Here is a 64,334-nt window from a genome sequence, read left to right on the forward strand (position 1 = left end):
TGCCAAGTAGGACTCAGGCATCTGGTTGTCCAGACCCCACCATAGCTTTGACCTTGGAGATGAAAGGAGGAAGAGTGAGACCCTTATCTTCCTAAGGACACAAGGAGAAGACCTCAGGCAGTGTCTGTATACTGGACCTTTAAATGCTGATCCGTTTCTTTTGCCTTTTTATTGCTATCTGTATGGTGAACCAAGAGACAGACCAACTACTCATGACAGCAGCACTGGGGCAAGAGGGATAGGCACAACATGCATAGGGCCATCATTTTAAGACCTGTATTAGCTGGAAGTGGTAACCCACCTCCATTACGTGTTTTGGGGACAGTGGTATTTTGAGACTTGAAACAAAGCAAATAAAAGCTTTTTTCCAAGGCGATAAGGGAGTTCGATTTTCATGATGACTTCAGATTCCAGCCCTTCTGCCAAAGTTGTTCATAAAGCAGGCTGCTGTTCCAGTTTGGTGGGGGAAACTTTTGCTGTCAATGACTTTGCTTCAGCAGTGATTCAAACTCAGATGGAGTTGCACCTTATTCCTCCTGCAACAGCACCTTTAACTCTTGTTCTAAACAGAAACTATTGCTGAGCATATGATACAAAAATTAAAATGTATTTTAATGGCCACTAGGGAAAAAAAGTACATATTCAGATTGCCCAGAATGAAACAGATGGCCTAAGTTTTTCTGATTCTGCGTAGAAAGACAGCTGCGTAATTTACAGTTGGGAACAAAGGATTTTCACTTTCTTAACCAACAATGGATAGTTTGCAGCCAGTCTGGCTGCCAGTGTTATTCTCGTTTTGTGATGGCAGCCCAAAGAAAACAGCTTAGTATAGCCTGGAACAGCCTCAGGGGAAAGTCACGTGCTGGATGGACTGAGGTACCAGCTCCCTGAAGAGAGCTGGTGATAGAGCTGCAGACTCTGCAGACTTCGCTCACTTCACACAGCAGCAGTTCTTGGTTACAGCAAATCTCTTGGCATCAGTTAAAACCCAGCTGTTTCATATTACCTCCTACAAACTTCAGGTTAGAAAAATGGCCACATGCAAATGCCATATTCCTTCACTCCAAGCTGGTCTCCTGCATCTTGCTGGGGCTGAATTAGATCCAACCAACAGCTTGCTGAATTCAGTAGGTTATCTTTGAGGCTTGGCTGCCCATTGGCAAGCTGTGAGCTTTGACTCAGGGAAAGCACATAAGCCCATTCCCTGAAATAAGTTTAGCAAGCCAAGCTGCGAGCCCTTTCACAAGGTCCTTTAGGTGGCCTCTGGCTGAGTCAGGATGCACACAAAAAGCCAGGTCTCAGCATCAGCCGGGCAGAATAGATGTCTGACCTGCTTGTAGTCCAGAGGCCAGGCTCTCACACCAGCCCTGCGAGCTCACAAAGCCAGGGCTGACCTCCAACTGGCATATCCCCATTGCTAACAATTGCTTTTGACTGTCCCAGTCTTTGGTGCTGGGACTGCACTGTCATCCTGAGGTAGAGGTAGGTCCCTGTTTCTAAAGGCCCTTTAAAACCTGAGTAGTAAGGACTCCAAACATTAACAGGCAAATTGTAAAAATCCGTGTGTGCCACTGAACACTCACGATTCGGAGGGGCTCAGTTCCTCTGGAGATCGACTGGAAAAGAACCTCAAGAGAATGTCTACATCACCCCATTGCCTTAAGGCAATTAGGTCAGATTAAACTGTTCCTGGGAGATGTTTATCTAACCTGTTCTTAAAAGCCTTCCATGACCAAATACCACTGCCTTCACAGATGAAAAGTTAAGAGACTTTTTACTAAACCTTAAACTAGGTCTCCTTTGCAGTGATTTAAACCAGATACTTCTTGTTTCAGCTACAGTAGATAAGATTAAAAAATCAGTCTTTGCAGCAATTCCTGATCTTTGTGAAAGGCTCTTCTCTAGGACTCTGATCTTTCAGATTCCATCAACATTTCTGCAGCTCAGCAAGTTTTCTGGTTCCTTGCTTGTTCTCCTCACTCTCCTCTGGATTACTTCCAGGTGGTTTACATCCTTATTGGTGTGCAGTGCTGAAAGCAGAACAGTTCTCCACATGTGGCATTCCAAGATAGAGCAGAAGCATGATTTGAGAAGTCCTATAAACGATATGCCTACTTACATGTTCTTTGCTCTAGCAAGACACCGTTGACTCATGTTCAAGTCTTTCCACAGACTGCTTTGACTCATCCCAGTTTTATTTCTGCTCTGTCACCATCAGGTCCTTTTGTATCTGTGCAGCCAACACTCCTTCCTGAGTTGCATCCTATTTGACTAAGAAACAGTCAGATTCCAGGAAATCAGACATCACTATTCTTCTCCCACAGAAAGAACAGATCTGCACCTCTCTGCTTTTTGAAGGATACATGTGGCCAAATTTTAAGACAAAGCAAAGGTAAGACTTGGCATAAAGTACCAGCTTTGGGTGGGGGAAAATCAATAGACATGTTCCCCTTTTGTAGTATTGCTAAGAAGTTCCTCAGCTGCACAGGCTCTGCAGTGCTTTAGCAGCTAAGAAAAACACTACTTGCCAGTTGAGAGTCACAGTCTGTTGGGAGCATCACTCACAGCTGTCTCCCACCAGCGAAGGCAACTCCTTCTGCTGTTTTAGGTTACCTTGCAGAGCCAAGCACATTCTCACATCATTCAAAACACATAGGATTATTAATGCCAGAGCAAGAAGGGAACACTGAAGAACAATAGCACAAAAATCAAGAGCTAGTGTGTTGTTCACCACATCCTGCAAGTTCTTTGCCCAGTATTCCCCACTCAGACAGAAGATACGTGTTTCTTTTGAAACCTTCCAAGAAGAAGTCACAGGCAGTGCAGGCCACAGATTGGAATTCCCTGCTCTCCTGGGTGTCTTGTCTTTTTAGCAGCTTGTGCACTTGACCATGAATAGAAAACCAGAAGGTTAAGGATGAGAGATGAGGGGAGAGGGGAGAAGAGGGAAAACGTTACTCAGTGTTCATCCAGATTCCAGTGAAGGCTGTGGTTTGGATTCTCTTCTTCATAGAATTTTTTCCTGTACTCACAGGTAGTGAGTATCTCGGTGTCATCCAGAAAGACACCCTGGATGTCTGGCTTGCTCTTTGCTCTTTCCTAACAGGAGAAAGCGTGTGCAACAGAGGACTTGGTTTGGTAGTTTTGAATGCACACATTCCTGTTTTTCTTTCTTTAAAGAACACCGGAGAAATGTGCTTCACACCAGTCACAAGCAGTATGAAGTTACTGAAAACCTTAAAATGGTGTTAGTGATCTCCTAAAATCACCAAACATCTTATTCCTGGGCAAAGCCAGTTTGAATTGGATCTGATACTGATGGAAAACCTGTGGCTTGGTTACGTCAAACTAGGCTGTAGGACTCGGCTAGAACTCCCTACCCATTGCGGGCTCCATGCCCAGGTTCATGTTAAAAGGTGTTAATTGCTGAGACCAGATTGTTGCTTTCAGGCCCCTGACTCTCCAGGACCATCAGTGACGGCAGAAAACCTGCCACGTGTGCTGTTACGTGAGATCTTCAGGCAAGCACAGGTTACAAGTGCGCCTCTGAAGCGCAGGTGAAGTAACCAGACACAAACATGCAGCATCCACCTTCACTGAATAGTTTGTTGCGCACACAAACTCAGTTTGTCCTCATAACACAACTCGGTGGAGTTCAGCTTCTGCCCAGAGAGGTCATAATCCAAACACCATTCAGCAGCAGTTAAAGACATCTAAGACAGCAGAGCTAAAGATGTCTAAAATAATGTTAAGTATCCACGGGAAATCCATGGGAGTTTAGCCTGAATGTGGGCTGGATCCAGACAAATGTCAGCATCTCCCCAAGGCACTGAAGGAAATAATGCTGATTAAAGAAGCTGAGGATCTGGCATATGGCTACATTGCTGAAAAGTAGCTCAGAGAGGTAGAACAGTTGTGTAGAGCAGTAGAAGCTGGACTTCTCCCCCAGTTCTGCAGTTCTGTTTTACTTGGCCCATGTCAGAGAGCAGTGCTGAGCCTCACTTCTCACTTCATTGAACGAGCTCCATCTTCTATTGCTGAGTACGGAAGAGAAGAATTCAACAAATAATGTTTCCAGCACACTTCTGAAGGGACTCTATGAGCATGAAGTATTGTTGCTGCTGCTATTAGAAACAAGCACACAGTCTGCTGCTGAATAATTCATCTGATGTGGAAAACTGCCAGCAAGTTGTTGAACAAAAATGCTGTACAATGAGGCATAATTACAGAGTGGTTACAGGGAGCAGGGTACAGCTGGAGCTCTCAGGTTGGCTGGTGGTGACGTCAGGCCATGGGCAAGCAGGGATGTGTGCCAGTTGCATGCTTCATTTTCTGAATTATTGTAGCATTTTGCCCTTAACCTTTGAGATATCAGCTAAGATTTTAGGAAGAAGTTCTTCCCTGTGAGGTTGGTGAGACACTGGCACAGGTTGCCCAGAGAAGCTGTGGCTGCCCCATCCCTGGCAGTGTTCAAGGCCAGGTTGGACACAGGGGCTTGGAGCAACCTGGTCTAGTGTGAGGCGTTCCTGCCCATGGCAGGGGGGTTGGAACTGGATGAGCTTAAAGTCCTTTCCAATCCCTACCTGTTTTGGAGGGACCAGCTCTGGCAGAGAAAGGGGAATTGGTGTCCCCAGCTTTTTTGGTACTTGATCTTTCTGGTAAGACTGTGACTGTCCTGTCACATCAATACTGTCTTTCTTGACAGGAAGAATGGGCAGGGCTCTCGATCCCCACAGATGTACTCATGTTATGGACGCAAAAATTTTCTGCAACAGTTTTTAATAGACTGGAAGGAGATTCCCTACCTCAAGGAGCTGCTTGAAAACAGATACCAGCATCCACAGAGCCCAGCCTACAGTGCAGGAGCTCTACACCCAAGTCTTTGTTCTTCATCAGATCATGCAGGGAAACCTCCCTCTGCTCTGGCTTAGAAAAAAAAATCAATTCCTGACCTTAAAGTTACATCCTTTGCAGGCACAAGGTCAATCATTGGCTTGAAAATGGATACAAGACCTCAAAACCTGCTGCAAAACTGTATTGTCATTGATGTGCACAGAGCTGTGGTGCCCTGATTCTTCTTCAGGGACTGTGAATGCCTTCAGTGTACCAGCAAAAAACAGGCAATAAAGCAAAAACTAAACCAGAAACTGAGACCTACTTCAGCTCACTTGTCATCAGAGTTAAAACCCAGAACTTTCAGATACTACTTACAGGTTCAAGCCTGGCTTAGGAGATGGAAAGACAAAAGCCCCTCCTGCATCCCAGGTCTCCAGCTAATTCTTGCCTGTGAGCCAGATTCAAGGGATGGGGAGCCTGGAAGATACAGGTGGCTTGGAGCCAGGGAAAGAAAGTGGAACATGAGAAGAGGCTTTATCATGCATTTTCTTTATAATAGCCAAAATACCCTTCTGTTCTTTCTCATATATCCTAGAGAGAGAAGAACTGAAGTGTGAAGAACTGTTTAATGGATTTAGTAACAGTATTGATCTTCTGTCATTTAAAAAGGGACTTGAAGCTTAATCAGATCTGTAGAAGTGTCTCATTATTTACTTTGCCAAAGGAAAGGATTAAATATCAGAAAAAGAAAAGGCCCTTCAGCTGGCACAGGTTTGTTCTGCAGGATGAAAATCCATCCATTTATTCTTATGCGTGTATGTATTTAAATAGGAAAGAATCCAAACGACTCTCCATGAGATTCTGCCTGAAGGAATTAATACAGCAGCAACAAACAGAGGTAGACTCAGCAATGCAGCGAGCTGGCTCTTAGCTTTTCAACACACTGATTTAGCTCCATAATCTGGTCACCTAAGCATTAATAGTAGAAATCATATTGCTGGTAGCAGTCACAGACAGACTGAACAAGTTTTCACCTTCTGAGGTGCCTTCCTGCTACTGAGATACAAACCAGTATTTACTTGCAGGCTGAACACATCTGACTGGGAAACAACACTGGGACAGAATAAATCAGAAACCCTCCGATGCCACTTTTACAGTCACCTTTGAGACAACTGAAAATTGGCTCATCACACCATTGCCCACAATGCCCCCTCAGGAAACACTGATAGCTTCATTTCCTTGACACCCAAAGCCATAACTCCCCCATCTGTCCTTCAGGGTGGCTGCAGATGAGACTGTTTTGTATCTGCGTTGTGGTGCTACCGAAGCCGTGCTGAAAAGGTGCAGAATCTGGAGAACTGGCTACTCCCCATGAGTTGGCCCTAGCAGCAGTAAGCAAAATATTTCAGGTTGAACATAAACAGTGACTTTGCAGTGAGAATCCTTTGTTAACATCTCAGAAATTCTCATTATATTCTGGGATAGGCACATACACATGTGTATATACAATGAATAATCTGATTTGGCTTGCAGGAGATACCTTAAACAGCTAATCCAATTCCATGCAAACTCTATGCCAGTTTCTACTGCTGAATCCCACAAGCAATAGAAAGAATTCAAGAACCTCTGTGTTTCCCATCACTGTTAAAATTTCTTGTTAGTTTTCTTTCACATACCTGTTTTTGGAGATTTTACTTGAAACACCTCACTAATATAGGAAGCTTACAGGTGGCTTGCTTGCTTGGATTAGTACTTATCTACCTTGATCAGCACTGCCATTGTACTTGTTCATCCCGATCCACATTTCCACTTAGTTGTGGGTTTGCCATTGCCCTAGCAGGTTTGCAGAGAAGATAATGGAACGTTATTTGAGAGCTGGAGGTTTTGGACATCCCCTGTCTCTCAAACGTATATGTGAGGAAAGGAAGGTGCACAAAACCAAATAACCAAAAGGGGTTAATCCCTTCCTTTTCTAACAATAAGGAACCTTCTTCCAGGGCAGAGGTGGGTTAGCAGGTGAGCAGGGTATGCAGGCAGGTAATCATAACGTGGCTCTCAAGGCATGGGAACATCACTGTGTGAATCAGAGACAACTGCAGCGTGACAGGAAGAGACCTTTTTCCCCAGGCTGGTGACTGGGTCCCAGGATGGACGGGAGTGCTGGCAATGGCTGCTGGGGTGGCGGAGGGTGAGGAAGAAGGGACAGTGGGATTCCTATTAAGATGGTGGCAGCATTGGAAAGGAGCTATGTATTATTTACCTACACTGCAGTATAGTACTACTTGAGTCCAACATTAGGGTCCAGTATCTCAGAGATATTTTAAGAAGCCTGTATCTTTGAAATCCTGATGTAGATCCAAAAAGCTCTCAGGAGCAGGAGTATCCAGCAGCTACAAATACATTTTCTGGTGACAGGAGTCCCAAGTGAAGAGTAGCTTTATCTAAAAAGAGAACTTTCCCTGATGCTCAACCATCTATTTTGTGCTGTAATTGAATGCCAGCTGAAAAAACGTCTTGTCATTTGTTGCAATAAAAAGAATATGTTTGATCCTAGCTTGGCTGTGCTTACTGAAATGCTGCAGCCCACAGCCTTGAGGGCAGAAAGCCTGACTACTTCCTTCTCAGAGCAGCCCTCACCTATACAGAAATATTTTGGTCCCCTTGTATGTTTTGCCTACAGTGTCAGAGCCCTTCTCTTCCTAAGGCAAAAGCCTTCAAGCTCTCCTTCCACTGTTGGGATGTTTCTTACAGGGGTACCTTGAGGTTTCTATAAGCTTTGTAACCTCCTCCCCAGACTTCATGCTCTGTATGAAACCTACAATCAATTACAAAACATTATGGTAGTTTTGACTTCCAGAATTCAGTCTGAGTCCTACTGACTTAGCAAGAGAGGGGGAGATGCGGTGAATTCATCTTAGCTTGTAGCATCTCTGCACTGCACCTTTTCAGCTGTAGGAGGACCTGCCATTTTATGAAAGCAAACTACTGCAGCATGATCCAGAAAGCAGCTAAATGCTTCACTTCTATTTTTTCATTTCTCATCACATTTAATCTAAATCAGGTCTTACAGACTAAAAACAGATATTCCCTTGAAGTGTAGAATAATCAGCGAAAGTAAATTGCCTTTTTTAGAATTGTATTCCATAATAAGCAAGTGTTACTAGGAGTGCTAATATCACTAGGAGTGAGAATTTTGTTTTGGTTTTAATTCATGATTTTACCACAGTTGTTCTGGGGTTGTTCTCGAGTGGCTGCTGTGACACCAGCTGTAACTCCCTCTGGGAAGCTGTAAAGAATGGATGTGCTGTTCTGAGCTGGGTGCAGATGCCTCCCCCAGCACACACACACAGGGTGCATGTGTGGGAATGGATATGAATGCATTGGTGCATACACACTTTAGAAGTATTTTGTATTTCCCTCAACCTTGTCCCACCTGCAAAAGGAGATTGCTGAATCCTGGCCTCTGGCTCAGCGTGTCGCTATCCCAGACCTTCCTTGGCTATTTGCTCCCTCGCTTAAACTGATTTTAATTCTCCATCAAACTTCCCCTCATGAAGATGAAGTTCATCAATTTTTGTTTTGACCTGGGGGACTCAATGACACCCAGAGATCCCTGGTCTCTTGCATGGCCCCTGCTCTCCATCTCAGAGAAGCGCATCTTTCCTTGGACATTTTTCACCAGCTCAACTATTCCCATTCTGCCTTCAGTCTTACCCCTAGGCAATATGACTGGAGCGCCAAACCTTTTACATCTTCTCGTTCTTTGGAACAAAGAGGTTGTTTATTGGAGTGATGCCCAGAATATCATCTGCCTTTGTTGAATGCACATAGGTAAGAGAGGGCAAGAGCACAGTGAGGGAAGAACATGCCCAGGAAAATAGGGCATCTCTTCCTCCCCTTGCCATTCAAGGTGAGATAATTCTTTCCTCACTTTTAATTTAAAGTTGTGCCAGCATCTTGACTTGCCTCTCACTTTTTTATCTATATGGGAGAGTATGTTATCTAGCACACCAACCATCTACCTGTTAGGGGAGGTCTGAATTTTTTTCCTTCTCCTTGTCCTCCACTGGAGCTAGAACAGCAAAAAGACTGGGTATGAGAAGGACGTATTCACCCCGTAATGCCAACCAAAGGAGCTTTAAAAGGGATCAAGACTTAGAAATCAGCATCAAATAGCTGTTAGGAACACATAGTACTTCACAAAGCATAAGCCAATGGCAGGAGAACATCAAAGACCAGCTTCCAGGGTAAGGGCAGTTCTGGGATATACTATGTGCAAAGGCAAAAGCACCTTTAGTTCCCTGGGCTCTTCTCCCCCCACTCATTTCCCCATCAGTGAATGCCACTAATTTATAATGACAGCTCGCAACTTAAGTCCATCTCTCCTGTATCATTGAACTCCTTTAGCTGCTATGCTGGGTCCTGAGTGGCATAGAGCAGAGAGAGACTTTTCTTCTCCAGGTAATAAGGAAAGCCCTGTCCCTTTCTCCACCAAAAGGCATTTTGCCATTTTCCCTTTTATGTTAGCATTTGATGTTAATCCACAGGAAACTCTATTTCTACCCTCCGATCCTTTTGTGAGGTTCTGCTCTCAAACAGCGTTTCCCTGTTCCTTTCATGCCTGTAAAGCTTATTCCTTTCCTTTGAATCAATACTGCTTTATTTAGGATAGCATCTTTCATAGAAAAGGTATCCTCAAATGCCTGTGAATAACTCCAGATCAAGGGCTGTATGAGAGACAAATTACTGCAAGCAGCAAATATTGTATAGAGCGAAAACGTTTGATCACACTGTATTTGTTTCACTAAAGTGCATGTTATTGGCTCGTTACCTTTTTTGAAGCTCATACATTTCATACCTGCATACTTTTCCTCTCCCCTCAAATGCTGGTGTTACCCAGCTTTGTCCTTTTTGCAGGTCTGATTACAGCTGCATGAAATCCTGAGGCAGGAAGATGCTCTCAATTTAAACATGTGCCCAACTTACATGTGCAATGGGAATTTGAGATGCCCAGTTAGATAGCTCTGTACCTCCCAGTATATCCAATCTCATTAGTTCCACCTAGTTTATCAAAAGTATTGCTTATTGAGAAGAGGTTCTGAGCATCCACCCCAGACCATCAGCACTGGTGTGTAACAGGCTACTGTAAAAAGTACCAGTATCATACACTGAAGGACTGGTACCTGCCTCAGAAAGGATACTTTTAAGCCCAGGCTTGTGTAGTCGTCTCAGGTCTGTAACATCAGGCAAAAGACCAAACTATAGTAGGAAGAGATTGAAAGGCAAATAGGAGGCCTTCTGGAGGGTACTCAAAGGAAAAATGATTGCTCTTCCTCGACAAAGTGATAGACCCATCTACATCCTCTCCCTATACATCCTATGGCAACCTTCCAGCCCCTGCCTCCCTGTCTCCCCACACACTGATGCAGAGGTACCAATACCAACTTTTTCAGGGGCATCTCCTGTATGCTGAGGACTGTTCCTCTGAAATGTGATCAAGATAGAGGGCAAATGGAAAGAATAGCTTCTGGCATTAAGATTTGGTTGTTTTTATCTGACCAGAGAGTGTGAGAATGAGGATTAAGAAGTATTAGCACATGCAGTGAAAACTAAAAGAAGCGAAGATCCCACGTACTCTGATCCCCAAATAATTAGTGTCTCCTCAGGATTCACTGGTGTTAGGGATGGGTTGCTTGCCCTGCACACCAGATTGTGTGGCAGATAACCACCATCTGACACAGATGACCACCATCTACCACAGATACCAGCACCCGGCTGAATCCCTGGGTCTGGTGTGCTCAGGAGGCCAAATGCACTTCTCCAAAGGGCTCGGAGACCTTGCCACCCCCAGCACAGCTGGGCACACTAAACACTGCACAGAGATCATCTTTGATAGCCTGCATGAGGGAACCCACAGCTCGGACCACATGGGTTCAGCTCTCCTGTTCAGAGATGCTGTGTCTAACATACAGCACCGCTGAGGGATACTGACACTCAGTGTATATTTTAAGCATTGACCAAAAGAAATGCTTTATCATTCTGCACTCACACACCTGTCAGTAACTTCCCTTTTATTAGCTAAAGCCCACAAAACTCACAACAAAATGTTTGACTGATCCTCTGGGTAGAATGCAGCATTTTCTTAGGAAACAATTACTGAAAACCAAAAATAGCCTCAATTTCTGTATGCCATTTTTCTTCTTAATGGGTCGTTAAAAGGCTCGCTCCTGTTTCACATTACTCAGTACCTAGCTATAGCATTCATCACTTTCCTGGTACTGCTGCTCTTACTGGAGCATCCTGTGCTTCCCTGTAGACCTCTAGAGATATCCAGCCATTTTGTTCTAATATCATTATCCTTGCTAACAACTGAATGTAATTGTCCAAGAGAGCAAGCTAATGTGTACCTCAAGTGAAAAACACTTGTCGAAAATCGAAGAAGAGAGCTGTGGCCAGAGAAAGGAATTAAGAGGCAGGACTCCCAGGCTCTAGTTTCAGTTCTGCTTAGAGCTTGCAGCTTGGGAAAGATTTTTTAACCTCCTTTTGCCTCCATTTCTGAACTGTATAATGACATATGGAAGAGGCTTGTTTGGAAATCTAAACAGTGTTTTCAAGGATCCTGGATTTAAGGTGCTAAACGCACATAGAGAAAAATTGGTCTGTGCTTCCTATAACTTTAATCAGAGCATTTTCACCCCCAGTAGGCAATTTTACCCATTTCCTTCTCCCACCATAGAATCATAGAATAGTTAGAGTTGAAAAGGACCTTAAGATCATCTAGTTCCAACCCCCCTGCCATGGGCAGGGACACCTCACACTAAACTGTGTAACCCCAAGACTCCGTCCAACCTGGCCTTGAACACTGCCAGGGGTCAGCATTCACAACTTCCTTGGGCAACCCATTCCAGTGCCTCACCACCCTCACTGGAAAGAACTTCCTCCTTAGATCTAAGCTAAACTTCCCCTCTAAGTTTGAACCCGTTACCCCTTGTCCTATCACTACAGTCTCTAATGAAGAGTCCCTCCCCAGCATCCTTGTAGGGCCCCTTCAGATACCATCCATCCTCAGATTATTCTTCTGCCGAGTTTTTCCTCCTTTTGAGTTACTATGAGCAGTCACTTAAATTGCAGCCAGAGACATGTGTAGAGGATGTTAGGAAAGCAATCCTAGCAGGAAGGATTGTTAGGAGGTGACCCTCTTCCCCATAACATATGTAAAGGTAAGGAAATGAGCACACAGAAATGCCTGTCCCACAGCTACTCTGTGTGGTTGCCAAGTGTTCCCATCCATGTCCCTAATGCTCAGGCCACACGCTGGAAAGGTCATGGCAGTGCATTGCTGTGGTTTCACATCCTTGCTGCAGCCACTCCGCTGCGGGCTCTGAGCCTTCCTGCCCCAAGCATACTCCAGTTATCTCTTGTCCTTCAGCTCACAGCTCTGTTTCAACTCCCCCAGCTCCTGCACCCCAGGCCAGGAATGAGAACACGCTGCATGGCCTTGCTGAGTGAGAGGCTCCATCCTCATGCAGATGTGTGCATGCTGTTCTCTTCCTTGGAGGAATGCAACTCACTTCAGCTATCTGCGCTTACCTGGCTCTCTCATTGAGTCTAGAGACAGCAGAGCTGTTGGGTTTGAGACGTGCTATGGCTTTAACCACCTCAAAGACGTGTGAGGGAGCCAAAACACAATTGAGAGCTCACCGAGGTAATTCAGCCAAGTGAACACTTACAGAAACCAGAAGGGCCAGGAAGACATTCTGGGGAGATGAAAGTGCAGAATTTGTACATAACTTTGCATTTGAACGATGATGCTCACTGCCAGACAAAATTAGCACAAGCCTTAGGCTATGCCTGGGACGAAAGGCTGAGCCTTTGTAGAGAGAAACAGAAGGAAAAAAGCCCTGAAAAGCCATTGCAGAATAAAATGTAAGTAGCTGCAAGAGGGAAGCCCAGTTCCATGTCGGTCAGATGATCACCTTGGTTATTATTTTGTACCTAGTTACCAGGCTGCGATTGGCGCCTATAAATACAGAAAGTCAGCTCAGCTGGAAATAGATGTGATCGGCACCAATTAGTATCTCATTCCCTCAAAAATACAGAAAAAGGCGCTGCCACATGAGCTGCAAAACTGAGCGCTACCAGATGAGGCTCTGGAAACACATCCAAGGAGGTCGTGTGGGAACTGGGAGACTGAATCAGTACACACGGAAGCAAGATGAAGAGAAGGGTTTACAGGGAGCATGTGGGGAGCTCATTGCTCACAGTCTCAATGGGACATGGGGCTTTGTGGTGCTCAGTCACCAGGCTGGAACGTGCAGGCATACTTCTGTCTGACCACTCGCTCTTGACCTACGTGTAAGGCTGCTTTGCAGGAAGCACAGAAAGCCCAGCAGCACCGAAGCCATCATTTTGCAGCTTTTAAAGGCACTAGGTGCATGCTGGCGAGTCGCTCAATGCCCGCTGTAAAACTCGAGCCCTTGGTGAAATATGAAATGCAATTTCCACACAAGCAGCAAGGTGCAGGGACTGAGCACACCCCCCTCTCTGCCCAGGCAATACAGGCCAGAGCCAGGATGATCTGTCCCACAGATCCTTTATAGTGCTATCTCTTCCCTGTGAGCCCTGCTCCGGTGAGGTTCAGGCTGCAGAACCCAGATGGGAGCTCTGGATGTTTTCCTTTCTATCCACAGAAGCCTTTTTATCTCTCAGCTGCCAAAGAGGCATGCAGAACCTGACAGGAAAGCAATCAGCAAGTCTCTCTATCAGCCAGAGACATGAGGAACATTGGCATGTTTAAGCCTCACTCCTGTTTCCAGCCCTTTATCTGCCCGTATGCAGCTGTGTGACCCTTTGAAGAGCCAGAGATGCTCCTGTGTGATGTCCAGGGTGAGGATCAGCAAATGGCCTGGATCTGCTGTGAGGCTGCTGCCTGGCCTGACACCCTGGAAACAGCCTTGCCCTTTCCCTGGCTCTGCCGGTTTTGCCTGGGAAAGAACTAATTTTCTTCACAGTAGCTGGTCTGGGCAATGTTCTGGGTTTGTGACAAAACTGTGTTTTCGTTATTGCTGAACAGTGCCCACCCAGAGCCAAGGGCTTTTCTCCCTCCCACCACCCCACAGCGGGCAGGCTGGGGTGCACAAGGAGCTGGAAGGGGGCACAGCCAGGACAGCTGACCCCAACTAACCCGAGGGATATTCCATACCATACAGTGTCATGCTCGGGTCTCACACTCTCCGATGAAAGCTGGGTGAAGAAGAAGGGAGGGAGGAACATTTGGAACATTTTTAGTGATGGTGTTTGTCTTCCAAAGTAACCATTACATGAGATGGAGCCCTGCTCTCCTGGGGATGACCAAACACCTCTCTGTGATGGGAAGTGGTGAATGGATTCCTTGTTTCACTTTGTTTGCGTGCAAAGCTTCCACTTCACCTATTAAACTGTCTTTATCTCAACCCATGAGTTTTCTCACTTTTACTCTTCAGATTCTCCCCCCATCCCAAAGTGAGGAGTGAGAGTGAGTGCCTGCATGGTGCTCAGCTGCTGGCTGGGATTAAACCATGACACCAGCCATCTCTGACGAGTGGCAAGGGGCCTTGGACAGAAAGGGAGTTGTGACTTCCCACTGGGCTCCTTGTTGACTTGTCACCTGCTAGCGTAGTTCATCCCACTTCCCCTTCACCTGCACTGAACTGGCACCATGTGAACCACGTGAGAGACTGCTTCTTGGCTATCAATCACGCAAGAACCCCTGAATCTGTTTCAAAATAAAGGCTGAGTACTCCGAAAGATGAGGTACTGGAGTAAGGAATATATCTGAAAACATAAAATGGGAAAGAAAACACAGATGTGTTCTCAGGGTCTTCTAATACAAGCTCCAGGAAGGTTATGCAAGATAGGCACTATAGTATTCACATCCACTTTCTGCTGTTATTCAAAGCTGCTGAGCAGTGCTAGAGATAAGAACCTTCAGCCCTGGGATAGATGCCTTCAGCCTGTCTGGGCAGTGTCCTTCAGTTCTGCTCAAGAGCGAGGCAACTACGAGTAAAAAAAGCATGTAATCAGCTGTAATTAAAACCCAGCACCACCATCACACTTACCGGCAAAGGAAAAGGCTCCAGACAAGATGTCTCCTGCTCCCACAGAGAAGTCTCTATCCTCATCGACCCCCTGGGAGGCAGCAGGAGCCCTTTTCTTGCAAGGAGGAAAACTGAGGGCGATGTCTGTTAATAAAGGGGTTTAACAAAGGGTTACCAAGCAATTATGTGTCTGGGCCAGGAGCAGGTCTGAGCAATGCCCTGTTTGTAATGGCCAGGCAAAACATCCTTGGGGTATACAAGAACTGAGTAGGGTAATGGCTTCTGTGTTGTGGCTGGCGAGGGGAACCAAAATCTATATATACAGCACAGAGCCACCCAGTGCTTGATGCCTGTCAGTGGCTGCTGGTCACCACATGAGCTGAAGCAAATTAAACCCAATGACCTGTTTGAGCAAGGTTTCTTCGCCACATTGGCTGCTGCCCGTGCAGTAAAAGAAACTGGCTTATTTTGGTCCCGTCACTGACACAGCACAGCACTGAGGCGCAGATGTGGTGGATTTTCAGCATTAAAGTGCTGAAATGAAACAGTCACTGCAGCAAATTTTGTCCTTCAAGTTCTTAAGCAGGACACAGACCATCACAGCCTGAGTCACCCAGCTTTGCAGCAGCACGAACTTGCTGGCTATACCCTGGGTTGCCCTTTCACGGTAAACCCACGTCCCCACCAGCCTGTCATGGCACAAAATGTTTAGCAATTAATAGTATTTCTGCACCGGTAGGAACAACCCCTACAGTCTGAGGATGAAAACAGTTTCTTCCTGGCAATCCACAGTGCAGCTGCCAGAGGCTACCAATGTGAACCAGAGCCTTGGTGTTATTTCAAGCACGGTTCCCAGCTGCAGCAGCACTGTGTTCGCCAAAAACCTTCCTTCTAGAAAGGAAGGAAACTCGCCAGGCCATATGGTGACTTTCAGGAAGATCAAGTGTTGACTTCTTCCCAGCATGTCGTGAGGATAAAATTAATCCATGCTTTAGCACCACCGGTGAAGAATCCTATACACCTTGCATGCTCGGATCCATGAGTTATGCCTGTCCCTTTAAGTCTAAATCGAATACACAACCCTCATGCTCCAGCCTGATGCTAGGACCTAAATGAATACCTTATTTGTTCCTGTCACAGAACATACATGTGGCACAGTCACTGAGCTGTATTAAAAGCCAAAGGTAGGGACCCACATGTAAACGAGGTTGAGTGAGGTCTTCAAGGGACAGGAGGTTGGTGTCAGACTGACGCAGAGCAGAATGCCAAGAAGAATTGGGGCATTTCTGCTTCACCCATGGCTGGGTAGCCTGCACACCTACATGGACCTGGGCACTCAGAGTGACCTCCAAGTTTATTGTTTTCCTGGTTAGAACTGAAGTCAGGGCAGAGAGCTCCAGGCACCCAGAAGGTGTGTTGATGCTATGGCTACCAGGGACACCCCAGTAGCAGCACCAATGCAGTGAGAGGGCTTTACACACACATATGCTATCCCAGACATGGGAAACAGCAGGCAAAGGAAATGCATTGGTGTGCTGCACTTCCTGAGGGCACTGTGCTGCCTGTGAGCTTGGTGATGTGCACATATAAACACCCCCATTCTAAAGGCCATTAAAAGAGGGGTGTAACAAGGCATGTGGGAAACAGACCAGGGAGATGATTCTAAGTGCTTAGCCAGCATTAAGGTCCCAAGCTTTCCTGTGGTTTATCTCAGCAGTCAACACAAGCACCCGGGAGCAAATCCACCGGCAGGGAAATGGTTGCATGAGTTCTAGGACTAGGTCTATGGCACTTGATGTGATAGTTGGCATGCTGCTTCGGTCACAAATGGGATGCTGTTGGGGACGTTGCTGACCAGCACATCTTGCTTTCATCTGGTTTTGTTTAGGATATGTACCTCAATACACACCAAAATATCTGGAGAAGAGTAAGTTTACAATATTAAGACTTCCAGTCTGAGATGGAGCCTAAAGAACTGCATCAAAACGACTCTGTTCAGACAGCCCTGAGGAGACTTTTGTTGGATAAGACAGACCAGAGGTTGCACAGGGCTGGTCAGGCCCTCAGATTTCTTTAGCCCCATAGTCCCAAAGCTCTGCTCTTACTCTATTAAGCTTGTGTTCAAGCTCCCTGTCACCAACCACTGCATGGTTTAGATGAGGAAAGGAAAACCTTCTCCAACACCCTTAGCAGTTGCTCATGCAATACTTAACATTATTGATGCTCAAAGGCTCTCATGGCAGCTTCTGCCTTGGCCCTCCCTAGTCCTGAAATCCCTATTGTTCTGGAAACATATTAGGTAGCACTTACTTAAATCCTAAAGGCTGTGTAGGTACAAATCCAGACAGGACTTGTGTAAGCAGCAGGTTATTGCAGCAAATTCCTCGGCTCTCCAGACACTCAGTTTTGCACTGTGCAAGTCTATTTTTTGGATGGTAAGAATTTGTGATCAAGACTTAGGCAACAGTTTTTGTGATGGCTGTTTTAGGTTGAGGAACCCTTAAGACTAAGTTGCTGTGATGCCATTTCAGAATTAAGAATGGATAATTTTGACTCCTCATCCATGTCTCTAGGCAGGAGGGGAGTAATGGACATTGCTTGAAACAGCACTGCTCTAAGGTATGTGTCTAATCTCTAGGGACAAAAAACTGGCTGTCCTACACCTTGCATGTAATTTGTGAAGGGAAAAATACACCAGGCTAACCCAGAAGAGCTGACATGTGGCTGCAAGAACAGCGTGGTCCTAATGTCAGAACTGCGTACAGGTGAGAAATCGGTCGGCAAACACAGTGATGACAGACTGCCCCAGAGAAAGCTATCCGATTGCAGAGAAGGAGCCTGGGTTATAAAGATGGAAAATTGCATGGAGGAGAAGGAAGCCAGCAGAATGGTTTTTAATCTCAGCTGTTTGTGCTGGAGACATTATGCACTGAGGCTGCAGGAGCTGCTTCTTCCACCAGACTCAGCAAACCCCAGCAGTGGTGGAAGCTCTTGGGCCCTGGCCCTCCTCTCTTCCCCTAACTGCACTGGATTACAACAATGATCTACAGAACCAGACAAACACAGACCAAGATAATGATGAACCATAATGGATTTGTCATTGAATAGGTGTCTCCCCGCTGAGTACCAACCCTTCTACAGCTCTGGCTGTTTGGGCTCAAGGCTAGCTCAGAGGGATGCAGCTCTGTGGCCTTGACACTGCTGCTGCTGGGACAAGAGCTGTGAGAAACCTCACCACATCCTTCTCCCCACCACTAGGTAGCCACGTTTTCTTGCCCATGGTCCTTGCCTCAGCTAAATTATGACCATGCCGGTACCTTACTGACCCAGACCCACTCTTGCCTTCCTGGCTCAGCCTTGGACCTGCCTTATCCCTACGGACATGCCCGGCAACACTGCACTGTGACTGGCCCCAGTTACTGTCATTAGACCTGCTCTGCTCACCTTGCCCAGGTACTCTGGGGCTGCCTCGGTGAGGCCACTGCCCTGCTGTCACCCTTTGCTCCAGCTCATCTTCCCTTACAGAGCAGCACCTGACCTTGCTGCTCCCTGACACAAAAATTAAGGAAACCAAAACATTACAGGTATAACCTTGATACCACCAAAGGTAATTGCCACCAGCAGCAGTGGCATACACAGGCTCTTCAGAAACCCTGCGATTGCTGTGGGAGTATATGGATGGCTTTACTAGATGCCCATGGCAGGGGGGTTGGAACTAGATGATCTTAAGGTCTTTTCCAACCCGAACCATTCGGTGATGCTGTGAGCAGAATATTTTTATTTTTTTTTAAATTAAAAAAGCTACATGTGTGTACCTGGCAGTTTTGCTCATGGGTTAGCAACATTACTGGTGCGATACTTCCTAAGGTGGGAATTTATTTGGTTTTGCCTTGGGCAGGTCTAAATTTAAAATCCTTTCAGTGCTGACGTGAGATAGTCCTGAAACCACCCCAGAAATAATAAATGCAGAAGTAGTAGAAATTAAAACTGTGCTACAGAGCCTGCTTGAAAGGCTCTTCCTGCCCAGAGACACCACTGACATTTGCTTCTTTGGAAGATTCAGGAAGATAATCAGGCCTACAGAGACAAGGCTCTCAGTTTGGCTGGGGCTGAGACCTGAAGCTGGTGAGGGGGCATCTATCGTTGCTGCCGTACTTGCTTCTTGTCACTCTAGTCATTCACCCTGCTCTTTCTACTCTCAAAACCAGCGATGCAAATTCTTCCTCTCTCTCTCGCACCAGATAGGGTGTGAAAACTCTAGGTTTGGCCTTGTTTGGAAGCCTCCTTTCTCTGGCTTCAAAATCCCCCTGAGTAGCTCACTGTTTCAGGGTTGGCTTGCTTTTGTACTCCTGCAGAGCCAGTCACCCATGAGGAGAGGATGGCACAGCAACAGGGGCAAGTACAGAGACTAAGGCAAGGGACCTAGAGCGCTCGTTTAGGAGGGCTCTATGAACAGAAGCTTTGGACAGGATGGAAGATAGGAAATTTGAACTGAGTGAGTGAGGGTAGTCCTGGAGAAGGGCAGAGAAGCAGCCCCTGTGGAGAGTGAGGGCTCTGACACAGGCTAAGAAGAAAAAGGAGATTGTGCTGAATGTGGAGACCTTTGGAACAAGAGCAATTGAATGCAATTCTGTTTTGCTGATAGAAACCCACTACATGATCAGGTATCAGCCAGGGTATTTCCTATGCTGTAGCAGCTCTGCTGGTTTCTTGTTTCCTGCAGCATCCCTGCAAAGTTCTGACCCACGTTCTCCTCAGTGCTGGTTCCTGATCCACCCATCCCTTCCCTTCTGCAGGCAGACAAGAATAAAGAAACTTCCCAGCTTTTGCTTCCTTCTTTCCCTCCACCCTAATCTGAGACCTCTTCTTTTGCCCCAGCTTCTCCAGTCACAAACCATCATCATGCCATTTCAAGAGCTATGCTCCTTTAGAATGCACAGCAGCTTAAAAGATCCTCTTACACCTCTGACTGGGTCCTGCCACATCTGGGGTATCTGTGGAAAAAATTAAAGAGCCAGATAAAACCACAGGAAGATCACCAAACCCAAAAATACCAGACTGACGCATAAACAGTAAGCTCTTTGTACGATGACCAGTTCTACAAATACTGTCCCAGGGTCCCACTGGGGAACACAATGACTTAAGACATTCGCATCAATAACAGATGGTTCTTTTAATATTGGCTGCAATTTGTCACAGGTAATCCCATTCATGCTTTTTCTTTTGGATATTCAAAGCAATGCTTAGTTATTAAAGTTAGGACGCTAGAGCACGATTTTGGGAGAAAGAAAGAAATTTCAGAGCAAATTTCATAGGAATGAAGTGTACGAGCTTTGGTTATATTTAGTAAAGCGATTATGGTTTTGTTCTGCTTTGTGTTGGAGTGCTATCAGTTGGTCCTGCCTCTTTTCATTCCACTTGTTCTTTGTTAAAATAATGAGGACATAACAGAAAGGAAATCACATGCCATTTAATCAGATTTCAGATTAAGTAGTAGACCCACAAAGCATGTTGAAGTCTACTTGAAAGCCCTAGGGCTTTGCTCACCCTTCGTCGCAATTGTTTCCTATTTCCCTGCCAGAGCAACCTGTAGTGTCAATTGTGTCCAAGCATGAAGATAAAGCTTGCTAACCCTTGTTAAGAGACTCTTAACATGTTGCCATGTTCACTCCAGCACTTTTCCTAAAGCTGATTGCCTGAGCCTGATCCCAATATGGCTGCAAACTCTTTATTACTATTAATTAGGTTCTTGTTAGGCCTAGCTTTAGCAGGACAGCCTCTCCCTTTGCTTCCATGTAAGAAAGGCCAAATATGTCAAAATTTCACTTTCATCCAAGTTCAAGGCCAGGTTGGATGGAACTTCGAGCAACCTGGTCTAGTGGGAAGTGTCCCTGCCCATCACAGGAACTTGGTGGACTTTAAGGTCCTTTCTAATCCAAACCACTCTATGATTCATTTCTCATGTGAGCTGCAGCTCTGTGGGAAAGCCTGCCCCCTTTCCCCTTAATTTGCTTAGCCTTGGGAAGCTACTAGAAGTTTCCACAAGGTACACAACAGGCCCTCAGAGCACCACTTCCATGTATTATTCCAGCATGTGCCATCCAAGGAACATAAAGTAATACACAATTTCTTCACTTGAGTGTATTTACAGCTAAAGGCCTACACAAGATTTGTGCTGTAGAACTTGTATGTCCAACACTTGCGTACTCATCAACAAACGAAAAACTAAAGTTACTCAGCCTGAAGCATCTGCTGGTGTGTTCATTCTGCGCCCATGCTGACCCTGGCAACTTTCATTTATGGTCAGCCCCCTCTGCTGGAAGTCGTTAGGTTCCCCTGCTTAGAAATCTGCTAGTTGTGTTTTTATGTTCTGCCCCAGTGCTTTGTGTTCCTACTGTTTTCTGCAGAGGCTGCATTTGCTGGCAGAAATTTATCTGCCATGATGCATCTAGATATTTTGCTCCTGATGAGGACAGTTTGAACATTATCGTAACCCTGTGGTTGTAACAGGCAATTAAATTCAGCTAGAAAACCTGATTCTTTTAGGATCAAATCCTACTCCACAAAATGTTATAGAAGGTAGGAATGTTTGTTTTGGTTTCAGGCAGTCAGGATCTGGGAGAAGGAGGGGAAGACGGTTAGAAAGATAAAAACATTGCAAGATACCTTTTGTTAAAACAAGTGTTTTAAAAGGCAATTCACTGTGCATGCTATTATTTCTAACTAAACTTAACTGCCTGCCTGTCCACCCTCCTCCCAGTTAATCACTAAAAACATCACTACAATAGTTTGAATGGAATATATGACAAAAGGTATTCTACCTATGCATTGTTCACCGTCTGTATCTGCTGGAAGGGTGGAGGATTACTTGCACGTACCCACAATAGAGGAAAACCTCCTTTAAAAGGAAATGAGGCAACAAGTTCTCTTTAGTACATCATCCTTCATCAGTGCAGCTACATTTCTTAAAGCACAGAAATGTGAAATGATGGCTTGGTAGCAGAGAAGAGCAAAGGCTCAACCTAGGAATCAAAAGCACGTTGTTCTGGCTTTCACACCAACAGTAAATGAAACACAGCTTGCAAAGATCCTTGTTCAAGCAACTGTGCCTCACCGAATGATGTGGCAGGGACAAAGGCACAGCACCAGCAGTGAATCTAAACCATCTGTTAAATGTCATCATGTGCAAAATGTGTTACTGCATTAGCTCCAGACCCAGGCATTCAGATTCGCATTCTGGATGAGATACTAAATAAAGAGTAGAAAAAAATTAAGCTAACAAATATTATCCTTAATAAAAATGGTATGCAATTAATTACCCTGTTCAGAGAAAAGCCAGGATAGAGTTAGCAGACAGGTACTGTGTGCCAAGACTGATACTAAGCTGCCTGTCATTTCAAAAACCCTATGAGGGACCCAGAGCTGAAATAGCTGATCAGGACCAAGGTACCTAGCAAAGAAAAATAAACTTCTTGTGGCACTGGGAGAAACTCTGAATTCCTCAGAGCAAGGTAATGCCACTGCTATTCCAAATATCTGCTCAAAATTATTTGAAGCACAAAACCAAGAACTCGAGGCCTAAAGACGATCACTTTTATAACAGTTTTATTCAAGTCTGTGTGCTCTAGTGTTGAGACAAGGCCTAGATCAGCATTACACTGTAATACAATAATTTCAGCCATTGAACCAAGCCTGCTTGGCATCCTTGGTTTACAATTTACAGTACATCCAAAAAAAGAGCAAAGAGAAAAGAAATCCCAAAACGCCAACAACTTTCATTAGCTCTTTGCTTCGCTTAAATATTGTTCTATAACATAAAATAATTTAATACAAAAAAAGAACTGTAATCCAAATACACATAATACATTGACACAGAACAGAGGAAAGATACAGTAGATTATGCACAAGAGTATTCAGTTGATGTGTTACCTACAGTGAAACAAACTGGACATTAATATAATTTAACTATTTAAGCCCAAGAGGGTCAGAGGCAACAAGTCCGGGTCACAAATAAAGCTTTTAAAAAATAATGCAATCTTCTTTTCCTCTAAGCTTACTGCTGTAGAGAAGTTAAAGGAAGGTTCCAACAAATCACTTAATTTGACAACATTTCATCACAAAAACAAGAAAAACTTGGTGGCCTCTGTTATTTACTCAACTCTGGGGTACATACATTACCATTTGCTAATGCAACAGCTTCATTTGCAGGTTCTTCGGCAAAACGTATCTTCAGGTGCTACTTTCATAGCAACAGACTTTTGAACACCATGAACAGAAGAGAAGACATACAGAGGTCTCCAAAACCCGACTGAAATATGCAAGTTGTAAGATGAATCCCAGTCCTGCGGAGTTTGGAGTTCCTTATGAAATACCCAACACCCTCCACACAGTGATTTCAACACAAGCAGGAACTGTCCCATGACTCAAAAGAACAGACATGGGGGCATGATCTTACACTAATCTACTCACCTGGTTCTTCAGATTTACAACATTGTACCTAGGAAAGTCAGGTCACTGATTTTTGCATCTGGCTTTAAATAAAAGCAGGAGCAGATCCACAATTAATAAGGCAAAAGAAAGAAGTAGCTTATAAAAAAGAGGGAGGAAATACATTCTCTGGCTGAGAAATTCTAGGGATTTTCAAAGCCACAGAAGAGACATTGTTAAAAGCACAGGTATTTTCCCTGATTTTTCCATCACTGTTGCCCTGTCCACTCCATATAAGCCTCTCAAGTCAGGCAAAAAAAAAATCATCTCAGATATTTCCAGCTTGTCCTGAATTTATGACAAAGAAATCATATATAACAGCACTGCCAGCAGCTGACAAACAAGAGCCCTAGTAACAGTGGTGGATGTCGATCACTGTTGAACTTGTCAGGTCTGTCCACCAGCCTGGAGAGATGCATTTTTAAAATGAGAAAAAACACCTGAGGAAAGGCCTCAGGTTAAACTGAGATTTGCACGTACAACCTCCATGCACCACTTACTGCCCCTTTACAGCTGGCAATGCGCTAATGCAGAAGTTGTTGTTCTCTCTTCCTGTGTCAGAAAACATTCTCAAAGCTCACCCTGCTTGTGGTAAGAATTAGCAGTCAAAGCAGCATGGCATGTGCAGTCAGGGAAAGGCCACAGGAGTCTGCAATCAAACCCATAGGCTTGTGAAGGAACTCCATCCTCGGGTAAATTGACTCTTTCCTCTGACAATCCACGTACAGAGCCTGGTCCTTCACCATTAATCTCTACAGGACAATCCCCCAATTTAGGTTAAAAGAGTTTTGCTGAATTGGGGTAAGTTTTGAACCACAGATACATTCCACTGACTTCAGTGATGTTTAAGTATGTGATGAACAGCTTTCTTGAATTGAGGCCTCTCCCCTTTTAACTTCAAAGTTAATTACCCTAAATAAAAATTTTTACTACTAGATGTACTTGGCTTTACATGGTTTGTTATTATAACTGCCAATTATGAGGAGCACTGGTGCCTACTGACTTTCAGTGGATCTAGATATATTCTCCACTTCGAATTTAGCCATCCCCAAAGAGACTCACACGACACAAAGAACAGATTTTATTCTTTGCCCAAACCCAACCTTTTTTCCTTGCTTTTTTTCTTTTTTCCTGTGGCTTTATTCTTTACAGCCTAGGATTTCTAGATGTTATGGTTGTCAAGATAACCTTGAAAACAGAGCTATGGCAGAACTAAAGCAGTAACATCTGCTTGAGATGCACTGTGAAGAGTCAGCTCAGAGGTATTAGCTGCCCTATTCAGATACAAATGCTAACCCTGTTGACTTTGTAAGAGCTGCTCAGTAAAGCATGCAAGACAGAAGAACAAGCCTGCTATGAATATCCGGGCAATCAGTTGAGGATGACAACTCATTTAGTGACACCAACTGGGCTGGGAGAAAACACATTACCCAAGCTGAGAAGTGGCCGCACTGACGAATTCCAGAGAACCCAAGGAAGATGCTGAGTTCTACTCCAGATATACATGAACTCAAGAAGCTCAGTGTGCAACAGAACTATGCCAAACAGTAATCAGAGGCCAGGTTTGTTCTGAAACTCAGTGAGGAGAAAACAAGTACAAAGGTTCCCAAATAACTTGTTCATCTATATTTAATGAAATCTGCTGTTAGCAGCATTCTTACCAATGAAGCTTGGAAAAAACAGCAGCACGTCTCTCTGCTCCATTATAACCTCTCTCTCTCCCCTCCCTTCCCCCTCCCCCCAATTATTTTTCAAATAGTTATTTTAAACAAATAAAACTTTGGCATTCCTCCTGCAGATCTAAGCCCCCTTCTGCCAGCTATGCATCCATCCGACCCATCGGTTACAGACCTAACAATAGCCCACTTCAAGCTGAGCTTGTAAATCCATTACACTACACACTAAAAATGTGTCATGGTTTCTTAATATTAACTATATTGGGCTGTCTGCACATTATTAGAATTCAGATACAATAAGGACCGTATTAGGATCTGATACATTAGGGAAACAAACCTGCAAATACAGGGGAACAATCAATCAGGATTGTGTGGAGGTCTGCTTTAAAAGCACATGAGATTATTTTTAAAACAATCTGCTTTCAAAAAACAGACCTTCACTTTTAAAAGCAGAAGTGACCAATATGAAATCAGCTTCTGGTCTGTGGGCATTCAGCTCTTCCACAGGTCAGAAACCATCAAGAAAACACCCTGCCTTGTCATTTATTGTTTCTTTTGGAGACATACATAGCAAATGCAAGTGTAATCTTAACTTATAAAACTGAACTGCTGGATTTATTTTTCCATGAGGAATTTGCATGTCAAAGAGCCAAATACAAGTGTTTGCCTCTGTCTTCCCACCACTCCAGCCTCAACTGCCTACCTAGAACAATTCTTACCAAAACTTACACTTTCTTCCTATTCCATCTCTACAAATGAGGTAGCTCAGGGTAAAATAAAATAAAACAACCGGCCCGCTACACATTCCTTAAATTCTTCTTTAGGACACATCTTACCTACAATGCCAATAGATTACCAAGCAGCTAGTATTACTCTGTCCTCTGCTTATTATATTAAGAAGGATAATTTCACCATTTTATTTGCTATTTTCTGCCAACCTCTGCTTTCACTTCTCCCAGTTGTGTCTTACACTTCCAGCTTGGAAACATTTTAGGCCAAAGCACACCTAAAACATGTATTGCTTTCCATCTTAGGCCCGCAAGTACTGTGGTAGCAAGAATTAATAACCAATAAAGATGGGACAGAGGCAGAATTCTCATTGAGAGATAAGGATAACACATTTATATAACGCACATTACTAAATGGGAGGACATGAAATGTTTACTGTGCTGGAGTGTGATGGCCTGATGTGTGAAGAACGCTACAGTACTAAAAGCTACAACCATCGAGTTCCCTCCAAAAAACAACCTCAGGCCCTAGCAAGGAGGCATGAGATGGAAGGCACCTGAAAACACAGGATGCACCTAACACATACATATGTATTTCACAGGCTTAAAGAAAAAAACAGCCAAACAAGAACCCTGCAAAACCAATAAACTACAAACACTGCAAGAAGCCATTCTCAGTGGGAAAATTATGTTCCTGGTCATTTAGAACCAAAGAAAAAGAAACCAAGAAAAATACTTCCCACTCCTGTACAGAAGGAGATGAAATGTATTTCTTGCATACAAACACTGATGAAATGCTGAAGACTTTCCAGTTGCAGTTCCTTGTTAGAGAGGATCAATAATAAGTCTGGTAGATACATCAGACCCACCACCCAGTCACCAGTGGCAATTTACCTTTTAATCAAGCACACACACCTCAGCCTGGGAATGACTTTCTTTTAGCATTCAAAAATAAAGCTGACGTAGGTCATTTCAGAAGCTGTATTCATCTCTGACCAATGGCAAAGCTGCTTGAAAAGGCTGAGCATGAGAAAAAAACCAAAAGCAAATGCACATTTTAACTGCAGCATGTGACTGCATACTAGTGCATTCAATACAGGGAGCAGCAGAATGAGCCATAAATGCATCTCCATACTGCATGCCTCACAAAACTGAAAGTAGGGCTGAGGAAACAATAAGCCTAAGTTCTTCTTAAGACTCTTCTGTTTGTTAACCACACAAAAAAAAACCAAAATCAAACCAAAACAATCTAAAACACAAACTGAACTGGAAATAGCAAAAAAACCCCAAACAAACAAAAAAAACCCCATATATAAAAATTTGGTTAAAGATGCTTTCTGTCCAGCTGGATACAATACCACTGGCTGTGCAAACCAACACAATCTCATCTTACAATAGAAAACTTAGAAAAACAGAAGAATGCACTCTTTCCTAAAGATATCTTATGATCAACCATATTTACGAAGTCTGAAAGTTACCTTCCCTGACGGCATGCTTTGGTTCTCTTTGCACATAAATGCTGTATTTATTGCTTGTTTGCAACTATGTTTTAACACATGCCTATCCCCTCACTCTTAATGTCCACTTTTACTCGAACTATAGCCTGGAGTTATAAATATGGAAATTAAGAAAATGTTCTGCAGCAACAGGGGAAGGAACAAGGATTAGAAATCTTCATCTCCAACTATAGGAGTCCTGCTTCATACTGAAGAAAGTGAGGCCAAAAGGATGACCTGTTATCACTGTGCAAGATATAAGCCTCCTTATTTGCCATGCAGTTGGTAAGAGTTCTTGGGAATATTTCTAGAACACACAGAAAAGGTTAGAAAGCAATAAGCACTTTTTCCAAGAAGAAAGGTTTCCAAAAAAACCCCAAAGAAACAAACCCATTAATATTAGCTTCAAATTACTTACAAAAGTAACAGGCTATCACTGAATTCTAGGACACAGTATTGGGTTTGGTTCCATACATCTAATGGGACTCCAGCTCCCATATTCATCCCACAGAGATGAATTAAGTTTCAAATAAAAGTTAAGCTTATTATAGAAATGTGACTCCAGTAATTTTCTATTTAACTTAACACTCTAGATGACAAAGACCTTTCTTTACTTGACTGTTACTGCCTCACCTTCAATAGAATGATATCTAGTTTCATGCCACATCCAAGTAATATCTCTATGCAGTATTGTCCATCAAGTCTTAAGATAACAGCATGCTATGAAGAGGATGGCAACTACTCCCATTCCTCGAGGTACAGAAAAATACTTCATCATAAAAGCATGCCAAACCAGAACAGGCTTTTCCACATCAATGATGAAAAATTCACTTTGAAAATACCCACTTTGTTAGGAAACCATTACAAAAAGAGTATTTTCACTGAGGGTCCTGGCCCCATGGTGAATATCAACCCATTACAATAATAACTTGAAGGAAAAAAAAACCCAACACACCTATATAGAGTTACATATACACCTCTGAAAGGGATTGGAAGGAAATAAAACCTACTTAATGGCAAAACAGGGCATTGTGCAGTCCATAGGAAGCAACAGTATTAGAAACTACCATCACCTTAGTTTCAACACAAAAGCTTTCTTCTCTCTCTACCTGTCCCACACTCAATTTCTATGAAAATAGTAGAAATCTACCAAAGAATTTGTCATTTTCTGCACTGGTTGCTATGTCAGTGCTTTCCCCCCAATTTTACAGGAAAAACAAACAGGCTACAAGGATAGCATACTCTGAAAGGCTGGCAAACTTTTTTCTATTCCCTAAATGGCCACATCAGTTACACAAATTAATGACATATATACTGCCAGCTGACTATTTAAATGAAAATACATTTCCACACCAGAAAGATTTCTCTCAGCAACAATTTTGCTACTATCAGTTTAAAAATGTGTCACTTCCTCTTTGTGAGCCCTGTAATTATTTAAACACACTTTATACCATTCTTTTGTCATTATGTTTAGACTGCTCAGTGATTTTATGCTCTCACGTTATCTTTTTCTCAGAAAAAAATATTCAGCTATTTAAGAAACAATATATTTATTAAAATATTTTAATAGAAAGTTTTTCACCATCTTCCTCAAGAGCACTGCTGGAAGGGTGTCAATCAACAAGACTCCAGAACTTTTGTCTCCCTGACACATAGGAATATTAACAAGTAGGGAAAAAAAAAAGACCTGTGAGCTGATGGGCTTATATGTTCTCAGTGTCTACAGTGGCGATTTGGAGCACCTGAGCTCCAACACCTACAAAGGAACCCCCCCAAAAGATTAAGAAAGGAGGGAAATTTAGTCAGGATAGCATAGATAGAAATAGGGAGAGGATACCAGCTAGCTTAAACATGCACATAGCCTCTAGGCTTCAGGGCACCAGTTGCAGCAGCTTTTGGGATGCATAAGGTAAAGCATCTGGCAGCTCTTTGCCTTGAGAGCCCATTCTGCCTGCCAGAGAATACCCACCACCTCCTAAAGCCATTAGCTTTGGTTCTACAGCAGACTCCTCTTGCCCGATACCGCAGGGTAGCCACAGGGCTCCCAGCTGGAAGACAGTTACGGGTTGATGCTCAAAGACTACCTCACCTGCCAGATGCTGAAAAGGTATTATCCAGGGAGTGTTAAGAAACAAACAAAAAACCCCAACAAAACAACAATGAAACATATCCAAACCCACAAACCAAACCAAACAAAAAATCCCACAAAACAAAAAAACACCACCACAACACCAAATGTTACACTTCTACCTAGTCTTTCTGTCACCTTTGTAATAGAGAGTATCTAGGTTGGAAACCCTGATCTGAATCCTTGACTCCTTGTCATCTTTCTTACCTAGTTCCCTTGATGTAACAACGTCTATTTGATACTAGGGAAGATGGTCTTCCGAGCAAAATACTTGCAATGGGTCAGCTACACACCACTGTCACCAAGTTGTTATCTAAGAGGGAGAAAGGGTAAAAAGGGGTTTTGATGCTTCATCCTCAACTTTCCTAAGCAAAAGAGGTGACAGGACAACTTGGCTTTACAGCTGCCTTGTCTGCTGGGGATTTGACAGAAACCTTATGGTTGACTTGGTAAAAGTAACTGGCCAACTATCATAAAGTTTAGTGGGCTGAATAAACTAATGTGCTCAGAAAGGTAACCTCCCATTCCATGCAAGTAAACAGATCTTCTTCTGTTTAAACAGATCAATTCCAGGTGATGCCTTAAATCATGATGTTTCCTATGACATTTGTGATGATACTTTTTAGATAGAAAACATTATGTTTCAGAACTGCTGATCCAGTTTTGTTTCAGATGGTAAAATGGTAAGGGAGAGTATGAAAAACAGATAGTTTTGACCTCCTGCTTTTATGACCCTCTGACACAGCCTCTGACTGGTCATACCTTGAGTTTTTCTCTATAGCACAATCCAAATTAACCACCTGTTGGGTGGGGTTTGCCTTAATTTTTTCTTTCTCTACATCACAAACTGAGTTTTCAGAAATGGAAAGCAAAGGATGAATGCATAAGAAATCAATAATGCTAAAGGTCTTCATTTAACGGAAGCATCAGCAATTCATGTTTTCTTTTTAAGTATCTTAGCTCCACATCAGAATACCTTGCCTTCAGTCAACAGCCTATCCAGCTTCAGCAGCTGGATAGCACCATCAAGGCTGGCTCTGGAGCGTTCACTGGGGAAGGCAGCAAAAAGCAATTCTGCCATTAAACACATTTCATGGAATGTGATAAACAAGAAACGTGTGACCTTTCTACAGGAAAATATACTGTAATTGCCTGGAAAAAAAAAGATGTGCTTGACTAATGGCAACATGCTGGTTTTAGCCCTCAAACAGAACTAAAACCCCTTAAGTACAGTACCTCCCCACGTGCGCTGGTTTTTAACATCAGGTTACAAACATTTAAAACACACAGGTTCTCTGTGCTGACAGCTTCGAGAAAGTATGCAGATACACTGCCTTCATAGACTGCCCTAACAGGTTGAGCACTGCAATGGCAGCACTATCAAATCACTTACTTGTACCCAAATGGTCAGTAAATTAGCAAAATGAGCACTGATCTGTACAAAAAGAGTGAACAGATATGCCGTACCCTGCAATAAAGCAGACTACCCTATTACGCTCGTATAAAGGCCACATCCCTTATTTATAATGCCAAAACTGGGGAAGAGTGAAGCTCTCATTAAAGCCAGTAAGACATACCTACAGAGGCACATACACACTTGCAGTCTCTGTACAGAAGGTTGTGAGCATAGGCACGCCCTATTTGTGTGACTTCCTCCTTCAAGACAAGGGTCTGTTCTTGCTCCAGTTAGGAGTTTTTACGTATTTGAACAAGAATAAAGTTTTACATGTCTATAGTGCCTTTCACTCAAAGATCTCAAAGGACTTTCTACCTATAACGTATGTCCCAACCCCTCCCCCTGTGAGGTAGGTATTATTCCTATTATTTACAGATGGGGAAATTCAGGCACAGAGGTTACATTATTTGCCCAGTCACACAGTGAGTCAGTGACAAAATAAAACAGAATCCAGATGTTCTGATTCCTGTTTGCACAATCCAACTACTAATAAGCCTCAGTTTCAAAAGAGCCTTAAACAATTATCAGTGTGCAGAAGAACAGTCTTGGGTTTCAAGGACCACTCCTAAAAAGTGTAGGAAAGGAAGAAAACCAGGAAGGAAAAAAAACCAAACCAAACAAGTGACAGGATACAACCAAGCCAACACAGCTTTAAAGAAAAAGTTTCTGCTAATTCCCCTCCCAAAGCTGAGGCAGCTTGCCTATGAGCCTGGGATACAGAGGGTGGGGAAAGGAGGCTGCTGAAACAAAATTTTTAAACAAAAAAGCAAGCTGGAGTTAACAGCTTTACCGTAAGCCTTCATCTTTTTGAAAGCACAGGATCATAGAAAAATAGGGCCAAGAAAGACCTCAAGAGATCACTGAAGTCCATCCAACCTGCCTTGAAGTCAGGACCAACTACACCTACTCATTCACAACAGTCTAGTTGGTCTGTTCTCAAATACCTCCATCAGTGGGGATGCCATGCCCTTCCCTCTGCAATCTGTTCCACCATGCACTATCACACGAGCGAAAGAGGACAAGTGAGTCTAAGATAGCTACTTCTGCTCCTTTGGTGGGGGTACCATGATTCCAGGCCTATCTAATGATCTGAACACATTTTAGAGAATGTAGTCTCCAGATATTTACTTGTTTCTGTCCTGCATTCCTTGGGAAAACATCAAACACTGGTGTCTGCTGCAGTGTAATATTTGAGTTTTGAAAATACTGATTAATACCAGCATAGATATCAATATACTTACTGCAAGTGCCAAATCCTACAAGGTCAGTAACGAAGACTTTGATATGATAATTTTAGCTCATTGCAGATTCAAACTGCAATAAGAGGGCAGGGAAGACTACAGAAAAACCCCACAGCAAGTCAGCAGCTCAGAGCTGCCAGGTTTCATCCAACTGCAGACAAAAAGCAGGCAGTCAAACAACACGTCTCCAGCAGAGGCAGCACCATATGATCTCTGTAGCATCTCTCCATCTCATCTGTCTTCAAAGTGCATTCTCAGTGCAAAAAGTAGGATTGAATTTAGAGGGGCTCACTGTCCCCAGTGGATTTCATACTAAGACCAGAATTCTTGCTTGAGTTCATATGCTGCAGCTTTGTTTGTGTTAAGTTCACTTCTGCATAGCGGAATGGTGCTGTCCTGGCTCTGCCCCTCAGCATCTATGTCCAACAGTGTCCGCTCCTCTACAGGAAGACCCACCTGGAAAGGAAGCAGTGCAGGCAGTCCAGGTCTCTCTTCTACAGTGCTGCTACTACTAGCAAAACAAGAGTCCAGATTGCTTGGAGTATCAGTACTTGAACTGTTGGCAGAAGATTCACCCTTGGCATTGCTGGGTGATACAAACCACCAGGGATCAAGCCGCTGCCGACCGGCTGCAGGACGTGGCCGAGGCAGGAATTCCAGTGTCTTGGGTCTTTCCAGTGTGGGGTCCTGCTGTGCATTCCACCGTCTCGGGGCTGGAGGGAAAACAAGGTTGGGGTCTGGCAGGCGAGGGACCTCACTGGGATCTCTACTTGGACTAGGTGTTTTTAATACACCTATCCAAAACAGAGGATGTAAGAGAAGAGGGAAACATGTTAGATGTCACTGCTAAATGGTTCCAACAGATCTTAGTTTACTGTATGTATACTGCTAAAACATTTTCAAAGCAGAAAGCCTCCAGTCAGAATCTATGAACTGTGTATCTTCAGGAACACACCAACCTGAAATAACTGTCTTCTTTAACCCTGTGCTGTTTTCAACACATTGCAATACATTGACTTAGCACAAGCAACAAGTTTTGTTCATTCTCTCATTTACTTTCTTCAATTCTCAGAGTGAAGAGCATGGGTTTGACCTCCTGCCAGAGGTGAGGACTCTCCAAATCCTTCCAAGGGCACATTACCCATTAACGACTTGAATGGATCAGGGAGACACTTGCACAGCAGGTTATGCGACACCTATTTGGAGCGAGCAGGACCAACTTCCTGGAGAGTCAATAAACACCACCTACTGTGGACACTTGCTGGTTGCTTTTTGTTTAGGGGTGGGGGATGGTGTTTTCTTTTTTATATAAACACAACATAACTTAAATTTTCATGAATACCATTTTAATGAGTATTCTCAGCTGCATTAACCCACATTTTACTGCAGACTGCCATTCAACAGACAACCTCACATTTTGTTTTACCACTGGGAAAAGTCTAATTAAATCAGATTTTAATTTATTATTCTAGCAATTTTTTTCCCTCTGAATTACTAGGGCAAGAAAACAGGAAAGCATTTTTTTTAAGTTATCAAGTCATAGCTACTCCTAAAGACTGCAACAGTGAAAACACTGCCTACCCAGGAAGATCCCTTTTGCTTGCAAAAGAATAAAAGCAACAGTGGCACAGCCCCAAACTGTTTTAGAGATCCTGTTTTCACTGCCTTAAAGATCAGAATTTACTTTGAAATTGTAACAGCAATACAAACAAGTGTATAAAGGCAATGAATATGGAATACCAAGGAACTGATAAAAACGCACAGCCTTTGTACATTGGTACTATCTAAGAAACAATACTACACTCCGCTTCACAGCACAGGAGAGCAGGGTTCCTTAGCTGAGATGCTGGAACAGAGACCATTACTGCATTATTATTTTCATCACTTGTGTAAAGGCAGCACCCATAAGCTCTTCTTATGGACTGGCCATCACAATGGATGCTGTATAAGCAACATGTTTACTTCCTAACGAGTAGTTATACTCTTTGGGTCTTTATTCTGAAGAGGAAAAGGAAGATGGCTGAAAACCTACCTGCTCCCAGTGCTCCAGTTAAACAGCTACTGGAAGGGCATCCACTGGTTGGGCACCCATTGACAACTAGTCCACTCCCTTTGATGGCCCCATCAGAAGGCGTGCGCCTGTGCCCGCTTTGCTGGGTGTGGGAAGAGAGCGTCACATGGGTGGGAGTCAGGGACTGGTTGGGGTCTTGTTTGAACCTCTCGATCTGGACATTGACTAGTGGGTTGGTAATGGCTGGCAAGGGAGCCTTGACTGTCACCGGGCTGACAGGCATTTCATACACCACAATCTCATCACTGTCTGAGCGCAGCAGGGACCGGGTGGAATTACATTCGGAAATGGAAGACAGGGACAGAAGGGTGAGGGATGTGGATGGCTCGCCTAGCAACAACATGGGATCATCCTTCTTGAAGATCTTTCGGGAAGGTGGACTAGTGCTCCTGCGCGGGCGTCCAGCCCGCTGGAAAAGGCTGTCACGCTTCTTCTTCTCTTCCTTGGGTGCCTCTGGCTCCTCCTCAATCACCAGCTGACACTTCCCTGCTTCTAACAGATCAAAACCCAGGCCTGCAGCAGCCAGCACTGCTCCACAGCCAAGCAATGCAATCTCACATCGCTTGTGGTGGGAGCCACTACGTTTGAGGCTGTTGGTGGGTGTCAGCTGTGGGGTACTAGTAGCAGAGTTCACAGGGGTGGACTCCTCATTGGCATCACTAGAAGGGCCATCCCAGTCTTCATTCTTCTGAAATGGGATGCAGAGGTATGACTGATTGTGCCCGGGTGAAGGGTGCACCTTGCCCTCCCCATTAAGGCATTCACTGTCTTCATCATCTGGAAAGCAAATGAAAACAGACTTTGCATTGATGTAACATTTTCACTGGCAAATTTCACTGTCTTACAAATATACATGAAAATAAGCTTCTCAGAAGATAGAACTGTCCTCATTGCAAGCATCATTCCAAGTGCCAGATACTCATAGGCTACTGCCTTCAAAGCACGCAGGCTGAGACAAATAACTGGAAACACTATCAAAATGTTTGGGATCAACTGCAGAACAGTTTTTCAGAAACAAGTTACACCTCAGTTACTTCTAGAGTAAAATTACATATTTGGGAGTGAGGAAAAAGGCAGGAAAATTACAAGGATCTCTCCTTACAAGTGAAGGTGTAACCATGCTGCATATCTAAATATCATTAACAAGAAAGGATCTGATAGGTAGCATGGTGCTAGAGGGGAACTGAAAGAAGATTGTTTCCTTGACAGATAAGAAGCACAAGCAGAAAGGTAAACAGAAAGAAAATCCAAAAGGAGAAAGTAGTTATTTCACAGAGAATAAAAGAAAACTGGATATCACCTAAATGAAAATATTGCTGTAAGGTACTGGGTGAAGGTCAGGAAAAGAGGTTCATTCAAATGTGAATTGAAGTGGGGATGAGACTATAAAGTCCAGGGAATTCTTTTACCCATCTCTGCTAAGCTGGTGAATCCTGGAAAAGCAGGCGCAGTTCTCTGGATCTTCCCAAGGTTCGGTGCACTGGACGACCACTGCTTGTATCCTTCTACCAGAGCTTTCAGACTGAAACAGTAGAGCGAAATGGGAGAAAATGTACCATGCTCACAACCAGTTTTCATTCCCCCCTTCTATTTTCTACATAGGGTATGCATGAATCCATTTTAACTACACATATTTGAACTCCTCCCATAGCAAGACATTTTGCAGTATCTTTACAGCACCTTAAAATACAAGAAAAGTCAAAAAGTCCCTCCCTCATTTGTTACACCATGGCAGTCAAAAGCCCTCTGCTGATAATGTGAATGCAGAATAATAGAAAACACCACTACAAAAATCAGATGGAATATTTTCCTTCTGAACCAAGGCAAACCTACCATGGCAGGTAAAAAGTAAACTGCTTAGCAGGAGGAGGGGAAAAATATCTCCAAAAACATCTCCATGTGAAATACAAATGAATGATAAAAGTCAAAGATCACTCACTGGGACAATAATATGCTGAAGTCATTGTAACAGTGGAGTCATGCCTCTGTATTATAAATCCCAATATTTGTTCTCTAAAGAAAACACCTCACTGAAGTACAGGCGTTTAAAATAGTATTATGGAAAAACAGGTAATTAAAATCATAAATCATGTCATTGTTTCTTTTACTTACAGACAAAAAAAAAAACAACCCTAAAACCACAAACAAGTGAAAAACTCAAACCCAAATCCTTACTTTGATGCCACCTGCTTTTAAGGGTATGTCACCAGGCACCTGAGCTTATTAGTAGTCCCTATTCATAGGTATTGATTACCATCAACCTGTTTGTTCCCTGCAGTATTTTCACGACATCAGAAACAACTCAAGTAAGCAGCTCAATCTGAACAGAAAGATAAATAGCTACCAAAATAATTTCAAGGCCTGCTATGATTGCCTCAAGGTTATAAAATCTTCATCCTTCCCTTTTATTTTTCATTTCTTCTCTCTCTCCTCCCCAAATTACAAGCAGACCCCAAATACCTGTCCAGAGGATAGCTGGACATCCTCTTAATTAGACAGTAGTGTGCACGTGTAAGCAATTCAAAACATGCTGAGTACATTCCTACTACAGCAATATTACTTTGTTACTGCTCCAAGGAAAAAGCAACTGGAATGATTTGAAAGCATTAGCAGTAAAACTATCTATTTCAGACACCAGCACAATTCAGGAACCTGAAGACTTCCTAACTGTAATTTATTTAGATTAAATAACAGGAAGATTATTAGTCTGTTTGTTGTATTATGGTTGAGTAACTTCTCTGTTGCCTTTTTCTATGGGGAAGTCAAAAGCACCTCTCTTTAGGAGTAATAAGGTGACAAGGCTTATTTACTCAGGAAATTGCAAAAAACTTCCTTACAACTGTAAGACTGCACCTCCAGTGTCATAAAACCATTCTGTAACATTATGTAATATTGAGGCACTAATACAATACTGTCACAAATAAAATGTGTCTATTCTCAGGCTCACCCCTATTCAGCTTGCAAGATTTTAAGAGAGCAATGCTAAAGAACTATGACCACCCTGCATCTAGTGTCACCTTCTGTAAAATGTGTAACACTGCCAGCATGAAAACTTAAACAGGGTAAAGATCACCCATGCCATAGTAACAGCCTGAGACTAGCCAATGCCCAGCTTAAAGACAATTAAGACTTCAGCAGATATCCTTGAGAATATAGCATAAGGTCACAACTGAACTATCACAACACTAGTCCAACACAAAGCTTCATCCAGTCTCTGCAATTTAGCACAGCAACCTTCTGCTGCTGTGCATACTCATGCTCAAAGATAAATGCAGAAGAGTGAATAATCACTGTATAATCTTTTCATGACTGCCTTTACTTATGTTAATTATAGGTCAGTTTACTCATGCTAGAGAATTTCACTGAAATTCCCACAATGTAATTCCTGCATAAGTTTGGAATTACCTTCTGTGAAGACCATGTGGAAAGTGATAAAAAAAGCTGAAGATTCAAGTTTCCTTGATCAGAGTCATGAAAGCAGCTGGAATAACAGCACTGCTGCTACCAGAACAGTCTCATGGAGAAGATTTGAACTGAACTTTTCTATCCTAAGTTTAGCTCTTCATTTTGCCCCATTATCCCCCTACCCTCTAAAATTAGAATTATAAAATAGTAAAAATAGCAAGCACTCAATCTTTTGAGTCACTAGCATTTACTGCAACTCTGCCCCCTTTAATTTAAAGTCTGCAGTGCAGACCTTTAAATTAAGTCTGCATAATCTCAGCAAGAAGTAGTAGTTCATTTTATGCGTTAACCACACTGCCCTCTCAGCAACACTACTGTGTTTCAGATATTCTGCAAAATGCTACAGCTGTATTGGGTCTCCCTGGAAAAGGTGATGACTACTACCCAACATCTCAGTTGTCGGAAGAACACCATAGTTTTAAGAGCAACCATGGTTAGTAAGCAACTTCCCTCCAGCTGTCTGTGCCGAAAAGCAACTCAGTGCTTCAGATTGAACAGAAAACTGAAGAGCTTTATTTCCAGAATTCTAAGAATGTGACTTCAATCAATTTAGAAGTGTTCTTCTTCCAGCTTCAGTGATCTCCTGCCCTTTTATATAATTAATGATTGTAATGCGTGATAATAGGTAAAGCACAGGCAGCATAGTCAAAGCAGCTTCCCCCACATTGCCCTGCTAACACGTCAAGAGTACCTTTGAAGGAGAACATTTTAATGTCATTAGAACACTCAGATCCAGGCTCTCTTGCAGAGGACTGAGATAGTGATGCATTACGTAAATATCTGTTTTCCAAGAATTTCACACCTGAGCATATAATATTAAAAAAAAAAATTATAACCATTTTATTTTCCCTGCTAAAAAATATGGCAGAAGTCAAACTATCAATTAGCAGGGGAAAAACCGTCGAACTCCACTAAAAATAACAAGGCATTCAAACCTCTTAGAAGATCAAAATATTCCTATGTTTAAAGCAGGATTTCAGTAATGATCCATTGTGGTCCTGGTATAAATAATTCAGACACACACACAAAAAAAGAAGCCACAAGACAACAATTTATAGAAATAGTTATCTGCAAAAATCACTTTCAGGATCTATTCACTCAAGCTATGTGTCCTTTTCAAAAGCCCAAAGAGAAGATATGTGCCTGGCTCTACCAGATACTTTTAAAATAATCATAGAATCAGTGAGGTTGGAATAGACCTTTAAGATCATCAAGTCCAACCATTACCCCAGGACTGCCAAGACCACCACTAAACCATGTCACTGAAAGCCTCATCTACATGGTTTTTGAGCACTTCCAGGGACGGCGATTCCACCGCTGCCCTGGACAGCCTATTCCAATGCCTGAGCACCCTTTGGTGAAGAAATTCTTCCTAATATCCAGCCTAAACCTCCCCTGGTGCAGCTTGAGGCCGTTACCTCTTGTCCTATCACTTGTTACCTGGGAGAAGAGACCAACCCCTGTCTTACTACAACTTCCTTTCAGGTAGTTGTAGAGAGTGACAATGTCCTCCCTGAGCCTTCTCTTCTCCAGACTAAAAAACCCCAGTTCCCTCAACTGTTCCTCATCAGATTTGTGCTCCAGATCCTTCACCAGCTTCATTGCCCTTTTCTGGACCTGCTCCAGCACCTCTATGTCCTTCTTGTAGTGAGAGGCCCAAAACTGAACACAGTATTCAAGGTGTGCCCTCAACACTGCTGAGTACAGGGGAATGATCACTTCCCTGGCCCTGCTGGCTGTGCCATTTCTGATACAGGCCAGGATGCTGTTGGCCTTCTTTGCTGCCTGGGCACCAGCTGGCTCCTCCGTCAGCTTGTTGTTCACCAGGACCCCAAGAACACCCCCAGGCCCTTTTCTGCTGAGCAGCTTTCCAGCCACTCTTCTCCAAGCCTAGAATGTCGCATGGGGTTTTTGTGGCCCAAATGCAGGACCCGGCACTTTGCCTTGTTGAACCTCAAATAATAGCATTTAGGACAAGAAAAAGCATACCCATGAATTGTAAAAGAGAAGTAGTTTCAGCTATGATATGTAAGTATAGAAAGTTGAGCCTGGAAATAAAGAAAAGCTACTAGAGAAACAGTTTTCGCAGCTGAGTTCTACTGCTTACAAATACACATACCAAGGTAATAGCAGACAGTGAAAGCATCAGTCAGTGCTGTACCTCTAACAAGGGCCTGACTGCAATGCAGTTTTGTAATCTCTAATATTTCTGGTATAGAAAATAAGTTTGGAAGCAGAAAAGCGTTTGCAAGAGGAAAGGCAAGTCTCCTGTGAGCCAGCTCATAACCGATTTTAGAATGTAGAAACCAGTCTGCTTCCAGGACCTCTCTTACCCATCTTCTCCTGCACCTAGCTCCTTGTGACAAAGCGAGCTCGGTCCCCAGGTGCGTCCCTTTTTCTTCTGGCCTCTCTTCTCTTCTTCCTCTCCTTCCTCCTTTGGAAGGACTGAGCTTCGTCCCCACGTTTTACTGCTTTCAGCTGGAGTCACTTCACAAGTGGGAAGAACAGCGGAAAAAGGGAAAGAAAAAAAAGATATACAAATTAAAGAATTGGTTCCACAGCAACATGAAGAACAAAACATAGGCTGGAACAGGAATAGTAATGAAAACATCCATTCAGGCTTTCTTCCCACAGTTCTGACCATTTATCATCACAGATCTAACAACCACATTCCTTCAAAATTAGTATAGGTAGGCTTTACAGCTTTATGCCATCACTGGTTTTAATTTTAGAATCACCAGTTTGATACCAGACATACAAGTGTCGTGATACCCAATACAAGCTCTACACATTAATTAACATCCCTTTCATACTTCTCAACATGCTTGTCTGCCTAATTCTGGTTTATTATGGGAAATTATTTTCATAACAAGCACCTTTGTTTTCCTTTCCTTCCAACAGTAACTTAATCCACCTCAATAACGTTTCACAAATCTGTTCTGCAAGTTAGAACACCCAAGCAATGTATTCTTGTATACAAACAGCAATATTTCAAGAGCTTGGGTAAGTCAGGTTTGGATTCCAAAGAAGGTGATACTTCGCCCCCCATCACCAGCACACTCCGTTTTTATCTCCAAATGTATACATGCAGGACACAAGGCAAACATTTTACGAACAGTTTCTTTACAGTCCTGTCCTAGATATGGAATCTTGGCATCTTACCACGCTGACAGACTGCACATTTCCCAAATTCAATACTACATTGAGCTCCTTACACTGTATGGCCCTGAGTCTGGGAATAATGGTAGGACTTGCAGGAGGGCTGGAGCAGCTACTGATCAAGCTTTTCCTTTTATCCATCGTTGGAGAAGCCTGCACAGTGAATTTATGCTGAAAATCTGTTTCCCAAAAGAAAAAAAAAAAAAAAAATCAAAACAAAACCAGAAAGACAATTAAAATTCTTTCCTTTAATACAAGAGAAATGAAATAATAATTCATGCTGTCAAAGAGTGCAATTCATAGAATCTATGTAGAAATGAGGTTTTACAGTTAATAGGTATTCCTCTGTTGTACATACAGTTACTTCAGAACAAAGACGTGCGTTCACACTCACAAAAATATATCATATTATGCATGAGATACACACACACATATCTCCATGTGTTGACTGACATTTAAGCCAAAGTATACCCCTGGATAAATTCCTTTCACTTTCTCTCAGTTTAAGCTAAGCAAAACCACCAGCAATATGTGTTTAAAGACCTAAAGAAAAGCCTAGTTAACAAGCACATTTTACCATTGCTCTTCTGAACAGACAATCTCTCTCAGAAAACAAAGAACACAGCGTAAGCCATGATCCTTGAGGTAATGATGGATCAGCCTCAGGTGATTTACGAAACCAATGCTTTTCGTTTTCACAAATTTCTTTCACAAATTTGAATCTCCCTAAAGAATCCACAGCAGAAATTACAAGGATTCAGTATTTCTGAAAATCACCATGTTCACTCTCTTAAGAGCGACTTCCCTGACACCCCACTGATATTCAACATTTTCTTCCAGAAGGGTGGTACTAGAGGTCACTTGTGTGTTAATGTGAGTTTACATATGAAACTAGCAATGTAGGGCTGTAGTCTCACAGCTATTAACTTTTTCGATAATTTTTAGATTCCTGCACCAATAAATCCAGTAGATTATGTCTTCTGCTGCAGCATTATGTAAAATATTACTAATGCAAGAACCTCCATAATTTTTAATGTACATCCTTTATTAAATTGATCATTTTGAGTACCAAATTGTTAAACTGCAACACCAATATTTTTACCATGGACCATATACAGCTATTGACTAACAAAGCCATAGCATCTCAAACTTACTTCTGTCCTTTGTATTTGCAATTTTGGGGAATGCTAGCCACAAGATGGTCATATTTTCTGGAGTTTCTTGATCTCAAGAAGCATGTTTTTCCCAAGGTATCTCAAATACTTTCTAGATTCTATGATTCTAACGCGTAAGTATCAGTGGAAATGAGCTACAAAAGCTACAGGTTCACCTGTTCTTCCCATTTCACCTGACAGCCTAACATACGACCAACCTGAAGGCAGGCTGATATGATTGCCATCTTTTAACTTGAGCCGGTTCCTCTTGAACTTCCCCATGCGTTTCTTCACTCGAGGCTTCTCCTGACACAGCTGATGGATAATGATGTTGAGCTCCCTTTCCAGGATGTCAATCTCACGTTCTGCCAGCTCCTGTTCCCTCCTTCGTAGCAACTCCTCATGGTTCTTCTGTTCAACAGCAGCACGAGTCAGCTCTTCTTCCCATGTGCGCAGCTCCTGCAGGGAGAGAAGAAAGGAGAAACAAAAAACTACCTTGTGACCTGTGGGTTAAGACTAACACTATACATTCTGAAGGTACAGCAGCAATGACTTGTGCTCGCAGCACTGCTAGCATCACTGTTTAAAGACCCAGCTGAAAGCCAAAAGCAATCCTCAAGAACTTCTATGCCTGCCATTCAAGGCCCTTCATATCAGTGCCAAAATTTGGATATCAGCATTGTGTGGCCACATGCAGAATCCTGTGTCCAGTTCTGGGGTCTCCAGAAAAAAAGATATGGGCATGGAAAGAGTCCAACAAAGGGCCTTGAAGATCATTAAGAGACTGAAGCATCCCTCCTCTGAAGGAGCGCTAAGAAACATGGGACTGTTTATCCTAGAAAAGAGAAGGTTTGGGTGGGGGAAAAGGGGATCTTATTAATATATATAAAAGCCTGAAGGAAGGCTGCAAAGAAGATAGGCCAGGCTCTTTCCAGCAGTGCACAGTGACAGGACAAGAGGCAATGGGCACACAGGAGATACCCTCTGAAAGCTCTTTTACCGCGAGCATTACTGAACACTGGCACAGGTTGCCCATAGAGGTTGTGGAGTCTCCCACTTTGCAGACCATCTGGACAAGGTCCTGGGCAACTGGCTCTAGCTGGCCCTGCTTGGGTAGGGGACTTGGACCACGTGACTTTCAGAGGTCCCTCCAGCTTCAACCACACTGTGATTCTGTGAAAAGGCACTGACACCTAAATTCATTGTCATGAGAAAATACTCTGGATATCTAACATGAACATGTTTACAAGAGCCATTGAAGAGTACCATGCATACAGGAACCCATTTTGGAAGATTTATTCATAATACTCAAAAGAATCAATCCTTGCTTTCCTCTTCAGTAAGTACCTATGTTAACTTCAGTAATGACTTAAACTGTTTAAAAATAACCTTGCCATCTCATTCATCATAATAGCAAAAAACACGTCTCTAACAAAAATGAATGAGGAAAACATCAGGGGGCCATTCCCATCATTTTCCACCAAGCATGGCTGCTCCTTAGGCTTAAAGATGCATAAGGTAAACTTTCCAATTTTTCCCTTGTTGACAAAATAAATCAACTGAGACTGTTCTTGAGATCTCAAAATGTCTTCTTACTGCACTCTTCTTATCACAAGGACAAAAGAATTCAGAACTCAGAATAATTATCTCCAGCTGGCTAGTTTTACTGCAGAGCTAAAAACTGAAGACTTCAAGCTAAACTTCAGATAGAATACAGACAGATTTTAGTTTAGATTATTTTTTTTATTTTAGTGATGTCACTATTATCTGTCCCAAGATGATGAAGGTGAAATTTGGTACATTTCACTCCTGAGGTGAACAGGATATAAATAGTTCTTTCTCTCTGCCTCCCAAGTCCAACTTCTAAGCCCAAATCAAGTTGGCTACTTATTACAAAATTATTTTTAGGCAACAGACCATGAACTTTTATAAAAATATTATTAGTGATTCCACTGCAGAATTTCACATCAACAACTGTAAAGATAGTCCCTGTAAGAACTTAAACATAGATGCAGCAAGCTGTGCTTTCTGCAAGTATGCTTGAAGAAAACTTCAGCTTTTTCACTTCAAATCTTGGAGGCTGTTGGCCACAATTCCTTTTATTCCTGCTAGCATTTTTGTTTCCTGTTATTTACCCAGATGGACTTCAATTGTAACAGTTATTAAAGCATTCCCCTGGTAGCACTCATGCTTATTATAGTCTATCCATCCACTTTGGCTGTGCTTAAAACCTGGAAAACACAAACTTGACAGAATCAAAGCTTTAATGCTTGCTACACTATATATGCTGAATCCACCTCCCCTACATTTATACCATTAACAGTTATCATTTGGCTTCTCAATTAAGATCTAACAGTGAAATAGCTATCAGAGCATTAAACAATAAAGACAACTCATCATAGCAATTTGTACAGTGTAAAATGGAAGCTCACTACAATAAGAGTAGCAGCTCAGAATGGAGATATTTGTTTTACTCATGATTCCTCCCTTATGCGCATCATAACCTGTCATTGATTTGGGGACTTATTCTTACCTTTTCTTTGGCTCTGAGCTGATCAAACATCTCTTGGATCTCTTGTTTCCAGTCTTCCTGCAGGGAGTGGAAGGAATCTTTGGGCATTTCAAAGAAACCAGACTCTTCTATGGCGGTGAGATGGTCTAGGATACTGGCAAAGGAAGGTCGTGAGTGTGGGTCAGGGTTCCAACAATCTAGAATAGGTCAAAGACAAGCAGCTGTTAAGCATCTCTTAGTATGAGGTTTGAGAAGATGAGTAGTACTTTACTGATCCCCAGTGGCTAAGAGTAGCATGCACACTATCTGTGTTACCTCATCTTTCCCATTTCCCACTTGCATTGATTATTATACGTTCATAAGTCAAGTATGAATTTCACGCTTTCATGTTTATACAATACCCAGCATCACTTAACATCTTGAACTAACTGGTCTCTAGGTTCTATTGCAGTAATATGCCATGTAAAACAGAAGTTTGCTAATTTTACAGGAAGTCACATTTTCAAGAATATATTAAAAATCATAACTAATTTCTTTAAATATTTTGCTTTAAGTTGTATGTGCTGATAGACTGGAGACACTGTGCAAGATCTGCAAACAATTGTTCTATCACACTTACATTGCAATGTTAACAGCCATACTGCAGGATATGCTATCAGAGTTCTTTCTAATACTAAGCTGAGTCATTATGAATCTCTTCCACAGAACTGAACATCTCTCCTGTAAAGCAGACTGGGAATCAAGCAAAACTTGAGTGAAAACAGGAGATTCAAGCAAATAATGACACCAGATAGTGCATTTTCAGTTTTCTTATTGTTAAGGGTTCTTTATTATTTGAGAGAAAATTGTTTGAACAGGCTTTTTTCTTTTGCTTTTAAGAGAAACCACAGATAAATAAGCTTTTTCATTTACAATCTAATGTAATAACTTACCCAATTACAGAGCTCTAAAACCACAGAATGTAAGGTCCTATCTGACCACATGAGGCAACTCAACTAGCAATAGTACAAAAAGGTACTCCCTCTACAGTGATGGGAATTGAATGTTGAAAACAGAAACCAAAATAGAAAATGGTATGAAGCAACATCTCAAGCTACAAAAATCATTAAGAACATGTTTTTAAAATGCCATTAAGTCAAAATGTTTTACTTAACAATGCTTTTGAATAGCAAATTCTTTCTTATTCAGTTCTCTCCCCTAACTTCAATCATTTCTACTCCTACAGAAAGCATCACTTTCTCACACTGTATTGTCCCATACTGGCACTTACACAGGTTCTTGCTCAACAAGTATCCTTATTCTCTTTAGTACTGGTAGATGCCTGCATGCCAAAAGTGGAGAAGAAGCAAACAGAAAAAACTTAGCAATCAAGTATATTTCTAAGGAATACAGTTTTTGTGCATGAGTGGAAGAAACTAACACATGGTTAGTTTCATGTTGCTCACACTATCAGAATGCTCATACTATCATTGCTTTAAGTGGTCACTGGATTTCAGGTACACATTACTGCAGCACAAGGCAACAGTTATAAAAATGTTCTAAAATTTCTTGGACCTTATAGCTGGAAAAAAGAAAACAGGCTTAAAAAAATGTTGGTGATGTCTTAAAAGACATTCATTCATCAGTTTTGTGGACTGAAATAAAAATTCACGAAATCTGTGCAACTGGTGAGGCTCAGTTTTGCAGGTCTTTCCTTTGATTTTAGCATTACTGAGATTTTGCATTTGGGAGCTTTGGTTTCAAAACTGCTGGTATCAAAATGCTGGTATGTAAGCATCTGGTCAGGTTCCAGGAGGCATAAACTGGAACACATTTGTGTTTATGGATTTCAAATTGCTTCTTTTATCAAAATAGAGTACTGAGGATGTTAAAGAGCACTTTGAAAGTCCCCTGCTGCTGACCAATTAGTAGCAATGTGCGATACAGCTGGACTGTCAGTGCCATAATTTGTACTTCTTTACCCCAGGTTTTAAGCATGGCAAAGCAAATGTGACCCAAAGTAAAACAAAATGCCACAGCCAGCCAAATGCATGAATGAATGAGTGAACAGGATAACTATGCAGGTGGCCTGTGGCTTTTATTTTCCCAGGCCGAGATTTGCCATTATTTGCACTAATGAGGACAGTTGTAACATACAAGTCTTTTCTGTAAGGAGGGAAAGTTCAGCTCTGTTGTCTCAGCAAAGACCACCAGGGCAGTCATTCAAAAGTAAAAGCAGCAATAGGGGAACAAGAGTTCACCCGAGATGGGAAACAACCTGTTTGAAAAACAGTTTTGGTGAAGGGGTAGAAAGTAATTGTTTTCTTGTTCTCTTCTTCCCCCTTGCACATGGAGAAGCAGAGCGTTCCAAAGGCATGTGGGTGCTCCCCTGTGCTGCTGGGTTCAAGCACTGGCCATGCGTATCTACCCAAGTTTCCCAATAGAGGGCATTATTTTTAATCCCAGCAACAGATACCTCACTTATAGTTAAGAAATCAGGTTCCTTTTTCGGGGAACTGCATCAAAATAAATTGCCCTGGCGTAGCACTGAGCTTGTAGTTGCATTAACTCTTTCAGATGCACTTTCTTACTTTACACTGCTTCCAAGCTACCATACCTGCAACTCTGCTCCCGTTTACTCTCCAGTAATTGTTCTCTAGTGCTATATTTCCAGTAGTATATTTCTTTTTTAGCACAACAGCATGTGAAGTTTTCTACTTTGGTTATTTCTGTATGTGACAGGCTTCAGTTAAGTTAGAGAAATGCAGAAGTATTATAAAAGCTGAGAAATCCATCAGAAACATTTTCTTGCATGATTCAAATTCATCTACTGGGGATAAAACACCACCAGGGGCCATAGAGTATCAGCTCTATGTTCAGACTCATTCTCTGCTTACCGAGACTATAAGACATGTTCGATTTCTCTTTACTTCAGTTTTAATTTCTACCAGACAAGTATAAATGTGTTTATTACCTATAAACACCTGGAAATCCTTAGGAACAGGGTCACTGAAAAACACACTAAGGGTACTACTGTGAGAGAGAGAGGAAAGGAAGGAGTGAGGAAGGGAGGAACAATTGAAGCTCAGGAGATACGTAAACAGTTGCAATAGCCAGCAGAGCAGGTCACATAAGTACACCCAAAAGCTACCTCACAGAATCCTTTTTAATAACTACAGAAGCTCTGATAACAAACTCCTATATTACTTTCCTCCATATGTAGCCTACTTTAGGCATGAACTATCTCCACACACAAAGCAGAAAAATCACATCATTCTGACTGATAATATGGGTTGTTTTCAAATGTCAAAGCCACATTTAAATCCTCTCCCTGAAATGCCAGTAGGATAAAGTTTCATTCCAAACCAGACACTGCCTAGCAAGATGCTCAAGCTATGAATTTCAAATAAAGTCAAAGACTTCAAACTAGACCAATATATGTGAAGTTTTGGCGTTGGTGAGTCTTCAGTACTAGAAAACAAGAAGCTAGATGACAACAGCAATAGCCCCCATTTTCCTACAGAGCCAGTTGATTAAAAAATGGCAGGAAAATTTCTTTCACATGCTACTCTTGTAATAGAGTAACTGTCACAGCAACACTAACAATCAAGCCTAGCTCCCATCATAACTTGCACCACTGAATACAGCCAACTGAGAAATCCATGCTCTAGGTATCGGAGCCAACACAAGGAGACTGCTCAACAGCACTCTAGATACAGCACAAAGCATACTCACACCACTGCTGGCTTACCTTCCATGAGTTTGGCAAAAGGCTCTGGACATGTGGAAGGGATTGGAAGGGCAAGTTTATTCATGGCAACACCGTATGCTACTGCAAGACCATCAATTCCTCGGAATGGTACTTCTCCTGTTAGCAGTTCCCAAAGCAGCACACCGTAACTACCAGGAAGAAAACAGAAAAGACAATAGGTATTTGACTTTAACATGTTCTTTGTTAAGCAACAAAAGAAGTACCTGAACCTACCAGGGTGAGTCTGGTATACTGAAGAAATAGCGGTTTTCTGGACAAGCTCATCATGGCTGCCAAGCTGGCAAAGTGCCTTGTTTTACCTGCCGCTCTTTTTCAATAAGACTGAAATAGCCATTTTTGCTTTTTAGGCAAAAATAATTTTCTCTCTGGAAACTGGGAACAGTCTGGGAAACAGTAACAAAAGCTTTCTGACTAATTTAGCAGGTTTCAAGTCAGAAGCCAGTGAAACTCTCAAAAATGTGAAGGAGGGTTGTTTGGTGGGTTGAGATTTTTACAAATAACTGAAAAATACTTCTTCAGAATTCAGTTGTTCTTAAAATGTTCTATGAAATATTAACTATGAAGTTACAGAAATAGTTCCAGGACTGTTCTTTCCCCAGGTATATGACAAACAACATATCTTCAGAACATTCTTTCCGTTTCTAGGAAACCTGAACCACAGACAGCTTCTTCAGGCTTAGTGACCTGACAGTTTTTTCTTCAATTGATTCTCATATTCTCTTCTGAACCCATTTACCATACACTATGTCCTGTGGTAATGAGCCCCACAAATTTAATGATGCATTACCAAAAAATAATTCCACATGTTTATTTTGGGCTTGTCACTAGGTAATTTCGTTTGCTTCCCTGCAGTTCTTTCAATACAAGAAAGAATGAACATACATTCCCTATCAACTTCTTCCATGTCATCTGCGATTTCACAGTCTCCCACTACATCCTGCCTAAATCATTTTCTTTCCAGCTCCCAAAATCCTATTCTAGCTAAATCCTAACCTAGTTACTCTCCTAAAGAGAAGACATTTCATATCTTTCATTGAACTTGACATCTTCTTTTAGAATGACCAAAATCACAAAGTTTTAAAGATACATGGAGAGGCACAGTATTTCCTGTTTTCTTTCTTTCCCATTAAAATTTACTTTGCCACTTGCCTTTCTGACTCCTTACAACATGAGCTAGGGTACGCACAGTAACTCCAATAGCTTTTTACTGAATCATAACAGTAAAATTTAGAGTCCATCATTATACATGTGAAATTCTCCCCCTGCGTACTACTTTGTATTTATTACATCTACTTTATCATTCGTTACAGTAAAACTTTTCCTCAGCTTTCTGCAGATTAATTTTTCTTATCATGAATAACTTGGTATCATCAGCAAACGTCACCTGGCCATTTACTGCTTTTTTCTAATCACTTACGATTATGTTGAACACACAATTCCCCAAGAAAACCAATTTATTCTTCTAGTAACTAAGAACTAAGTGGTGGGAAACAGACCTGTCCTCTTCCCCCCCATCAATTTACTTTCTTTAAAACGTTTTGAAGAAAGACTTTGTTTAAAGTTTTCATAAATCCAAATATGACATAAGCAACCTTACCACATGTCCACATAGTAACTCCTTCAAGGTATTATTTTCATCTAACGAAAGCTGACTCTTCCCCAGATATGCTTATATGTCCACCAGGTCTTTGGTCTTTAGTGCTGTTTCTACCATTTAGTAGAACTCAAAATCAGACTTGCTGATCCTCAGGAAGCTCTTTTAAGACCTGTCATCATGTCTGCTGCCTTCCATTTCCTCTAGCACTAAGGCAGCTTTAAGCAACATACTACACAGCACAGCTCTGTCGTGTTCCTGTAGAAATCTTCAGTGCCACTGTAAGTTCCAGCAAATTGTTACTACCCATTTTCTCAGTCAGTTTTAACACCTCTGTGGACAGCATTTCAGCATGAGATGTCTTCTAGCCCAGCTACCCTAAAGAGAAATTTTCAGCTTAAAAAGCCATATGTTCTCCTGCAGTGTTCTCACCTGTGCTGCATTTGAAAGCAATTTGTTTGGTTTTATGGTTTTCACAAGACTCTCCTCAAAATCATTTTAATCTTGAGTGTTTTACATTCAACTTGCCAGCACGTAAGTCCATGCCTGATTTTCCTCATCTGGATACAGGTTCATCCTTCTGAAGGATGTTATCCAGTAGTCTCTTCTACATTGTCTTCTTCATTCATTTAAAGGCTTTCCTATGCATTTCTCTGAGCTTTAACATAGTGTCCTTAAAAGATAACCACGTGCCATGTTCCCCTTTTGTTGTTTTTAAGCAAAATTCCTCAGTGTTGTCATTAGTCTCTTTGATATTAAATGCTACTGTAACAGACTGATTTTTCTTAATTGCTCTGGCAAAGATATTAAATCTAAGTATACATTTATTTTCATCACAGTCATATTGAACAGTTTTGAAAGCCTCTCCTAAGCACACCTAAAGGCCAAATGAAAAGCTGCTTCTCCTAAATGCTCCCTGCACAGCTGCTCCATGAAACAGCAATTTCTGAAGCTAAAAGATGAATCTCTTCTTGTTTCAAAGCAGAAAGTTTGGGAGTAACCAAAGTTTTCATTATTTCATTGCAACCTGTACCCTTGCAATCTTCCCCCCAACCCATCAAGTTCATTGTAACTGCTGCTGTTGGACAGTCTTAACACTACTTTTCCTATTTAGATACGGAATTTCAGTCACTAGAGATTCCACCTTTGCTGCTAGCACAGCTAGTTTACTTTATTAAGCAAAATACCGTATTTTTTCACCTATACACTCTTTTTCATTTTCCTGTGTAATTCATACTCTTAATATTATAACTGATTATTTCTTTCCATCCAGATTCTCAGTTTCTGACTATCTCAAGAGACTCACTTGAAAAAAATAAATAGGAGTTTAAGAATTTCCTATTTTCTTTTTGTTCTCCTAGGATTCATATGACTCAAACAAAAGGAATCCTGGACTGAATATATATTTGGTCTGTCTAAATCTGATTGATTTTTCATGTTATTCTTCAATTTGGGTGAAGTGTTGATACCAAAAGGTAGGAAAAGCTACCAAACACTTTTGTTATTACTTCACCACTAGTGCCAAGTAAAGCATGTGTTAGATAGTTTTTGTAATGGGATGGTTAGGAAAGCACTATTGATGTGCTCAAAGCATTTCTTCTGCAGGGTAATTTTTAAAAAGACAAAGGAATGGACAGATTGCAGGAAAGGTTACTTTGTTTCTGACAAAGCTGAATCCCACCTCTTCTTCATGTATTTACAGTTCATTGCTGATAAATACTGCTTCGGCAAAACTAGGGAAACACCGCTTGGTGGTATTTGAACAACAATCATCCCAAGTGGTTAAACAGCAAGAGAGGTGCTGAACAGAGTAGTTTCCATTAATTCTCAAGCAGATGATTGGGAATTCCAAAGGAAAAAGCCAGAGACAGAAGAGATTTATACAAAAAAAAAAGGCATAGGAAGAAAGAACCAAGGGCCTCTCCTCATTCTCAACAGGGAGGAAGAAAAATTTACCAAGCTTGTTTATTCTTCCAGCACACAGTAGCAATTTTTGGGCTTTAATTACAAAATCAGCCATGTGATACAGACCACACATCCAAGTCAACTGACACTTGTATGAATAATTAACCATCTCCCAGTAACCCAGTAATCCCTTAAGCCATTTAAGATCAGGTCCAATGCTGCAGACTGGATTTTCAGGGAGAGGGAGGCTGAAGGTCTGCAGGATTTCACATGTGATTTTGCCACCTCTCTTGTAAGTCTGTGAACTTACAAAAAAAACAGTAATTTCTTCTCACTGTTATTGCTCATTAGTTTTTGTACCATAGGTTGCTCTTAGACATGTCCTTAGGTACAGCGCTTTCCATGAGAAAGGAACTATTAGCCCAATAAGGAAATACCAGCAACAACAGAAACTAGACCATTTATGCATTACTTTTGTTAAGAAATAAACTTCATTACATTTTAATGGCTATTAACAGTTAGCATTTTGCATGTTATCAGACTGGCAGTTCCAGGGACGACATTTCCTGCTTCTCTCACAACTGCCAGTTGCAACACTTCTCCCACATGAGCTTCTACCAACATTGCTAGTCAACGTTTATCTGCCAGCTACTGAAGTCTTGCCAGTGCTTCATTACACACAGAAGACTACAGAAGCCTTCAAGCACTAAGTTGTAGATGAAATGCTTTCCAACACCTGATTCAGATGAAATATTCTAGTGACTGAAGTTCTTACACCCACCACTGAAACATCTTGATCTGCTAATCAGATGTTTTGGGTAGTTCTGGTATTCCATTCCTAAATGAAAACTAAATTCCTAATTATTTCACTGGTTTCAGAGTAGATACATCTTAAAAACATCTAAACTGAGGAACACGGGGAACTCAGATGAAGGTTGTACGGTGGCTTTACATTCTGCATACCAATCATACTGACAACATGATTGTCTTTTAAGCAGTACAAGTCAAAAACCAAAGTGTGCAGCAAACAAGAAATACATTTAAGCAGTTAAAATGACAGGGAAATTCGAATTATATGTCTACTGCTTACTGTACAGTACCAGATAAACTGCAATATCTGTGCTACCTCCTCACCCCTGTAAATGCAAAGCAAATGCATAACTCTCAAACACAAAACTGATATTTTAATAAAACCGTAGCTTCTTTGTCCTCTGTGCAATATAAGCACAAGTTTTCTACTGCACAGCTAAAGCTTGCGGGTGCAGCACAGCAAAACTCGCAACAACAAAGTTCCTCTAGCAAGATGTACTAAGTGCTGTTGTTATCAATAAGCTTTGCAGCGGCCCAGACCCTGGTGATAGACACCAGTGTGTGTGAAGATTCCTCAGCCCTGTAAGTTTTTGCCAACCCTCCTTTAGAGTGGGACAAAAGAAAATGGAGTTTGATACATGTGTTGAAAGGAATCGCATGAAGCAGTTAGTTATGGTAAGACTGGCAATTTCAGTCCTGGCAAGCATCTTCTTCACCTGTTTGTGCAGCAAGATCAAAAGCAGAACAAAATTGCTGTTAAAAGGTTGGGCAGCAATTCAACCAGCAGTATTATTCTAATAAGCTTTAAAGAAAAGGTATTGAAATAAAAGGGTTTGTGACTGCTAATAGACAGAGACAGACAATTTTGTTGATGCTGCACAGACTAACTGGAAGGTTGTCAGGCAAAAAATTTCCTTGATTCCAGTGATTAACCAAGAGGTTGAAGTGGACAAGAGGAGGGGCAAGCCTAATAAGGATAAAAAAGTTCATCCTGTTAAGAATTTCAAATTGCATCCTTGGGTGGGGACAGGATTTATTACACACGACCATGACCGCCTTTGCAAAATCTAGTGCTTACAGTCATTGACATAACGGCAGTGACTGCACTGGCAAGTATTTGTCCTCTGCACACATGCTTCAAACACCATGTTCTTTTCAGCTTATTTAACTATGACTCAAGGTTTTGGCCACCAGAGAGAGAAAGCTTATTCAGAGACAGTATAACAGCTCTCCTAATGTAGATGATCCTCTGTGTAAGGAAGAGCACTGACAAAACCTCAACCTGTTTTCAAGGGAAGACTGGTAACTATAAAAAGAGGAAATTATGAAAGAATCTTAAAAACAGAAATAAAATACCCTGAAAATATTCTAACAAATAATTTCAGTTATTTACAATCCTTAAGTCCTGAAGTGATTCACAGTGCTTAAGTCAATGACCAAACTGCTATTTTTGCACGGGTATAGAGGCACTTGACCTACCATCATGAAAATCACCAACTGACCTATTATGTCTTATCTTTCTTAAAATGAGGTCATAGTGGTACAGAACATCTTCCCATCTGTTCACAGCATGCCCGGATTAGTAAAGTTACAATCACAGGGAAGTTGTTTCCCACTTCCCTTCTCCCTCTCCCCCAGGTTACCTTTAAAGGCCATTCCTGGCACTGTTTCAGAGAAGAAAGAATTGAGGTGTGAGCTTGACAAGCTGTGTACAAACCAGTACTGTCATCATGTGCACAGAAAAGGTGCACAGGCTTGAGGTTTTCATTTCTGCCAGATTTTGCTCAGAATAAAACCTTTGCTTAGTTTGTCTCAGATTAACGACAGAGGCTATCACATTTAATTACAGAGTCACAATTTTATCCACACCATTAGTGCACAAAATACAAGTTCACAGACTTAACACAAGGCAATATATTATCTATTCAGCAAAATCGGAGGAGGAAAATTAAACTCCTCACATCAAACCTCTGCCATAAGAGCCAGACAATTCTGATAAATTTCACAGCATGCACATACTTGTGCATGAGCATTACTGGCCAGCAACAGAATTAGACTGCTCTAAAGACAAAGTCACCCTGACATTTCAATACCTCTCCCCCACCAATAAATTCCATCTACTTCATCTGTTTCAGATGTTCAGTACTAATTCTATGTCACACAGCATCCAGAAAAGTCATTGTTATAGAACTATTTACCAAATTCTGCATTTACCAATCCACTTAATGGTCATATTCAAACTCCATTTCTGGAAGTCTATGGGCTGGCCCTTACACTACTCCCCACCGAAGTAGCTCCTACTCTCAAAAATCCCAGTGCATGAATGGAAGAGACAATATTTACATGCAAATTACTACCAATGGATTAAATACTCGGACGGAACTAGAGATATATTATTTCATGTAAAAGACTAGAAGGATGGATATAATTCATAAGATTATTACAAAAGTGAAAAATGTATCCATGCTGAAACTGCACAGGGAATTCTGCTAGATACAGTGCGTTTGTGTACACATACATCAGTGATACATGACTACCAAAACCATAAAATGATTTTACTGTTGGTAAAACAACAAAAAAAACAGTAATTTAAAGTACTTCACAGTTTTATGGCCTTCGATTATGTGAGCCAATAGCCAAGTAAGCACAAAAAAGTTTGTTTTAGATTCAGCAGAGGGAATTGGGATTATGAATCCTAGGATAATTTGAATGTAAATTTATAGAACAACAAAAATTTAGAGGCATGCAGGAGCTGGCTCACCACTTCCTACAGTAAAAAATAAAGTTTACAATCAATGTAAAGTAGTCCAAGAATCTGATAGATGGAAAGCTGGTGGATAAAGCTTTCTTAAAACCTGAATTTTAATATTTGGTTCACCGTTACTCATCCTGAAATGTAAGAGAGATTTCCTAGCAGGTCTAGTTACTTTCTAGTATCCAATCACTTAATGCCAAATGTATACCTCCACACATCGCTGCCTTTGGAGAACATGGAGGAGCGGATGACCTCAGGAGCCATCCAGGCATATGTCCCAGCTGCGCTCATTTTGGTAGTTTTATGCCATTCCCTGGCCAAGCCGAAATCCGTGATCTTCAATATCTTGTTGCTCAGATCTCCATTTTCCACCTTTTCGAGTATCAATACTGGAGAAAAGGGAAGGGGGGGAATAAAAGGTATGCAAAGTAAAGCTAGTATTCATGCAAAAAAGATCCTCCTGGAGATCTTCCCAATTTCAAGATTCTCCCTGACTTTTTGCTATTCAAACATACCACACTGTTACAAGTTATTTTAAGCTGATCCCTTTATCTGACAAGTGATCAGTTGTCTAGCAAATAACTTCAAATTTAACCAAAATACCAAGCCCCAGAGAACAAACAGGTAACAACATGGTAATTTTATATAGTGCCTAGTGTCATTCTGCATAATAATTCTCTGCTAAGAGGAAGTGAACCACTGTAACTTCTAGAAATCCAGATAAGGGAAGACATTTCCTAATTAATCCTCTCTCAGCAAGCCAGTAATAGCATCTTTTTCTTGAACTGCTTAGAGGACTTTTTTATTTTAAATCCAGATACACACACATGCTGGAAACACTCTTCATGTAAATGTGTCAGTAGTGAAAGGTCTACGTTCACAGTTGGTTGCGGGGGGAGGGAGGGGTGTTTAAGTCACAGTTAGAAGAAATAATATTTATGATCAGTAATACCATGCTCAGTTCAAGACATCATACAAAGCACCACCATGTTATAGACTCCCCCCATCATTATGAAACTATTTTTTTAGTTCAGCTGCCAAAGTTTCTACCATGTTTCAGTGGCAAAGGAGTCTCTTCCCAAGAACTAACTTAAACCAACAAACTTGAGGAGGCAGAACTCGGGAATGCTTTGGTATAAATATTCCTCTTTAGCCAGAAAGCTGTATTGTTATCCCACTGTGAAATGCTTATAAACCAGAGGCCAGAAGTATTCACTGTGCTTTAGCAGCGCCTCATTATTCTCGTTCTTTATCTTAACGTAAAGTGACCATGAAAGGTGGGCCAGCAATGTAACATCAAGCAACAGAACATAATAAGCCACTCAACTTCCATAACTACCACAGCCATGGAAAGATTTTAACTCGTAAAGAGCCACAAAGAAAACAATATTTGTATTGCCATGAGTAAATGACTTCACAGTAAAAGGCATCAAGCCCCTAATACACCATCATTATGCAGCTACTCAGTTTTTAATTTTATTAGACACAGGTTCTTAGAAAACAAAGCGGGGATTTTCCCCTTTCTATGTATATGTGCGTGAACTGAATAAATTAATAATAAAACCCCAAACAACCAAGCAACCTACAACTAGCCATGGATCATAACAAAACCTATAAAAGGCAAAAACATTGCAAAAATTACCGTACATACAAAAATCATCTTCAGGACCATTTTTAGCAGTCCATGAAAAGACTCAAGTATCTGTCTGCAGCTAACACAGCTTTTGAGGGGTAAAGGGTGGGAAGGTGGGAATAATCTTCTATCCATTCTCATATTTCCCTCCAACAATCAAAATGGGAACTCCCATGAAATAAAACCCAGAATGTTATTTTAACCCTTCTTCATAATAAGTAATACACATCTAAAAGTTAAAATACCGCATTTGCTTTTATTAATGTTAAACAAACTGTCTGTTCTCTGAAAACTAATATGTACATATATACACACACACACACTTTTTCGACAATATTTCAGAATTCACAAAACACTACTTCAAGATTTTGTGGGCCAGCTCAAGTTGTGAATGAACTAGACTCATGGTTAAGCTCTTGGTTCTTGCTTCTATTGCAGAATTCCTTTCTAACATTACTGAATGCTCCATTTCCCTAATTGCAGAAGGAGGAGGAGTTTGAGGCCTATAATTACTACTCTTCTCATTTGGGCAAAAGCATATGTATTTTTAGAGCCACACTTCAGAGCAGAACAGAACCATCACAAGAAACAGAAGAAGGCTTCCTTTGTGCATCTTCTTCTAGCAAGCCTTTTTTCCCCTCTTTCTAGCAGATGAAGGACTGCTAAGAGAAATTGCTAACAAGATGCTCACTACTTGCAAGTGTAAAAACCTTCCTAGAATATACATACCAAGTTTCTTCATCTAGCATGTATGCACTCTGCCTACAGAGCTGGCAGAATAACAAAACTTAATTTAAATTTTAAATGCAATAATATACAGATATGCCATGAAGCTGTAAAGGAAAAGCAAAACTTTGAAACAAACAAGCACAGCTTTGGGTTTGTTTTTTTTTTTTTTCTTTCCTCCATAAGCACCATGTGAAACAAACAAATTTGTTGTTCACAAGGTAGATCATATTCTATTTGAATAAGCTCAATAACATGACAGAGTGCCAGATATCACAGTTGGATCGTACATACCTTCCTGGCAAGAGGTTATTTAAATCTAATTACCTCGATTTGTATTAACTTCTAACAACATAATTAGTACTTACACAGATCTTCTGTATCCATGAACTTGTTCTTTTGTCAGATGCATGCTAAGTAAGATAAATTACCATGACAAAAGACCACAGGGAAGGACAATGAAAGAGCTGGAATTATTGCAAGTCCTTGATTCCTTAGTTATATCCTTGACTCCCCTCCTATTTCCTTGTAAAGGTTGCTTGGGATAACAATCCTGCAACCCAAAATTGTAAAAATTAATTTTAAGAATCATATATCTTTCCAGCATCTGTTTCAGTTCTCCTTATTGTGGTCAGTATCAACAGGCTCACTTGTAACTGCTAGGAATATCCCTAGCCCATTTGTCAGATTTTCAAACCAAAACCCTCGATTCTCCCTCTTGTGTTTGCTCAGATTCAATGAAGAATCTTATCAACGGGTGAAATATTAATTCCTTTTGGTTTCTTCCTTAAAAATTTCTTCTATGGAGAACACAAGCCAGGTTGCTAGGACACTGCAAATGCATTTTATTCATGCTAATCAACAGGGTTTCATTTGCTTGTAAGCTTTATCTACAACCAGTTATTACCTCTTTTTTAATACTTGGAGTGCAGGTTCTCTTCTGCAACTCATTAGCCTACCACAGGAAGCAACATACTTCCTACACTTGGAGCTAACATTCCCTTCCATCTTTGAATAGATTTGATCACTTAGGACAGAGCTAACAGCAGCCAGATGATCAGCCTAACAAGAAGAACTCAGACACAAGTACAGAGCACCTACACCAAAAAAATACAGCTAATCTAACCAAGACAGTAAATATTCTTATTCTGGTCTGTCGATTTAAAAGATCTGCATGAGATTAAAAGGTTTTTCACATGGTAGAAAATTGAACTGAAAATATTCCACATTCCCAGCCTTAAAAAGGATAAATTGTTTGGCAGCAAAGATACTGGGCCTAGTTTTCAAGCAAGTGGGGAAGAACTAGAGCCAAATCAGCAGGAAGAATGTGTGTCAGCTTGTCAGCTGGTGGATCACCATTGCCCTGTTCCAGCAGGGCCCATGCAAGTGATCTCTTCATGTGTACATGCACAGAGCCAGCCGAGTAGGTGAAGGTATGCTATGTACTGCTGCTCCTAACAACTCCAAAGCATCTTTCCCACCGTAACACAGGCTAAAAGCTGATCTTAACTAGCATAGGTAAGAGCCAACTGGCAGTATACAAAAGGGACTGGTCAAAGCAAAACAGGTTATTACAAAAACACATTCGACCAGGGAATTAAAAGCATGTTCTAACAGCTTTGAAGACCCAACTGCTACAACGAAACACCTTAATATAGCAAATCACCAATACCATATTCTTTGCACACCACAAGTGCAAAGCAAAGCACATTGGCCTAAACTAGCATGAAAAATTGTTAGCAACTTTAGGTGAAGGGTTATCCTCAACACGTGTGCTTATAGAAGTAATAATCCACAAGTGCTCACATACATTTTCATATATTCCTGAAAGATTTGGAACTTGTCCTCTGGAAAATAAGCATTTGACAATGAGAAATTAATGACAGCTCAAACAAATTCTGTCTGGCAATAAAGGTCTTCCATACCTCAAGGTTTCCCAGCTGAGACAATAAGCAATATGACGCAAACAGGCCTTGGTATCTCCTAGCAAAACCTTCCCTGAATCAGACAGTCATCCAGATACAGGTACATGTGATTTAGATGTGTAATTTCAACCACTGAGAATTTACTAGGAATTTTATTACCACAAGTATTCTCAAGAATCATTACCAATAATGATTTGACCCCACTATTTAATTTCTTGAGATACAGGCAGACAGCAAGTGCTGAAAGACTTGTTAGGTCTGATCTTGAGAGATACAAAGGTAAAATAAAACATTGGGCCTCCTCTTATCCAGGTTATGATGAAGATCAGTCTTTCTTCTTTGAAATGGAAATGTCTGCTGAGGTTCTCCCATATTCTCTGAACACATCTTTGAAGCTTTACAAGAAGCATTAAGGGTACTTTCATTTCAGACTCCTGTGAGGTTTCCTGAAAAGCACAGAGAAAGAAGTGGGCACCATATAAACAAAGGGGTGGGTTAGGAAACCAACAGCAATAAACCAATGCTTACTGGTTTGATGACGAGACTAACTAACTAGCAGAATAGTATAATGCAGAATTCAAAGATCATTTGACAAGACTAGTCTGGTGCAGTCCTTAGTCACAGTGTCCGACTTCACAGCAATTAATCGAACAACTGTGTATTGCTAGAGATGAGGAAACTTGTATTTCAGTACAGGTTTCCACATATGTGATGCTTTGGCTTCTACTGAGGACGAAACAAGTTTCAGTAAGAAAGAGGAAAGGCAGCACAGCATAGGTTCTTTCATCACTAACTTCACAGCATTTTCAGTCATCTCTGAGCAGTTCAGACCTGTAGGTGGCAGTTGGTAGTCCACTCAATGAAGATTTAGAATACCTGTGCTTGGGTCGTAGACATTTCACAGATGATTACCATCATGCTCACAGTACTAACTGCAACACTTAGGCCCGTAAGACCATCCTAGCTACTAAACAGCCTCTCTTTCTTGTATCCTTTAATTTGTCCTTGTTGCCATGAGTGAACTCAGCAACTGAGATGCATATTATCAGAAAATCATCCTTAGTTCACAAGGTCTGGTATTTATCCCCTCCAAATCACAGTAGTTTGGAAAAGCAATAAAAATTTCCACAAGAATAGGTCCAGTTACTTAAGATACGGTCTATTTAGTTGTTCTGACTATTGAAGCAACAGTTGAGAGGCCAGAGCCAAAACAGACTCAAAGTTCACAAAGAGCATCTTCAGTACATTCTGCAGCACTGAATGCTGGCCGTTAACCAGATCTTTCACCATGTCTAATCCTCTTTAGTTAGTAGGCAACACCAGATGCTGAAACAGAAGTGTCATTAGAGACTTTCCTGATAAAACTGGAGTTTCTCATTCCAGTCTCAATCTGCACAAAGGGTAATGGGGAGTTAACTCAGCTAATGCTGGTACCATTTAAAGATGGTTTCTTGGTTAGCAAGGTGTGGGGAGAAGAACTGATGATGTACCCAAGATCCTCCTACCCTTGTTTGTGATTTCAGCTAGCAGCTTTTCTAGCAGAGTTGGAAGTGATAGAAATCAACTTCTTGAGGTTAGGTGAAGCCTGTTTACCTTCTGTAAACAGTATCATTCTGTATGTGTACTAACAGCTAGCAGGTTTTTGACACAACCCAGTGTCAGCCTTGCTGAAAGTAACCTAGTCTTCCGAAGTACACAGATCCCAGTGGCAACAGATCCCAAAGGAGGTGATTCTCAGTATCATGAGTCACAGTTGTGTTGGCCAGGGCCAACTCAGATGCTTTTGCTGTTTAAACAAAGATTTATACTGAAAATAGACCTAACGGAAACAGACCTGCTAAAGCATGACTGACACAGTGGTATCTGAAAGTCATCTCTTTCCCCCTGCGACCCACCATTCTACACTATTATGCTTTACTAGAAAGACAAAGATATCTTCCTTAGCATTCAAAGCAATAAAAAAAAAAAGCACCTTGACCAAGATTTCTAAGAAACCATTATATCCTTCAGCCTCTATGTAGTTGCTACTACTAGATCTTCAGTTCTGTCTCGTCATCACAAGTCATTATGGAGATGGCTGCTCTGTGGAGCATTAGACAGTGCAGGGTTATTTAATAGGACAGAGTTAAAGCTGCTGTTGGTCTAATAAGACCTTTAAGGAAAGTTCCAAAAGTGGGGCTTCATGTTAGGAAACCGAACTTTCACTAGGAACTCATGAACCTGCACTGGTGTGTTTAGGATTGGGACTACATATATCTAGGACTAATCTATGTCCTTTCAGAGGGAGACATCACTTCAATAAAAACACCAAAACCTGCAGCTTTAAAATTTTGTAACTGCATGTACCATGAGATCTGACACACAAATCCACCATGCCAAGGTAAAGACAGGGGTATAAAGCTGTATATCCTTTGATCTAGCTGTACCTACATTATAATAAACCAGAAGAGGGCCCAGCAAACCCTATCTAATATATCAATATTGCCCCTGCTCCTTAGCCATTGCAGTAAGAAGCTTAAAACTGATGAGCAAACTTTGTTTGGGGAATATTCTCTACTGCATGATAGTGTTCCAATGCGAATAACTTCATTGTTGGTATATTTTCTGTTCTGCTTTATTTATTTCTATTACATGTTGTTTTTTCTTTCCAATTATGCTAGAAGCACCAATTTGTCTGGACCTCTTTCCTTCTGCCAGAATATAAAAATTTCTATCCCTTTCCTTTAATATTCTTCTTCTCAAACACATCTAGTCTTCTTTCAAACACACTACATAAACAGATAAGCCATCTGCACTGAATCTTTCAATCTAATCACTAAACCGAACATGATAAAGCTTTACTTAGGTTTTAGGTTGATCACTTTATAAAACCTCAGTAATACACCTCCTGTTTTTCACCCAGCACTATACTACCTCCAGAATGCATGAAAGACAGTTTGCAGAAGTAGATTACTTTTACGGAAGGAAAGTTTTCACAAGGGAAATGAAGAAAATTTTTTATAGTAACAAAATTATCAGCTGCTGTTCCCCTCGCCCTACACCAGCAGAGTCAGAAAACATGTTATAACCTCCTCTCACAAACACGAACTTCTCATGTGAACTGAAAGCAGTAACACCATCAGATTTTTTTGCTTGTTTCTTTTGGAAGGGTTATTTTTGTTTTCAGCTACACTTTTGGACAGTTAGAACATCATTTTTAGTCTCTAGTGGCTAAAGTAGTGGGAAAGAGCAAGCAGGACAAAATAAACACTTTAACCCATGCTGATCCAGTTGCTAGTAGCATCAAAAAACTGGTAGGAAATGGCTCCTCATTTCAGCTCATTGTCAAAATTAAGTGACAAGGCAGCAAAATACAGTCATACAATCGCTTTTTCTTGGTTCCTCAGCTTAGAGAAAGGATTAGGTTTATCTGCACAGTGTAATGCTGAACAGAATACTCCTTTGCTTGTGCTAAAAGCTGACTCATCGCTTCAGAAGCAGAACAACATTCAGGGAGGAACTACTACGGTGTGATCACCCACTGCAAAAATAGCCCATTGTTATACATGAAAGTAGAGGAAATGGGCTGCTGTCTATTGCACAAAATAGCATGAACAGCCAGGCATACAAACAATTTCTGGCTGTAGCAGCTTTGGCTTCTTTAACTACTCTGCTGTTGTATTCCCAACCTATAATAAAGAACTTCCTAAGGCAAAAGTTGATACCGACAGAATACCAAGGAAAGCAAGATTACCTTACAATACCACACAATAGTTAAGCACCAAACTTGCCCATTGCCTCCGTATTTCATGACAACTGCTGTATCAACAACCTCATGCTCCCTTTCCCAGTCCAGAGTGCATGTATTAAGAAACATGAAAGAAATAACTGCAAAAAAATCCAAGACAGTCTCTTGTATGGTCCAGCTTAGAGTTCACGCCAAGTGATGCTACTCAATAAGCCCGGCACACAAGAACAGAAATCTACTAGCTAATGAACATTATGCCTGATGGAAATGGTTACAATAATTAAGTGAAGGGAGAATTTAAAACTAATGAGAGGGACTGAGTGCAACGTGAACTGAAAGCATACAGAAAGACATATGGAAGGGAGCAGGCTGGAAGACAAAGGATCCCTATGGTAGGGTAAAAAACCTGGATCTGTTGTCTGTGGTACACCAGGACATATCTCTAACTTGATGGATGATTGCTGGCTTCACATTTAATTTCCATGTAACTTTTCCCCACACCAAGACAGAACAGTCAGTATTTTAGTGCCAGAATACCAGCCATTTTTTTATTTAAAACACTGCAGTTCTAGGCAGACCGTGAAACAACAGATTAACCTACGGATAAAGCAACATTAACTCTTGTGTTCTACTGTTATATTTTGAAGCTTTATCTATTATTCACTGAGCCCACCATTAACAGTGTTTTTAGCATGCTGGGGTGGACAGTGGTGCTTTGAAACAAGTTGGAAGAACAATCTGAAGACAGTATCATAAGCTTGTTCACCAGAAACATAAGAAAATCTGATTATGCAGGTTCTTCAACTTAGCCTGAGCTTAAAGGGAGCTCCTGAACCTACAGACAGCGGGGGTGTTAGAAGTCCCAGGCGAAGCCCTAACTGCAAGCTACCAGTAAGACACAGAAACTTAGGATCATAGAATAGTCAGGGTTGGAAAGGACCTTAAGATCATCTAGTTCCAACGCCCCTGCCATGGGCAGGGACAGCTCACATTAAACCTTGTCACCCAAGACTCTGTCCAACC

General features: G+C 41.7%; 1 protein-coding gene across 1 annotated transcript; it reads right to left on the reverse strand.

The window, feature by feature from the left end:
* Positions 1 to 32,436: 32,436 nt before the first annotated feature.
* On the reverse strand, positions 32,437 to 60,532 carry MAP3K9 (mitogen-activated protein kinase kinase kinase 9). The gene is made up of 11 exons (XM_010019887.1): positions 60,514 to 60,532; positions 55,509 to 55,689; positions 48,216 to 48,364; positions 44,507 to 44,682; positions 42,192 to 42,432; positions 40,823 to 40,998; positions 40,698 to 40,731; positions 39,994 to 40,147; positions 35,597 to 35,717; positions 34,157 to 35,006; positions 32,437 to 32,918 (listed from the first exon to the last, which is right to left on the reverse strand). Exons 2-11 carry the CDS (start codon positions 55,589 to 55,591, stop codon positions 32,437 to 32,439), a joined length of 2,466 nt encoding a protein of 821 aa, XP_010018189.1. The 5' UTR covers positions 55,592 to 55,689; positions 60,514 to 60,532.
* Between the last annotated feature and the right edge of the window lie 3,802 nt (positions 60,533 to 64,334).

The sequence above is a fragment of the Nestor notabilis genome, unplaced genomic scaffold, assembly GCF_000696875.1.
Source record: "Nestor notabilis isolate BGI_N333 unplaced genomic scaffold, ASM69687v1 scaffold5498, whole genome shotgun sequence".
NCBI lineage: Eukaryota > Metazoa > Chordata > Aves > Psittaciformes > Psittacidae > Nestor > Nestor notabilis.

Bases quoted from the DNA above. Each gene is read 5' to 3' on its own strand.
- MAP3K9 (XM_010019887.1), bottom strand. From the start codon at position 55,591: ATGAGCGCAGCTGGGACATATGCCTGGATGGCTCCTGAGGTCATCCGC. The intron at 40,732-40,822 runs GTAAGATGCCAA...ATACATTTGGAG, and splicing joins ATGTGCAGTCTGTCAGCGTG to ATAAAAACGGAGTGTGCTGG. The intron at 35,007-35,596 runs ATTCCCTGGACT...TGAAAATGTTAC, and splicing joins TAGCAGAGATGGGTAAAAGA to ATCAATGCAAAGTCTGTTTT.